At 37.6% G+C, this 62,058-nt stretch overlaps 2 protein-coding genes and 1 non-coding gene across 4 annotated transcripts; 2 read left to right on the plus strand and 1 right to left on the minus strand.

The window, feature by feature from the left end:
• Positions 1-5,368: 5,368 nt before the first annotated feature.
• LOC145778356 (disks large-associated protein 5-like) lies at positions 5,369-9,883 on the plus strand. The gene is made up of 6 exons (XM_082589831.1): positions 5,369-5,823; positions 6,716-6,818; positions 7,270-7,425; positions 8,343-8,475; positions 8,595-8,722; positions 9,047-9,883. Exons 1-6 carry the CDS (start codon positions 5,687-5,689, stop codon positions 9,266-9,268), a joined length of 879 nt encoding a protein of 292 aa, XP_082445957.1. The 5' UTR covers positions 5,369-5,686; the 3' UTR covers positions 9,269-9,883.
• A 4,455-nt stretch (positions 9,884-14,338) lies between these two features.
• Positions 14,339-46,186, plus strand: LOC145783095 (gap junction delta-2 protein-like). 2 transcript variants are annotated; one of them, XM_082594879.1, is made up of 9 exons: positions 14,339-14,463; positions 33,572-33,700; positions 35,633-35,775; positions 37,102-37,239; positions 39,216-39,360; positions 40,565-40,706; positions 41,448-41,540; positions 42,180-42,367; positions 43,376-46,186. In XM_082594879.1, exons 2-9 carry the CDS (start codon positions 33,579-33,581, stop codon positions 43,515-43,517), a joined length of 1,113 nt encoding a protein of 370 aa, XP_082451005.1. In that variant the 5' UTR covers positions 14,339-14,463; positions 33,572-33,578; the 3' UTR covers positions 43,518-46,186. The 2 variants fall into 2 exon arrangements, with proteins under 2 accessions (XP_082451005.1, XP_082450997.1); XM_082594871.1 differs by lacking the exon at positions 14,339-14,463 and adding an exon at positions 32,349-32,600.
• Positions 46,187-52,253: 6,067 nt separating this feature from the next.
• Trnay-gua (transfer RNA tyrosine (anticodon GUA)) lies at positions 52,254-52,342 on the minus strand. The gene is given in 2 exon segments: positions 52,254-52,289; positions 52,306-52,342. It is a non-coding gene; the product is annotated as a tRNA-Tyr (tRNA).
• Between the last annotated feature and the right edge of the window lie 9,716 nt (positions 52,343-62,058).

Below are 62,058 nucleotides of genomic sequence, written 5' to 3' on the forward strand. Positions count from 1 at the left end.
GTTGCCATAGTTACTATCAGGTGTTGTCAGAGTTAGGATTAAAGTTAGTAAGGGTTAAGGTAAGACTTAGGAATAAGGTTAGGGTTTTGATCTTTACCCAGAACTAAAAATTTTTCTAAAATGCAAGTTTTTGTTTTCAACAGCTTTAAACTTTTCTCAAATTACGACAGAATTCCTTATCCGGCAACGCTATTATTTGGTTATATTTACACTATATAGTGTAAGATAAGGCCTAAAACAACTACCGTAGCCTACTCAGTTTATTAACAGAACGTCCGAATTAAGAAAGCAAAGTACCAGTAGCTAAGCCAGGAATTTTGAAAGGGGGGGTTTTGACGCCCGCCGGTCTCTTCGCCAAAGGTGACACCCAGCGGCGGGGGTCTGGGAGCCTCTCCAGAAAATTTTGAAAAATTACTTTAAATCTGGTGCATTCTGAGAGCATTTTCAACAAAAATGTGGATATAAATATTCCTGTAAAATGGTACTGTCTGGTGGCATAGCAAAAGAATAAAATCATGTTTTCTTGGGCATTTTTCGGTAATAAAGCTAATCTCTATGTTTTCTTGTTGGTAATTCCTGGCTGAGATATTTGAATGTTTAGCATTCGAAAAACTCGCTCTTTTAATGCAGTTTTGTTTAAAATTAGGCAAACTTTGTTTTAGAGACATTGAGACTGAAAGCATCATTCTCAATATCGGACGTCACACGCGTGCCAAAGGGGGGGTTGTAACCTCCCCCCTGGCTACGCCACTGCAAAGTACTGTACTTGACACCGCAGCTAGAATCTGAAAGACATATTGACTATGAATATGATCACATGGTCACCCTACCTTCAAAGTCAAAAGTCAGGACGCATTCCAAAATCAAACCGAAAACAGTGGAACATGCTAGTCACATGCTATTATAAGTAGTTTTTTGCATATCTGTTCGATTTTGGAGGACAACAGTTTAAATGCTCTTATTTATTGATAGTATTTTATGTCAAATTTTCAAAATTTATAATTTCCACATTTTGGAACATTTCCACACAAAATTTCCATATTACCACATTTTTACCACAAATTTTTCATTACCACATTTTTACCACAAGCATGATGAAAATTCCACAATTGTGGTAATTACCACAAAAGTGGAAGCGCTGGTCCTTCTGCCACTCCCATCATCGTCAGCAAACATTAAAACAATTACCTAGTTCACATTGTAATCTTGTATTGTTTTTTCCACATGTGCTGTTGATGCAAATAAAAGAACTTCTCTTCTCAATATCGTGACGTCACATGTGTGCCAAAGGGGGGGGGTTGTAACCCCCAAACCCCTCCTCCCCCTTGACTACGCAACTGTTTTGAACGTTGCCATTCTGTTTGCTTTTATTTTCCGTGTACTTTTGCATTATCAACAAAAAAAAAACGTCCTGTTTGAAAGTGCCGCCCCCCAGACGTGCCGCCCGGGGCGGTCCCCCCCCCCCCCTAGCTACACCACTGCAAGAGCCTTTACAACTATGCGAAACTACCAGGAATAACCTATCACGGCTTTGTCAGTCCGAAGGTAAAGATTCAAAACCAACCACCCGAGTCGCCAGGATTTCTCATATTGTCGTGAATTCGACTTGAGCATTTAGACTGAACAAAATTTTAAGAAGGATAGAATAAATAAAACTTAATATTATGGTGAAAAATATCCTATAAAATGTTGTGAACAACAATAGTTCATCACAGGTCCATACAATAACAAGCATTGTTGTGAATTTGATACCTGTCTCAGGAGATGGTTTCTTTCTTTTTTAGATGATGTTTTTGAGGTCATCTTGAAGCGGAATAAAATACACCAACAGCAATCGATCGATATGGAAAAGCCCTGGTGAAACGAAACTGTGATTGCAAAATTTACAAAGCAAGTTTGATTGGAAAAGTTGTTTTAGGCTTTCTGACAGAGTGGGAATGGCAGCACTGAGTGCTGCCAGAATTGTAAACACATAGAAAATTACATCAAGTTCAGTTAGCCTACTATTTTCTATTTTCAGCGTTTATTGAATTACTATTTTCAGCATTTATTGCATTTCAGTCATTTATTATTAACATTTCACGAATAATTTTGTTTTGTTTAGATGAATTAAGATATTTTCCTGAAGAGGGCAGAAAGTTTTGCCGAAAACGTTTGAAATTATGTAGCCTATCTATTTCATGTCTGTATTAATTTTGAATTATACAATTCAATGTTATTAGGTTGTTATCGATTGTCTGTCTATTTTCTAATAAATTTTACAGAAGAAGTGTATAAGAAACGGAACCGGATTTCACTGTTTATTACCGAATCCAGATCGGATCTGAATCCTTTTTTTTTATATGGATCCTGATCTTAAGTTTGCGTAAGTTTTCTATTTTAATTTCAAACGCAAAAACATAAGGTCTTGGCCAGGGGCGCGGGAAGTAGGGGTGCTCAAGGGGCTGCAGTCCCCCTAGAGAAAATTCAGCCCCCCCTGGAATTTTTAATAATTGCTTCAGCCCCCCCTAGAAAATTCTGACAATTTAAGGTAGGCCTACATAACATAGGCCTACATAACATAATTTCAGAATTTTTTTCGAAAAATAATTGCTACGATGAATCGAGTTCCTGTTACATGTCGCGCTCATCATTTGCAATAAAGAGCCGTCAGTCACAGGGAGCTACACCTCTCAGTGGCGGTGCTAGCCACCTTCCCTACTAACACGGCGGTCCATCGTATATTGGACATCATTCTGCAATATTTACATTTCATGCGTACTTCTGAACATTACAATAATGCATGATATTGCTTTGTCATACCTGACCGACATGACAGAAGATAGTGCAATGAGAGGAGAAGCACGTGCAAACCAGATATCCCTGGTGCAAACATATTCGGCTTGGTAAAACAAGCACGCACGATGCGGCTTAATTTTGCGATTAGCCTACCTGCAGCGTTGAAGTTTTTCAGCCTGCAGAAGCCGTCGCAAGACAGCTCCAAAGATCTTTGCTTCTTCAGCTTTAGAATCAATCACCATTCTCCGCGAACGGATCAAAAATCTCAGAAAAGATGAATCCGTTTCCAAGCTTATGGCAGCAGCAAACGTCTTTGCGTCTGTCAATAACCTAAAGACGCCAAAGGATACCCGAGTGAGAAAAACTCCAGCAAGATTTCGAAACACAGAAGAATCGGATGCTTTGTCATCTGCGGGAGAAGGAGCGTAGAAACGACAATACATCGAAGCTCTTGATTTGGTTGAAGCTGAGCTTGATCGAAGATTCGACCAGGCGGATCTGCTTACAGCAGCCAACAGAGAGAAAGCCCTTTTGATCTGTGCAAAGAGTGAGAAAAGATCTGATACTGAGATCAGCTTACCCAATGCCACCAGAAAAGATCGCCTAAAAACGGAACTTACTTTGCTCAGCGATGTTGTAAGTGGAAAAACCGCAAACACCGTTCAAAAGGTTGCTGAGATAGGTTGCAACTAAACCCTCAAACACTAAATCTTTTCAAAGAAACGCGAAAATTCGTGGAGCTCTGCTTTTGCCTCTCGGTTTCGGTTGCATCATCACAACGTTCTTTTTCTGCTCTAAGACGCCTGAAAACGTGGTTGAAAAGCTCAATGACACAAAAACGACTTACGGTAGCCTACTCATCTTGCGTTGATGCTTGTCCACCAAAACATTTTAGACACTGTGGATGTCAAAAAACTCATGACACAGTTTATAGAGAAAACACCTGAGCAAAAATCAATCTTCGGAAGTGTGTGAGAGCTCATTTCCACAAACTGTCGTTTTCATATAACTTTCTAATTTGTTCGTTTTTATTTTAATTTTCTGAACAGCTGCTTTGCTGTTTGCCGTTCTTCATTTGTTACAATTTGCAATGTGTGTGTCTTAGCGTCATTTTTTTTACACAAGAAGAGACCGAATTCCCAGTACCAGTTTTAAATGTTCCCCCATGTAAAGGGGTCTGGGGGGCGAAGCCCCCCAGAAGCTGACAACACTACGACAGCTTCAGCCCCCCCTAGAGAAAAATAGTTCCCGCGCCACTGGTCTTGGCAGTGATGTACGCGCATACAAAAAATATTGACGCCGTCAGCGTAAACGCAAACGTTAGAAAAACCATAGGCTACGCCGTATGCGTCAACGTAACTTGTAAAAAAAGTTGACGGCGTCAGCGTCAGCGCATACACTAGCGTAAACTAATTTTGTTTGCTAGGTGCCAAACATTCACACGGTATAAACTACTCGAAACAAATAACTTTTATTTTGAATTTCCACAAAGATATACACAAGCATCTGAAAGTGTTCATCTGACATTTTGTTGTGTTTTGGTTCCAATATGTCTTTGCCCATTGAAAACATTCTTTCAACTGCAACGCTGGTAGGTATTGGCGTGTTGTAGCGAAAAAAAGACATTAAAAAGTATGCGTTGACGCTATGCGCTAAAAAAACGCGAAAACTATACGGCGTAGCCTCAAGCGCAAACTATCCAAAAAAATGTGGCCGCAAGCGTTAGCGCAAACAAAAAGTCTACGCCGCAAGTATGCGGCGTATACGTACATCTCTGGGTCTTGGCAACATTTCCAAGCAAGAAAACAGTTTTGAATCATTGCGTTTGTGGCAACTGGCAACACTGATATTGTGGTCAAGTGAAAGTTGATATTTTGAATTTGAGAATTGAGATTGAGAATTGAGATCCTAACCAGGCTTGCCAGATTGGCCTTTTTAGGGCCAAATTTGTGAAATTTGGCCCTTTTTAGAGGTAGTTGGCCCCCAAAAAAATGTTTGGCCCCTTGGCCCTTTGTTTTCAATATTTGGCTCTTTTTGGAAGCAGTTGGCACATACTATCAAACTAGCTATTTAAATGAATGTCTTTCGGAAATTGAGACTGAAAAGTGTTATTACGATTTTTTAGACAGTGTTTGGCTGACAATGTTTATGCCAATGCCAAAGATTGTAGAAGATGAAGGTTTAGAATTGTTCTTGTAGAATGTAGACTGTGTTGTTGTAACGTTATTGACGTTGTTAACGTTATTATGTTTTATTAGCAACGTTATTAACATTATTAAACAATTTGGCTCTTTTTTACCCAGTTTGGCCCTTTTTTCGACATTGTTTGGCTCTTTTTCTCAAAAGCTGTCTGACAACCCTGATCCTAACTTTTCAAATCCTAATCATTAGTTTTGCTTGACATTGCATGTTTACTCAGTACGGTATGTCACTATGTGTTGAAGTTTTTTGATGTTGGAGAGATAAGCATGCATGAGTTACAATGTAAGCTACTTGGCCTGCATTATTTTTATGAAATCAAGCTTAACACTCTTGTCCATTCTATAATCTATATACTCACATAGCCCCATTGTCAAAAATAAGGAAGTTTTTGGCCCCTTGTCCAAAAAGCTTACCCACCCCTGTTATACACTTCAGTACGAAGTAGTGGGCTACTGCATGTTATGAATCCAGTTTAAATAGAAAAAGTTTGAATCAGTCTTGTATACATAAAGCAGCTCCCTGAATTTAATATGGTACTGTATATACTGTTGATGTACCGGTATCGGTAACTATTTTTCCTAAATTTTAAAAAGTTGTCTGATGAAGCAAGTTTGTTGAAAAGATATACCTAAGGTAACACAATTATCTAAGACAGCAGAAGTATTACTGTCATTAGACCCAAACAAACTTTTTTAAATTTACTGTGATGGCATCCACAAGACTTCCTCTTCAAGTGCAGAATCCCAATACCCAACAAACAGAGATTGTTCAACAGAAGAATAATACTGTCAAGACTAAGCAGTTATTGACAACAGAAAATAATCATGATGTAGCATATTTTAGGTAAGGTGTAAAATAAATAGAAAATTTTACTAGGCTAGTTAATATATTATAAGTAATCTTTTTTCTTGTGCCCGAGTTACTTGAGTTTCATGAATATCTATCTGAAGCAGTTTTTCAGCTGTGTGGGGCTTCTGCATCCAACAGCTGTGTTGTTGCGTACAGACTCACCTACTGTGTACTATATCTGGCATTTAAAGATTTGGGTTAGCCAGACAGTTAATCTTTAGAGTATTTAATCTTAACAGTTAATCTTAAAAGTAGACAGTTAATCTACTTTTAAGCAATCTTGCCAATACATCATTACAGTTGATAAACAGTAGCCTAAATCAGTGTGTAACTTACTCAAGCATTATGCTGATGCTCTAACGTCTTTGTTATGTTTTCAATATAGCTGCTAGTAATTCATTGCATTGCCCACATAAAGTTAATCTAGATAAAATATGCTTTAAAATTTTTTTTAATTTTTATGGTTGATGTTCTGTTTATGTTACAATTACAACAAATATTTTGCCTCCTTTGTTCTGTAAACGCATTATGTCTTCGATAAACTAATAAATAAAGCACATCTGCAAAACACAAGTCATTAACATATATGTATACTGTTTAATGTTAGTCAGTTTCATGCAATCAAACTTTAAAAAGGTGGAAGGTCTTCCTTAACTAAACACAGTCACAAAAACTTTTGTGAAAGCTGAGAGGCACAAACTAAAGGATCTCTTGAAGCATTATGAACAAATATAGTATCAATGTAATTTTACAATAGCAGTTTTAATAAATTTAAGCTTGATGTCTGGTTTATCTAAGTTTGTAGAGGTTTGTATGCTGTTGTGCATAAGTTGATCATTTGAAGTAATATCATTTTCTATCAAATCTAATATTTTGTTTTTTGCAGAAATTTGTTACTTCAAGAACGAACTAAAATTCTCAATCTATGTAAAGTTTGGGAATACGTTCTCACGGAAATTGTAAAATCTGATGACATGGATGTTGTTTTGGTAGGGTAATTTCTTATTCAAAAATTTGTTGAATTTTTTTTTCGTGTCTTGTTAATGAAGGAAATCATACACAGAGCCATCAAACCAAATTACCAATAACTCATTTTTATATGTTATCAATTTCATAAAAAGCAATGAAAAAATGAATTAACAATATAAGCAATTAATTTTGAACCTGAATGTCACAACTTTTTTTGGTGATCACAACTTTTCACAGCCCTAAAATTATTCCTCTACTTGTTATCCAGATGTTTACCAAAATATATACATATGTTACGTCAATTTTTTCTGATGCAGAATTAATGTTTTTTGGCTGGTAAGATTTTTGGATAGTATGATAGCACTTAGATTAGGCTTACCGTTTTGTGGAAACAATTGCTTTAGTTAAGATACATTTTAATTGCAGGGATGTATTTTTCAGTTGCAGTAAAATTGAATTGCTTTCTTGCAGGGTGATATTCGAACAGTTGTCGGCCAAGGCCATCTTGTTGTTGATGAGCGATTTCTACAGTTTGAAGGCCTGATAAACAATTGTGAGTTCCACACAAGTGAAAAGGCAGTCACCTGTCAAGACTTGCAAGGTTTTTGGGACATGATTAATTTTCAGGTTTCTATTTATGTATATATTACTTGACTATGTTTTCTTTAAAAGTGTATTGCGCAAAAATAGAAATTGCTAGTCAAACTAATTCAAGTCATTCTAGTAATCTAGTCAAACTAATTCCAGTAAGTCTAGTCAAACGAATTACATTAATTTAGAAAGGACAAGAACGTGTTCAGAGAATTAGCTTATGATAGTGGAATTGGATGCGAACGGCTTGCCTTTTCTACACTTTAATTTTACTTAACCACGTTAATTGTTATAACATCATCATCATAATCCATCGTCGGTTTGTTCCCCACTAGTGGGGGTGGCCGATTGTTTCCACGCAGCAATTGTTTTAATCCCTTTTCTCCATTTCACCCTGTCCCTTGCATCTTCCTCCTTCAGTCCGACTTTTTTAAATTTATCCTTCACTTGTTGTTTCCACGTTCTTCTTGGACGACCGCGTTTCCTCTTCCCATCCACCTTTAGATCTACGGTAGTGCTTTTCTAAGAAAACTTCCTTCCTCCCTCCTTATCACATGTCCATACCATCTTACTCCATTTGCCCTTGCCAGTTGGTCTATGGTCTCTCTCATCTCTAGTATATCCAACAATTCTTCAGTCCTTTTTTCCCTTCTCGTTTTCACCCCACACATTGCTCTCACCATTGACCTTTCCGTTCTTCTCAGGATTGCCAGTTCACTCTCTCTCAATACCCATGTCTCGCTACCATATAAAAAAGTATTGTATTTTACCAAATGCAAATGTCATCAAGGCAGCGGCATACGAAACTTCACAGCGTTTGAGAGCCACTGTTGTATTGTTAGCCAATAAAATGATGGTTTCTTAACGAAATGCATTTTCTGTTAATTTTTCCGATTGGAATAAGTTACCGTAAAGTTAGAGAAGGATTTTGATTGGTTTGGTCTATGTTTTAGGTTGAAGACATATACAAAAAATTTGAAGAATTGGAATTCCGAAAGAAAAATCAATGGAAAAATACCACTGCTGAAAACACTGTTAAACCAAAGAAGAAAGTAAATGTTACTAAAAAGCCTAAGAATGCCAAAAGTAAGGCTTTGCTAGACTATTTCATTAGTTTAATCAGGATGACCATGTCTGTTTCAAACTATTAACTAACGCAAACTATTTTATTGCTGTCATAGTTAGTTTCATTATTATTTTACCAGAACCGCTTGCCGTCAATCCAGCCGTTCAAGCACGCAAAGACGAGGCTCGTAAGCGATTGGCTTTAGCGAAGGCCGCGTTAAAGAAAGAACGTCGTGCATCCATAACCTTCGATGCTGGATTTTTCCAAGTAAGTTAAATTTTATTAGAGTACTCTGGCAAATTCGATTTTATTGTCAAACTTTCGCCTCACAAATACGTTTTTGTTTAATAAATTTCTTCCTAAAATAGAATGATTAAGTTTGTACTGCACACCATGTTAACTTTATATTTGTGTTTGTTGGAGATAACCATGTACGCCGTAGTTTTAGAGTCGGTTTATTTCAACTTATTTGCATTTTGTTAAAAAATTTTGTTCGCCAATAGTGCTGTTTCTCTGGCCAACACCAATGCGTATAATCTTAACACTTATCAATAAAAACTTAATGCTAAAGCTTCAAATTATGCGCTATAGGTTGACAGTCCAATTCGCGCTTCAATGAAGCAGCCACGGACACCTCAAGACAAGGATGTGAAGCCTCCAGTGACTCCTACCTCGGCTAACTTCATGCACGGCCGATTTATACAGCAGGCCATGGGAGTTGATGCTCCCAGTTCTAAAAAATCTCTGGTGTTTCAATTTCCTGAAAGCGAGTCTGATGACACTTTGGTTGAGTCATTAAAATCTCTGAAATAAAAATAAGTATTAACGGCTGAAGTAACTGAGCTCTGATTTTACGTCCTGCAAAAATCTTTCAGTATTTTATACGATACAACAAGTACATTTAGCTAGCAAAGTATTCCTTTTTTACGTCACTGCCATACTACGCACAGTGAGTTCAAGTAAACATCGTTAAACTGCCTTAAAGTCTTTCGTTGCAACATTCGTCTCGCTTTAGTGCAGGTTGTTGTGTTTCATGGAACTTTATTTGTTGCACACAAGTCCTGTTGGTACAATAATTCGCTTGTCCACAAGACTGAAAGAATTATCTACTATGTTGTAATAACATTTGCTGGTGTTTGAACTATGAAACTGATTGATTGCTTCTTGGATCGAAAATAGCTGTCTCATTTTATACACCAAGCAGAAAGAAGCATTTCTGTTATGGCAGGGTTTCATTGAAAAGACCAAGATCAGGCATTACTGTATTACCATGGTATTGTTATCATTGCAATCGATTGGCTAATTTTGATACATTCTTACATGCAACCACTGTTTTCAAGACTTTCCTTTGATAGACCTATTGTGATTTTGTTCTGTTTTTTTTTTTTTTTTTGTTCCGCATTCCAATAAATTGTGAACAAGACTGCTTTCTAAAGCTGCACACCACGCTTATTGAAAAAAGGTTTGTTCCATATTAAGTATTCAAAGTTTACATGTGAGGCTTTAAGACATCTGAAGCACCACTGGTTAGAATGACGCCGAAACTTATTGTGCTTACAACCGCGTGAAGAACTTATCCGTGCGTACAACAGCACGAGGAACTTATCTTGTGCTTGCAACACATCAATGCATAAAGATATAAAGAACTGGTTGTAGAATGTAGAAAAGTTCCTGTTTTATTGAAAATACGAACGTAGTTCACTATGTATTTAATCCACCTGTACTGTACCACCTCACCTGTACCACCAGTACTTAATCCACCTATTTAATCTACCCTGGCCAGCCTGCCGCAGCTGGTGGGGATCCCTTCATGCGGTCAAAAAAACAAAAGAAAATTCTATAGTCTCAAAATCGCTTCATGGAATGTCAGAACACTGCTCGATAACCCAAACTCCAACAGACCTGCTCGCAGAACTGCTCTCGTGGCCAGAGAACTAGCCCGCTACAACATCGACATTGCTGCCCTAAGTGAAACTCGCTTTGCTGATTCAGGACATCTGTCTGAAATAGGAGGTGGCTACACCTTTTGGAGTGGCCGCAGCATAAACGAACGCCGAGAGTCTGGTGTTGGATTTGCGATCAAGTCTCTCCATGTGAAGAAACTAACTAAGATACCCAACGGGGTAAACGACCGTCTAATGTCAATGCAGCTTCCTCTGGGAAAAAACAATGCCACTTTGATTAGTGCTTATGCCCCCACCATGACCAACAATACCGATGCAAAGGAAAAAGTCTATGAAGAACTAGACTCTCTTATTGCTTCCATCCCCAAATCGGAGAAGTTATTCATTCTTGGCGATTTCAATGCCCGTGTTGGTTGTGAACACCAGGTCTGGAATGGCATTATTGGAAAACATGGTATAGGAAAGTGCAATAGCAATGGTCTTCTTCTGCTAAAAACCTGTGCCACCCATGGCCTAGCTATCACAAACACTATGTTCCGTCTTCCTACCCGCAACATAACATCATGGATGCACCCCCGCTCTAAACACTGGCATCTCATTGATTATGTCATAGCGAAAGACAAACATGACGTACGTGTGATCAAAGCCATGTGTGGTGCTGACTGCTGGACTGATCACCGCTTAATAGTCTCCAACCTATCGCTTCACATCAAGCCCAAGAGAAGACCTCAAGGCCAAACAGTCACAAAACGGCTCAATATCAACCGGCTGAAGTCCCCTGACACTGTGAAGGAGTTTCAATGTGCCCTGAGGAACAATCTCTCAACCACAACCAGTAGTGATAACAACATTGAAAGTCAATGGACCACTCTACGAGACACAGTACACTCCACCGCATCTGAGGTACTAGGCCCCGCAGTCAGAAACCATCAAGACTGGTTTGATGAAAACGATGCAGAGATCATGGAAATGCTGCTGGAAACTGACAAGATTCAGTTTTCCAAAAAGCGATCAAATGAATGTCAGATACAGTAGGGTTTATTAAAGTAAACTTAGCCCATAGCAAGTGAGACCAGGTCGATATATTACATTGTGAGAATTTGAGAAAGTTTTCATCGATGGAGCAACTAGGCTCGATCTAGAAAACTATCCATAGTTTTTTATAAAACCCAAAGGGATTCAAATACCAGAAGTCTTTTCAAAGGGGGAGCATTGCTTTCCATGGTCCATAACAAAACTTAGAACTAGGCGTGGCCTAACATATCAGAGTAGCCTTCAAGACCTTTTCTTCTCTTAAAGAAGACTATCATAGCCTGCTCTGAGAAGCAATTGCGAGGCCTTTCTTTGGTTATAAGTTCAATTTTCCTTTTGTTATTCTTGAACACCACGATGATGAAAAGGGTGAACAGAAAAATTCAAGAAATGAATGTAATCCTTCTAAAGATAACAGCGAGCAGTCAGACGAATCGTTTGATTTTAAGCGACAAACGCAAAAAACATTCTTTGGCACTTTTTCTGAAGTTGTTTTATGATTTGTTTTCATAAGAAAAGAGCGTTCACTGAGCTACTTGAATCGACTTGAGTGAGTGCGACGAGAGTATAGCGGTTATAAATTGTTGAGTAGTTTTATATCTAAGTTTGTTTTCATTTAAGTTTGGCTGAGAGGTCACTTATTCGTTGAACCATAAGCTAACGAAGTCGAGGAACGCCACATTTGTCTGAATAAACTTACCGTAGGCAACTAACAAAAAGCAAAATAGGATAGACATAAAAACGTATAGATTACGTCGTCTTTCATCTGCTTTACACATAATCTGTTGATGTAGCTACAACTGTTTGTTTTAGCTCAATGCAATTCATTTTTTAATGCTTCGATTTGACAAGGTTCCGAAATTCAGATATAGGCAGGTAGGTTAGCGCCATAAATGTTCGTATTTGTGCTTTCTTTTGCGCCAATTAAAATAGTCCTACTGTCGTGAAGTTGCTTGTACTACTTTTGTTGACTGTTTTAAGTTATGTAGAGCTAGACTTTATTTATTTACTGTAATACAGGTAGGCCTATTGATACATGTTCAAAATAGATGTAGCCTATTTAACATATTTTCGAAATAAATTAGATTCCTAACACCCAGGCCCGGATTTAGGGATTTAGCCTAATCCAACGCAAAGGACTGCTCTCCATTCAGCAGCACCTAATGCATGGAATTATTCTCCGGCAACAACACTTCAACCATAGCCGTACGAGCCAGGGGGGGCAGCCGCCCCTTCTGTTGTTTCAAAACGTCGCAAATTCGGGCAAAATTTTGCAATTATTAGGGCAAAAATTGCTATTTGAAAGCTACTAAATTGCATGAATTAAGAAAAAACTATAAATTAATATCTTTTACATATCAAACTAAGTACAGCCTCTTATTTGCACAAGAAATGTGCCGTTTTTGTCTACTTTTGTGAAACTGCTCAAATCAAAACGCAAAATTTGCTATATAGCTAATTTTATTATTTTTCTCAAATGCATTGTGTTGATTTGGGCAGCTGAAAACATGAAATTATCTCATGCAACTGATTAGTCTGTTTATGCAACTGCCTAAATTAGCATGAGGCAGTTTCCCCAAAATGAACAAAGTCATTAATTTTTCCCATTTACATAACTCTATCGTTTAGATTTGGGCAACAAAAAAATACAAAATTATCTGATCATAGTCTATTTATAAAACTGCCCAAATTGGCATGATGCAGTTGCCTCGGCATCAAAATTTACAAAGTCTTTAATTTTTTTCATAATATCCATAAATGCATCATCTTGATTTGGGCAACTACAAAATATGAATTTATATAAATCTGGTGAATACTTGTATAAAACAATTCGGGTGGAGAGGTTACAGTACTTTGTCAACCTTAAACGGACATAGCTAAGCAACACCACAACATTTAACAAAAAAAATGTTATACCTGTTAAATGTAATGTTAATGTTGTGGTGTTGCTTAGCTTTGTGTACTTGCTTTTATAAAACTACCCAAATTAAAAATGATGCAGTTGCGTCCCAAAAAAAACAATATTTAGTTTGTTTATGCAACTGTGTCATGTTAATTTCACCAACATTTAAAATGTTACTGCTGAAATATATAATCTCAAACCAACCATAATATATATTCATTTATTTCAAAGCTTTCCAAACTCAAAACCTGCCATGCAAGCTGGCAAAATATTTGCTTTGCAAGATCTTGTGTGAAACATGGCAGCTCCACTTTTTTTCTTTAATATTTTGACTTCTGTTCTGTGGAGACAGATCCAGTTGTTTGCATTAACTTGACCTGCTTTTTCTGGTTGCAAAAAAATATTGGCAAGCTGCATGCGTAAAAAGTGTTTCTTGTGATGATGTAAAAAACATATTTTTATAGTTTTTAGCTCAAGCATTCAACAGTTACTGCTGCACGATGGTATGCATTGGTTATGTGTAACCTACCGTACTATAGTTTACTGCAGATGTATTATAGCCCTTGGTTCTGATGTCAGCAGTTAGCAAGCGCCTACAATACTGCAGAAATTGGACTATGAGAGCAACATACCTAAAACATTATATCTGGATGTGTATGCCTATCTTAATTTTTATATTAGGCTAGTACCTCATTGGCATAGATAGCCTATTATACAATGGAGAATTAATTAAAGCACTTGAATGCATTGCATACTCAATGAGGTGTTTTAACACAGATAAGTTATTTTTAATTTTCAATTTCTCCTGTAATTCTCATTAAAGGATTCTTGTATGTATTCCTGCAGTAAATACAAACAACAATACAGTAGTACAAATATATGTCCTGTTGCTGATTTTCCTGATATGATTTGTGCAATCAGAGAATATAACTGCAGACAGGCTCCATTGTTCCAACTTCAAGGTCTATTAATCAGTGCACTTGATCTATATAGGTCTAATTTTAACCAGTAGTCTGCCTTATATACTTTTTATACAGAATATTTAAGTGGGGTTGTTTTTTTGTGGTGTGTAAAACAATATTTGTTACTCCTATCTACCATGCCATCGAGCAATGCACAAGCAAGGTATCTTCAAAGATGAATTCAGTTGTTGTATCTTGTTTACTCTGGTAAGAAATTCTAGCTAGCTGGTGATCTTGTTATGTTAGTTTTTCACTGTTATCATGCACCGCATACATTATATTTGGGCAATTTCTATAAAAGCGTGCAAATTTGGGAAAATTTACGTTCTGCCCCCCCAAAATGGTTTGGTCTCGTACGGCTATGACTTCAACAATTGGAAATTTCCCTCTGTCATGCTCCGTAACCGGCCCTGAGTCAAAAGCCTCTACAACTATGCGAAACTACCAGGAATAACTTATCAAGACTTTGTTAAACCGATAGAATAAAGATTCAAAACCAACCAAACCTTGATAGGTTATTTCTGGTAGTTTCGCATACCGTAGGCTACTTGTAGTGGCTATAATTCCATCCATTGGGTGCCGCTGAATAGAGGGCAGTCCTTAGAATGCGTTGCTCAAACGCACACCCCGAGAGTCGAACCAGCGCCGCTTGATCTTGAAGCTTCTTCATTCACGAAGTCACGCGCTAACCAGCTGAGCTAACGCCGTTCTCAAAGTCTGGCCGGCTGGCCAAATTTGGTCGGCAAAAGGTTTCAGTTTGGTCCAGAGTTTCTCCAAAAGGCTTACTTAATTTCATGTTAATTAATGGTTTCAAGAAACCTACTTTAGTAGCAGGAGCTATAAGACTGTACCACGATCACAGATTTGGTAAGCCATCGTTGGCTGTTTACTTTCAATACTGTCAACAGGTGGTTGATGGTAAGGAGGGCTCTTTTAAACTATTCGTTAGATCTGCATGTGGTCTGCAAAGATGTAATTTTCACAAATTTGTGGCTTAGCGGAGGAAGAAAGGACTGGGAGTGTGAGACTCAAGACACGTGGTTGGGTTTTATATGAATTCCAAAGAAAAACCGCATGAGTTTTATAATGCTCAGTGGCTCTCAAAACTTGTTTTCGTGGTGAATATAACAGACACATTTGACTAAATAAGCCAGTGCAAGGACAGGAAAACTTATGCACAACTTTTTCATTTACGTACAGAACTCTGGCACAGGCAGTTGAGATAAAATGTATTTGATTAATTAATTATTTTCTATGTTTGCAAAGTGCGCTTGGAAGTAATAAGAGTGACGGTGGTGTTAAATAGGAGCGAAGGTGCAACATCGATGATTGTTTCAAATGTTTATTCGCAAACTGACAAAACCTACAATAGGTTATTCTTGGTAATTTCGCATAGGCTACTTGGAGAGGGTTTTGACGCAGGGTCGATTACCGAGATTTGCAGTGTGAAGTTTCCGATTGTTGAAGTGTTCTTATCTGTGAATTAGATGTTATTTCATTCACTAGGTGCCACTAAATGTAGAACAGTCCTGAAATGCGTTGCTCAAGCGCAAACCTCGAGAACCGAACCGGCGCCGCTTAATGCTGAGGTATCTTCGTGTACAAAGTCGGGCCCTTCATCACTGAGCTAACAGGGAGGAAGAAATTATTCAACGTTGTCAGGAGTCTGTGGGTGGAAAAATTACATCAAAATGTTTTCAATACTCTTTGACATTGACGTTGAATCAATGTCAAAACATGTTGAAATATTATAAAAAAAAAGCAATGATAAAAATATGAAAATTTATTTTCCAACTTTTCCATTTCCTCTTTGATTCCATTTTAGTTTTCCTTAATAAAAGGAACAAGTTTGAGTTTGGATTTTCACTTACATCCGGCGGTGTGTTGTTTATTTTATGCTCTGAATCGCCTCCGTACTGGTGTTGGTCGCTTCAAGCACAATATGTTTACCTGGGGATTGTGTGACTCACCAGCCTGTGTTTGTGGTGACTGTCAAACAGCACAGCACATCATTAATCACTGTCCAGTGTTTCGACCTGCAGAACATGTGGATCTCATAGACCCTGATATGAAGACATTACTCTGGTTGCAACAATTAGGAGATGTTGCCTGAACTGCTGCCTCATAAGCAAGAAGAAGAAGAAGTAAGATCTTCGCTGAAATAACAGCAATGTCAAAATAGTTTGGTTATTCTTGGTCAGTCAACCTTTGCTTGAGGCTAGCAAATGCATGTAGGCTACTATGTAGCTGCTTGAACTTTGCGAGCTCGTAAGACAGATCGACTTTTCACAAGTGACAAGGCTATGTCTCAAAATTCCAGAGCGGTGCAGTGTTGATCATGTGAATTGTGGTGTTGTTAGGCTACATGTTAGAAGTGCAAACTTATCGCAAAAAAACTAGACAGCTAAGTTTGATAGAATTACGTTGAGTTGTCAGGTCAACGTGAGGATCCATGCCATTGTCTAACCGGAACATCTGAAAATTCATGTTATGTAACCGAAACTTGAAGTCATGCAACTGAAACTTTCTGTAATGCAACTGAAATTTTAAGTTATCCCAGCCAGCAATGACAATTGGGGCCCTTCTGGGTACCAAAAGGGCAATATATTGGGCTGCCCAATTAGGTCCCAGTTATATTTGTCAGTGGGCTCAAGTTCCTACACAATTGGGCAGCCCAGTTTGAAAATGTTTGAAAAAAACGCTTCCGAACGGTGCGACGAACTGATGTCTTTGATTTCTGGATCCCAGACGCATACGATGCGCCACTGAACTCACGCCAAAAATCTTCGAAATTAACTTTTCTTCGTAGTTCAAGGGAAAGTGAAAGAAGAAAATGTTTAAAAATATCTATGTTGCCATTATAATTTAAATTAATGATATTCTGAACTAATGAGGGAAATTCAACTCAGACTAAATTTTGTAAAATGTTGTTGTGCGAATGGGCTGCCCAAACTATAAGCCCTCATGAGATCTCACATTTATCTTTTTAATAATTATTGGCAGTATAAAAACAACACTGACAAAGTTGTTTTTATGCAGCTATAAATTTTTTTTTTTGTAACAATTTTTTTGTTAATATTGGGCAACCCACTTACCACCCATGCTTGGGTGATTTTACAACTGGGCTTCCCAAATTCAACCCACATTAGTGCTTATATTTTCTACTTTCTTTTTCAAACTAAAAGAAAATAATAACAAGTTGAAATTAAGAAATGGGGCTCGGTTTGGGACAATTAAGTAAGCAAACATAAAAAAACTGGACTTGTGTTAACCCATTTGTGACCCACAAATAACCCACATGATGTGCCTACAAGCCGAAGTGCCTACTTGAATTTTTATTGGGCCCCAGTCGGGCTTGCTGGCTGGAATGTAGCTGAAACTTCTGATAATGGAACTGGAACTTTTGGTGATGGAACTGGAACTTCTGGTGATAAAACTAGAACTTCTGGTGATGGAACTGGAACTTCTGGTGATGGAACTGGATCTTCTAGTGATGGAACTGAAAATTCAAGTTATCTAACTGGAACTTCTAGTGATGGAACTAAAACGTTTGGTGATCGAACTGAAACTTCTGTTGATGGAACTGAAAATTCTGGTGACAGAACCCGAACTTTAAGTTACGTAACTGGAACTTCTGGTGATGTAACTGAAACTTTAAATTATGTAACCGAAACTTCAAGTTATGCAACTGAAACTTTCTGTAATGCAACTGGAACGTCTGGTGATGGAACTGAAACTTCAAGTTATGTAACTAAAACTTTTAAGTTTGTGAATGTTGTTGGATCGGTGCGAGCCACCAATGTTGTAACTCATTTGAATTTCCATATATTTAAGTCAGTGCAGGCTTTAACTTAATATGGTTTTTGATTGGAAATATAACTCATTTGCAAATAAAACTTACCCCATTCGTGCCCTCTCCCCCTAGATCAGTAGCCTAAACAATATTTTTCATTTTATCTTTACGGAAAGAAACTGTTCCACAAAAACTGTTATTTTATGCGCTTTGCCACTGCAACATTTTTTTACAGAATTACAAGATTTGTATTTTGTGTTTTTTTTACCATTTGCATGAACGTCATGATCTTCCACGAGTAAAAGACTTTATTCAATGTATGTTTTGCACATCTAGCTCACCTTGGCATAAAAACCGCCGACGCCTAGTCGCCCACGCTAAAACGTAGGCTGTTGGGGAATATAGGCTACATTGTTGTCATCGTAATTAAGTGCACTGAGTAGTGAGTAGTCTAAGTAGGCTACTGACGCCTCAACCTCTGACCCCTCAAAGATTAGTTGCAACCTTGCAGAAAAGGATTAAAACAATTTTGTTTCAAATTTTTGCTGGAAGACAATAAAAAAACGAGTCAGAGAAATCAAGCGCCAACTTGGAGCGAGTGCACAGAAAATTCCTGATCACGTTCAAGAAGTTATTTTTGTTGTAAAAACATATTTTGTGGACGTTGAACACACTCAAATCTACGATGTTTTGTCTTTGAAATGTCAGAAGAGCACTTTTCGGTAGGAAATTTTGAGATATTTATGTGTTTTTCAAGCTACTGTGAATGAAATGAAAAGTGCAAAGTTTGTCTTTGCGTATCTGGTTTTGCACAGAAAGACAGTAATGACATGCAATGGCGCTTGTTGCACCTCACGGAGTCACACGCTTCAGCTGCGCCAAATGGGTGTGTAACTAGCTCCCGCGGTTTTCAAAACAATTTACCACAATGACAGTTGACGCAGAATTAAAAATGTTTCCTTCAAGTAATTGTAGAATGGATTGTCGATTTGTGTTGAATGTCACAGGCTATTATCGTAAGTTTTAAGCGAAAAAAATCTGTTGAAACTCAGCCTTGTTCCAATAATATTGCAATTGATCGATTGTAGACAGTAATGTTAATTGTAACAAAAGTTTATTTTGTAAATTGTAAGTTACCTTTTGTTTTATTGAAAGTTCTCAATTGTACTTTTTGATTTTAAATTTCGAAATGTTTTATGTATTCGTTTCAACCATAAAAATTTCAAATTCCCGAAATTATCCGAAAAATTCCCGAAAATTTCCGAAAAATCGATCGAAATTCCCGAAATTCCCGAAAAATCGAAATTCAATTGTCCAACCTTAGATGAGAACGAAACAATGCAACGCTGAAAATATGTTAAACATCGGGTTATGAGCCGCAAATGTCTTCGAAAATGTTTTTTTAAATAAGTCATGCCCACTACGCAGTCTCAGATATTTTAAATTTTTAAAACTCACTATGATTCTGCAGTTACATATTTTCAGTCTTATTTTGACATCGTTTAGACAAATTCACTCATTGTAGACTCCTTCTGTTCACTCATTGTAGACTCCTTGTAACAGTGATTCCCAAAAATTTTCTATTCGTGCACCATTCAGCAGCTTCATGCAATGTTCGCGTACCATCTAGGCTACTCTACATTCAGAAAATGTCAAACATACACAATAAAGGGCAAGACAGCTTAACGAATATCAGCACAGGGTTCTAAAACAAAAGCATTGTTAAAATTAGACTACATATTATAATTTAGTTGTTTAGCTGTCGTGTAAACGATAGTCTACAGTTTGAAGTCCCTTGTAGTCAGGGTTAGGGCCGTCTCAAGCCAGGGCTGCAATCTCTTCGAAATTATTTTAGCTCTCGAAATTCATTCTTATGAAATTAGAAAGCAATACAAGCGATTTTTCATTACTTGCTTGTTTTTGCTTATTTATTTTTTCTACAGCCTGTGTAAACAGATTTGCTTTACCTGATTTATCGAATTGGCTGCGGCCCAGGTGGCATCACTTGAAAAAAAGCGGTTTAAAAATTTTGAATAATAAGAACCATGTTGAAGTTGATATGTTTGCTGTGTCGTCAACAACCTGTGACGTAAAAGTGGTTGAAAGTTTGAAAAAGCGTTTTATTAGAAATGTATTGTCGGGATAGTTCAGTTATCTTGTTCTAAAACCATAAAGTCAATGTGTCACAATAGATTCCGAAGTTCTGTGGTGTGCAGTAGTCGAAAAAGTTTAAAAATTACTACAATGGAAAATGAGAAAATCCACTGCCGTAATGAGAAAATAAATCTTTTGTTACATGTCATCGAAAAGCAAAAATAACGCAAACTGCTTATTATGTCAGATTGTGCCTTTTGGTTTGACGTCATCTGAATGTAGCCATTTTCTTTTTGCAATAATATGAATCTCTTGTGTTTGCCGTCACAAACTGACGCAGTCACGCAGAAATCTTCAAGATCGCATTTTACAAAAGCAGCAGAAATGACTGAAAGAAAAAAAAAATACGGTCGTTTATATGAGAGACGCAAAGAAGCATAAAGCGTGAGATCTTTATCTCTGCTGTGCGGATGGGTGAAGAGAAAAATAACAAAGTTGAAACAGACAGTGCGAGCAATAGCAAACGATTGTATTGTTTGGACTTTAGACGACGACAAGCAAGGTTGTTTTAATACCCAGACGTTTGTTAAAACAAGCCTTATTTAGTGGAAAGTACTTATGGCATGTTATTTAGGTTTTGTTTCTGAAGTCATTGCAAATAGACTACGATTGCATGTGTAGAAAATGTGCACAGCTTGTGTCTGTGATTATTCAGGCTATATTGTCAGATTATGATTATGAAACACCCAAGCCACACAAATTAGCATTGTTTTAGCTGTTAGCCATTTAAGAAATTGTTCGGATAAAGTATCTTCATTTTAATTGTAATTTGATAATTGTATTGTAAATGTAATTTGATGATGAAGGGAACAGATGTTATTATTGAACAAGTTGAATAGTTTCCATATATTGAAATTGAGACAACTATCAATTGAGACGCCGATTAGAATAAAGAATTTAACACACTTGTTGCTCAAGCAAAATCCGCTTTTCAGGTTTTGAAATCAGTGTTGGGCATTGGGCAACAAGCGTATCCGATTTTGCAATATAGGCTACTTTGCAACTTCTTTTGACCTTAACTGGCGTTTAATTTTTCGGTTTGGCGGTGGCATTTTTGACATACTCATACTCCTTTTGAGTATGTCACTTGTTGAGTATCGATGCTGCATGTTCATCCATAAAAAGCTATCAAAATTATTCTAGTCTTACGCTCGTTGAATACCAGCACAGTGGCCTAGTGGATTTGTTTTGGGCTCTGGTGCTGGTAGATCTGAGATCGATTCCAGGTTGGGTCAAACCGAAGACCTTAAAAACGGTACCGATTATGTTCTATCTTGTATAACGCAGTTAGAATAAGTCGGTCAAATCTGTTGTGTTATAGTTTTTATTTATTGTCGCTTTTCCACAGCTAAGGCCTTGTTCCGGCGGGTCAATTGCCCTCTTGTTTAGAATTGAAATTGTGATGAAATCTTGTTTAGAATTGAAATTGTGATGAAAACTTGTTTAGAATTGAAATTGTGATGAAAATTTGTTGACATTGAATTTGCGTTGTTTCTGTGTTCTGCGTGACGTGGCTTGCCTGGTGGCAAAGAGATTTCACAACTGATTATCGCCTTTTGCTGCGTGCCGGGAGCCGTTGTTTCTGGACACAATTTTGCCTGCCTTTGTGTTGAGTTTCATTTCATTATCGAAAAAAGCAAGCTAGAGAAATGAATGTGTACCACGGATTTAAGTTGTCGTGTTAAAGCCAATGTAAGTTTATACAAAATCAAGTTTTTATCCCAACTCACTAACTCAATAAATAAATCAAGAAACAACTGCAATTATGATTGAGGCAGACCGAGGAGGGATTGTAGGTAGGCAGTGAGCACCTACTCTTGTAACCAGGCCTTTAAACGACAGGGCACATTTTTAATTTTATGTCAGGTTTAGAATGTCATTACATTATTACCCCACTTATTTCCACTGCGTTATGCATTGAAGAACAAAATCGGTATCGTTTTTTAATCTTCCGTTTGATCCTACCTGGAATCGATCTCAGATCTACCAAAGCCGATGGCAAAACCACTCGGCTACTGAGCTGGTTCTAAAAGACCTTAGTCAATAGTCATTATAGGGCAACAGTAAATAAAAACAATAACATTATTACTACGCTACTAAATGTAGCATTTTGGTGTACAGGATACCACAAACGTCTGATTTGATCACTCGCGTGACGTTCCAATCAAATCAGCGCTTTGTACATTGTACAATCAAACTCGGGTAATCAGTAATGTGATGAATATCGGAACATGATATAAAATTAAACCAGCTCAGTGGCCGAGTGGTTTCGCCTTCGGCTCTGGTGCTGGTAGATCTGAGATCGATTCCAGGTCGGGTCAAACCGAAGACTTTAAAAACGGTACCGATTGTGTTCTATCCTGCATAGCGCAGTGAGAATGAGTCGGGTAATAATGTGATACCAGGGCCTCCGAGAGAAGTCAGCACTGGTCGGGAAACAACACGAAAAATGGGCCCCATAATATTTTTTAGCAAATATTGCATTGCATGTTCGTGTTAAGCTGAAATTAGCCTACTTTCCTCAGCACGAAAAGAACTTCGTTCAATGTAAAAATCATCAATATATAATCACTGGATTACACTTGCAGCAAAAATGCCATTGAGGCAAACTATTTTGTCTAGGAAACTTTGTAAACACACAATAGGCCGACAGGCAACGAAAATAATTCAATCAGGCATTTAATTCAGGAGTGTCCAAACTTTTTTCCACGCGAGCCAGACTTGATAATAAGTGTTCGCGGGCCAACAGCCACAATAATTTTTCTGAAAACTGCAAGTTGAATTTATTTGATTTTTGTGTGTCTGCAGGCCAAAAATAACACATTGTACAACAGGCGCGGGCCATACAAAAACGTCTCGTGGGCCGGAGTTGGCCCGTAGGCCGGACTTTGGACATCCATGATTTAATTCAACTCTTTCTGGACTTTTTGCAATGCAAAGTTACGGATCACAGCATCAAATGATAAAATTTTGCGACGTCTGAATTGATGCACAACATGTAGGCTACGAGTATAGTTAGGCTCGTATAGTTAGGCTTTTCAATCGGTTTTGAGTCATAGGCCTACTGGAGCGCAAACAATTCTTTCCAAATTTCAGTAATTACTAAAACCACGTTCTCAAAGCACAACCGTTGGAGGTAGCTACCGTAACACAAAAAAATCATAACAAAACTATTTAGAAAAACCTTTCGAAAGTTGCAATCAACGATTCCTTGTGTAGAGATTATGAGGTGGTTCGTTCTGGTTTGCAGCTGAAGTTTGCTGTGTGGCTTTCCGTCAAAAGTAACAACTCATCCAAAATGTCTTGAAAAATGTCATTGTTGTAGCCTACAAATGGTTTAAATCTGTCCCACATGCCCGCAACTTCACGACATAGGCTACCATGAAATTTTCATGGAACTTCAAACTCATCGACGATATGTTTAAGTTTGTTGATACATTTGTCAATTTCAACAACTATCGAATTCTTTGCAATGTAGGGTAGAATACATTTCCTTCGAATGATTCAGCTAGTTAAGTGGACTTATAAAAGCGTTCTGTCCTCAGGAAAACAAAGTCATTTTCTTTTAATTTTATAATTGCCACTGCAACTTTAGCTTGCGAGTAGTAGACTACTCTTCTCAGCTTTCTCTTACTTAGATTACAACTTCCTTTAATTCCATTAAATGCATCAGTGAATCTTGATTAGGACCGTAATCCACATAATGCAAAGTAGTCACAAATTCATAACTGCTAGTTGTAGGCTACTTTAGCATTGACTCAGCTTACGATCAAGCTCTTGTTGGTTCCAACTTGATGCATTTAAGAAACGTCTTTGGAGCTCCAAGTGCAAAAGGGTAATGCAAAGCATTGGGTTTGACTGCACCACGCCTTGATTACATTCTCGAAGTCAATTTTCTTTGCAAGATGATAGGACAGCTTTCTTTAGATTTTTCAGAATTTTTCCTCTGACTGGGCTATAACTTTAAAGATGCCACAAGCTTACAGATAAATCAATTACTCCAAAAATGATAAGACATTTGAACAACGCTGTCTGTAGGCAACATTATGAATTCCAACTAGATTTAGCCTAAGCAACAACATCCATAAACAAAAAACTCTAATAAAGAAAAAACTCACTGCCATCCAAAATCACATCATGAGAAGCATGACCAACAAAAGGCTACTTGACCACACGAAAACAGAAAATCTTTTAACTATGGCAAAGTTACATCCAATTGCAGCAAGAAGTTAATAAAATCAAAAGTTTTAAAACTGTTCGGCCACACTAAAAGATCATAATTCGGAATCAGCAAAGTTTGCACAGAAGGAAAAGTGGAAGGAAAAAGAAAACGTGGCAGACAACCAAAACGACGGCAAGACAACATCCAATCATGGACCGGACTCAACTTGGCGACACTGGGCGAGCTGGCTCAAAATCGCCACTCTTGGAAGCAAATAACTCATGTAGATGCGCAATCTGCTGCAGGCGGAGATAATGACTGATGATGATCCATAAACAAAAAATACACAGGATTTACTTTCTTTAATCGTGCTTGGACTGATACCTTTAACTTTCCCAGATAACTTATGTTGGATACAACATCCTATGCCTGGCCAACGCAGATTTTGAAGTTAAGGTTCAGTTGTCAAGCAAAAATAGTTCCCGCTTAGCTAAAACATCGCCAGTTTTCAAGTTGAAACTATCAATACAATCGAAACCGTTCAGTGATACAGAAATGATTTCAGCTTCAGATTTTACGTCTTGAAGCCAGTGGCGCCGCCAGACCTTCAACATTGGGGGGGCAAAATATTGACAGTGCAAGACAGTAGCATAGTCAAAAATTTTGAAAGGGGGGGTGTTGACAGCCGGCGGGCGAAGCCCGATGGCGTGTTCGCCGAAGGCGACACCTAGCGGCGGGGGGTCTGGGGGGCCCCCCAGAAAATTTTGAAAAATTACTTTCAGTTTGGTGCATTCTGAGAGCATTTTCAACAAAATTGTGGGTATGAATATTTCTGTAAAATGGTGCTGTCTGGTGGCATAGCAAAAGGATAAGATCATGTTTTTTTCGGCATTTTTCGAAAATAAAGCTAAGTCTCTATGTTTTCTTGTTGCTAATTCCAGACTGAGATATTTGAATGTTTGGTATTGGCAAAACTCGCTCTTTTAATGCAGTTTCGTTTAAAATTAGGCAAACTTTGTTTTAGAGACATAGGTTGATTGCTTTTTTTTTGCGAGATTATTAGGCTACAGTTTTATTAAGTTATTTATCAATTTTCTCCTTGGTTGATTCAAAAAACGATCTTATTCCGGTAAGTCACTAACTTTTATGCTCTGAAGTCAACCCAAAGTTTAGAAAATGTAACGTCATAGAGGTCATACATCTTGATGAGTGTCAAACCGGGGTGTCAAACAAAAAGCTTTGAGACAATGAAGTTACTTTAGGCTATTTCTGATATATTCAAGTTTTGTATAACGAATAGCTGTTTAGATGTTAATCTAGATCGAACAAGCGATCTCAGCAGTTGCAGATGGCTTGCATCCATGCACAGTTTGACGAGAAACTACATCATAGGCTACAACTTTTCTTGTAAACAATGTATTAACATCCGTAAATTCAATTTGAAAGGTTGAAACCCCCGAACCCCCTTTCCTTGGCTACGCCACTGGTGCAAGACATGCAAGACAGTGGTATATTATTTAATTTCTCTTGTTTTCTACCAGGGCTGGAAAAAATGTTTAGCTTCCCGGGAATCTGTTTTTTAGAGAAAAAATTTCCCGCGGCTTACAATCACGATAATGAGAACCTTATATTTTACTGATCTCCGGAGCTGACGTAAACCTTAAAAGTCATGTCGACATATTCTTGATGCCCCCCTTATCGAAAATTGTTCTTTGTAATACCGCTTTGAAGGAGGATTACGACTATGAACAAAAGAATAAATTTTAAACTTCATTTTTAATTGAAAAGACATGACGTAATGTCTTCCAACCTTAGTTATATATTTTTTCATTACGTAACGTCTTGTAGCAATAAATTGAAAATCAGTATGATCACTCAAAATGAAAGCAATGGGACTACGAATCCTCACTAAACCAATCAATCAATGGTCTTGTTGCACTGAAGATGACAACCTTATATTTCATTGATCCCCGGAGCTGACGTAAACCAGGCATAGATCTGTTGACTCAATGCAAACCCTTTGAAGGTTGGGGGGGGGGCTGTCAATTCAACTTTTTGTATCAACAGTTAATCTCTAAAACCACTGAGGCTGCGACTACGAGATTTCTTGACTTTTCCTAACTTTTATTCACCTCTATTGAGCTGAAATTTTAAGCGAATAAAGGTTATAAATTGAAAGATATAAGGCATTTCTCAGCACATCCTCTGAAATATTTCATATTCTATTGTGAAACATTTTCCCATCAGCTGGATGAAAGTAATTAATTTGGCCCATGTCTTGTTAATCCTAACTGTTTCACAGCGTGAAGGGCATTGGCTGTATGTAAAATAATGTAAAAAAAATTAATCACAACATTACTATGCACGTTCTTCATTACTCTACCAAAAAATAATGTGTAAACTCACGCTACAAATTACACTCATAAGTGACTTCAACATTTCAACGTATATAAGCAGTTCTAAAATTCACATAGTTTTAATTTTCGGATATGCTCAGCGTGAATAATTTTACAAAGTGAATCCCAAATTTTGAAACCGTGCCAAAATAACAGAAATATCACTCCTAAAGCATAAGAAGAATTGACAGCCCCCCCCCCAAACTGAGCAAGACTCCAGGAGCCCAACCTTCTAAGGGTTAAAAGTCATGTCGACTTATTCTTGATGCCCCCCTTATCGAAAATTGTTCTTTGTAGTAGCTTACCGCTTTGAAGGTGGATTACGACTATGAACAAAAGAATAAATTTTAAACTTCATATTTGTATTGAAAATACATGACGTAATGTCTTCCAACCTTATCACATTTTTTTCATTACGTAATATTTACCACCACCAAACCACTTTTGACGATCGAATTTGTTAATTTATTATTCGGTAAAATGTTTAGATGATGTCACGTCATTACGCTGATTTGAGATATAATTTCATTCATGACGTCGTATGGATGAAAAACTTTTACAAGTTTTATACTCTGCTGAGATTAAAGAAGAAACATAAATGATAAATATTGGAGAAATTGAGTCTCCTTTACAACTTAAGAATCGAACAACTCAAAACTGCTGAAACAAAACGTTTTGTTTAAGTGAAAGAATCACTGCAAGCAACCAATGCCAAAATGCGCGCGGAAGAAGTCATGGGAGTGTGAGGTGTCAAAATTTTAACAGGTTGTTATTTTTCTACATTAATGTGACGTTAGTTAAAACTTTAAAAAGTCTATATCTTTGCTTCTGTAGAAAATCTTTTAATCTACTGTACAATTTAGTCATCAAGGTTTTCCATACTTTTTTTTAAAGAGAGAGCTTTTACCTCTTCCACCCCCCCCCCCCCTTGCAACTTCAGTTGACTTACTTACTTACTTACTTACTTAGGTTGGGATCCAAATATTAAAAAAAAATTAATATGTATTAATAAAAAAAAATAAAAAAAATGATGCCCAAAACATTGGGGGGGCAGCTGCCCCGCCTGCCCCCCCCCTGCCGGCGCCACTGCTTGAAGCTGTTCAACACCGCCTATCTTAACACGAAAATGATTTGTTCTTGATGAGAAGCATCGAGAGTGACATTTACAATGATTGAGAAATACTTGGAACTACGCACTTCATTTAAGAATTTGTTGATTATTTAGTTGGTGCATTTTTACTTTAGTACTAAAAATAGGCCCCCCTCAAAAGTGCAAAAACAAAAAACTACTCGTTTTTCCTTTACAATGTTTTGCTAGGGGGGAAACTGGCCCGACTTCCCCCCCCTCTCGGAGCCACTGTGTGATACCATCGTAAACCTGATACAAATTAAAAATGAGCCCTGTCGCTAAAAGACCTTAGCTGTTGTAGAGCGACAATAAATAAAACCATAACATTATTATTATTATTATTATATAAAATTAAAAATGAGCCCTGTCGCTGATAGACCTGAGCTGTTGTAGAGCGACAATAAATACAACCATAACAATATTATTACATCACTTTAGATGAGTCTACTAGTACAAACGGTTACAATATTTTTCTTTGACTGATTCTGTATTTTTATTGATACAAGTCTGTAAAAATACAGCAGACTCTTGGCGGCGCCGGCTGGATTCAGCCAACATGGAGTAACTGGTCGAAGCAGGGGCGTATCCTCAATGGAAGCAAGGGAAGCATTGCTTCCCCTGTCAAACTTGAAAAAAAGAGAAGCTGATATTTTTCAGTAAAACGATTTCGTAATTTCTTTACCTAAATGCGATTTAGAACGGTTTTTAACTCATGCCCCCCCGTATGATTTTGAACTCGGTTTTATTTTAAAAAAGTTGGAAGCCAACGGAAGCGAAGATTCGTATTGCATCCGTTGCTCTCGTTTTTGCAATAAGAAGAAACAAGTTTGAAAGAAAGGAAAAAAGCAGCGCAAAGTTTTCGCAATTTACGTTTCTTTTAACTAATCGCTGGAAGCGATTTAAAAATTGCTTCCAGTCGCGGGGTTGCCAGATTAGCCAAATTCCGCGAATTAGTTTTTTTTTAAATAACTTTTCAAAATGCATGATAATCAATATTTCTCTAATATTGTAACCTTACCAGATGAAACCATATTCAACATTGTTCAATACATGTTCTATACTTGTTTAATACTCGTAATGTGGCGGATCAAAACTCATCCGCTACTTTTATAGGCTAACTTGCTATTTTTTGGGCTACTTTCAGAATTATTTTTGCTACAATTTATTAAAATCCACTACAAGTTATAAAATATATATGTAAATTTTATTATTTTTGATAGAAACAGGTAAATATATCCATTTGGCCTTTTTTGTTTAATATTTCTCTTGTTTTGGCCTTTTCTTTGTATTATTTTGGCTTTAGGACTTTTTCATAGTCTGGCAACTCTGCTCTGTTGGATGTTGTGCCAGTGAGCTGTGTAATGAGAAAATCTAGGGCACTGTTATGGTTATAATATCGGCCTTGTAGGCAAAAGTTTGAGCCAAATGTTGGCTTTACACTGTTATCCTGGCTGGATAGACTTTGGAATAAGACAGGATATGTGAGGTCTAAGCTAGACTTGACTTTGTAGCTGAGTTTTTGGTGTTCTCTAATTATAGTCGCATTTTTGCCCGTTCGTGTGTAAGAGCTACCTTTAATAAGTTAATAGCTGTTTATCTGCTAATAAATTTCATACAAAAATTACCCTAAAAGTGTTTCCAGAAAGCAGTATAATTCATTATTTGAGTGTAATTTTGCAAAAATTTTCCGGGGGAGCATGCCCCCGGACCCCCCTAGAAAACACGTGCCTTCGGCACGCTCTATTCCCTCACGAGTTTTATTGCTTCCCTTGCTCAACCAACCAGGATACGCCACTGGGTCGAAGTCTTGCAGCAGCAAATTACCAACCAAGAACGCCATCATGCAGAGGAGCAAATTGCCAGACTAGAACAAAATTGTCTGCTGTGCGATTAAAACAGTGCTTTTGTGGTTAATCTGAGTGAAATATTGAGTGCTGAGGGTTAATACTAGCTAGGCCTAATAGGCGACAGTATAGGCTACGATGATCAGACTATCAGGGACAGGGCCGGATTTAGCTGATGGGGGGCCCGGGGCACTTTTAGATCGGGGGGCCCTCGTGCAAAAAAAATTTTCAAGCCTGCGGCGCGAAAAAGTAGAAAAACCATCTCTACGTCTACAGTAGCATCAGTCCAGTACTGCACAGCATTTTGAAGAAACTTTAAAGGCCAAAAGGAAAAAACTAACACAAAATCACATTTTTTCCACATAGGGGGGCCCTTCAAAAGTCGGGGGGGCCCGGGGCAACTGCCCCCTCTGCCCTCCCCCTAAATCCGGGCCTGATCAGGGATCAGCACTTAATCTCTTAGATTAGACAACAGTTGGATGAGTTCACTGATCAATGGTTTTATAAAACGGAGCTGCAAATAGCAAATGAAACTCAACTTTCGCAAGCTACCGTGATTCTTAAAAGGTTTACAAATGTTTCTGACAAGAGAGTGACATTTTATGAACCAAGTCTGTGTTTCTAAGCGTTTTGTTCATTTTAAACTTTATTGTCCGCCCCAATAGCTCAGTTGGTTAGCGCGTAACTTCGTGAACGAAGAAGCTTCAACATCAAGCGGCGCTGGTTCGACTCTCGAGGTGTGCGCTTGAGCAACGCATTCCTAGGACTGCTCTTCATTCAGCGGCACCTAGTGAATGGAATAATTTCCCGGCAACAACACTTCAACAATCGGAAACTTCACTCTGCCAATCTCGGTAACCGGCCCTGCGTCAAGAGCCTCTACAAGTATGCGAAACTACCAGGAATAACCTATCAAGGCTTTGTCAGTCCAAGAAAAAAGATTCAAAAGTTATGAATCAAAACCAACCATCCAACCAAGTGTGCGTAAAATACTGATATGCTTTGGCTCTTTTTGAGGCTGCTTGTGCTGGTTTTAAACCTATTTTTGGCTGAAAATTTGTTTAGGTTCTGGCAACTCTGTATAAAGGTTGAATTTGCCTTTACTTCAGTTTGTTTTTATTTCTGACCATCACAGCGAAAAACAGTCTGCCAGCATGGCAGAGGTCTAGAAAAAGACAGAAGCGACAGGTTGTTATTTTGACATCGTTTCGCGTTGACGAAGGCAATGTAAAAGAGCAGTTTAGATGCCAAGTTGATGTTTAGCTGTAGCCGATCATGAAAAAATTATTGACAGCAAGTTAATTGGACTGAACAACATTCAAACTATGGTATTCAACCCTAAATGTCGAAAATCAACAAAACAAATTGGAATGTTTGCAGCAGCACTGTTTCTCGTTAAAGAAAAAGAAATATTCAGCTTCACATGAAAAAAAAATTGTAACAATAATTATCAAAACATTATTAGAGGTGCTGCAATATGAAACTCAAGGAGACAGCAAAGCTAGAAGCTGGGTTGATCTTTCAAGTGAGAATGTTTTGCTGTTTGACAATGCGAATTTGCTATCTACTGCATAAATGTAAAAATGAGCGTACGCTATGTAGACTTTGCGTTTCACATCACTGAGTTTATGTTCAATTCAATTTTCACCATTCAGTTTGATATTACCTGAAACACCTCTGCAACAAATCGAAGTAGCCTACTTTTTAACCGCTGGAATGAAATCCAACCTCAGTTCACTTTTTCCGCTTGCAAGCGGGTCATTGATTAAAAAAATCTGGCTTGGTTTACAAAGTGTATTTTAAGATTTGGAAATCAGTAAACGCCGTGTTTCCTCTACGTTGCCTTGTAGCTTGGCTCTGATAAGCACAACTGCCATAAAAGTATTTTCGATTGGTTCTGAAACAAACAATGGCATTCCCTTTAATTAAACCTTTTAAAACCTCAGGTTTGTGAGGTGTAACGAAAGACTTCAGACTTGGATGCAAATCCTTTCACAGCGGTTCAAGTTCATTGGCAAAAGAAAGAAATATAAAAACTGATTGCTTGTCTTAGTTTATGCAGGGCATTAGTGAAGCTAGTAAAAGAAGAATCAGACAAAATATTTTTTTCATGTTTTTGAGGAAAGAGGTATTAGTGTCATTCATGCAAGCCCTCATTGTTAACTAGCGTGTAGCCGTGTACTTAACATTAAAGCATGTCATGAGTTCAACTGCGAGAGATAACTAATTCTCGCTGTGTGCACTAGATTTCATAGCTCAATAAGCAGTTCTGCTTCAACAAAAGCAGAACATCCATGCAATGCCGATGTACGCCAGGCTATTTCACTGTATTTGAGTAATTTGTAGTCTTCGCCGTTTCATCTCGTTTATTGCGTGTAATCATATTCGTATTAGCTCTGATGAGCTTATCTTCCACAGCATCGAATAGCTGTGTCATTCATCCACAGGAAAAGCGTATCGCGCTAGGCTATCGGGGCGTTAAAACATCCTCTTGTCACAAAGAAAACACGAAAATTTTGCTGATCTACCAACATCAAAGCTTGAAACTCAATTCTACTTCAGTCGAAGACAAAAAAACAATAACTTGCTTACGTTTTGTTTCAAGGTTCTTCCATATTGCTTTAAAGAAGTTTATTTGAAGTATATACTATAACTCGATAGGCTACTACAGTTTGGTGTCATAGCCTTTGAACAACAACTGCAACGAAGTAAGAAAAGTTTAGTTCTGGGAATCTTATCTTTCACTTAAGATTAACAAAATATAATTTCGAATGGCTTGGCATATATTTGAAAAGTTGTTGGAAAGTGTGGCGAACTATTCTCCGTTTATCGGAAAAATTTGGATCACGTTCTTATTCATGTTCAGGTTAGTGCTATAGTTTTATTTCACGATCAAATGCTCTTCTTAGCTTTGGTCAGAACGACCGAACGAGAATTTTTTTTATTTTTTTTTAGTGTAAGACCAATAAATGCCAGGATAATAGAAAACATCGTAAAATGTTGAAATAAAAATAACAAATTCTATCTCTGAAAGTCGATTTGATTCGTGAATAAATTTGTCTCATTTAGACTAACTGAACGGGAACAAATGTTATTCATTTTTTGTTTAGGAATCAAAAATATTTTTAGTAAAGCTTTCTTTCATAAATAAGTCAACCTCGACTCGTCTTTTGAAAAGTAGAAACAGAATTTATTAAGAAAAACTCGTTGGCTGCTATGAACCGATTTGCACTAAGCAGACAACTTAAAAAAAAGTAGGAACTTTTGAGCGGAGTCGAAGCAAAATCAGAAACTTTGAGCCTGTTTTACTAAACAACTTAGATCTTCTTCGTGGCAAACCATCGTGATAACCAGTGTCACTGCAGCCAGCCACACATCTAAACCGTTCCGTATAGAATGGCAGTTCCCAACAGTTCTATTTATCATATATATATAGCAGTTCTTGTTATTATAAATACTATGCAAAAATCCTTCCTTGGATTTTGAAACCTGCATAAAACTCTTTTTCATTTTGTTGTTTATTGTGTTAAGCAATTGTTTGAATAATAGAACTTACTGACGAAGTTACCTTTAAGGTGACAACGACTACACAAGTTGATTTTTTTCATTTATGTTTAACTTGACATTCCGTTGAAAATATTGAATCTAAAATTTTTTCATATAAAGTTAATCAAATTGGGAAGATCGACCAAATCTAAAGTAGGATAAATTACACTGCAACCCCAAAATGTTGGGATTCTAGAAACGTGTAAAGAACAATCGAAGGATCCGTAAACTTAAGTTGACACTATTGCTACAAGATGAAACAATTATCCTAATACTTGTTTTATGTTTTAGATTGATTATGGTAGCAAGCATTGGAGACACAGTATACAGCGATGAACAGTCTGCTTTTAAATGCAATACCCTCCAACCTGGTTGTGAAAACGTTTGCTTTAACCATTTCTCACCCATTTCACAAATACGGTAAGACAACGAGACATTGTATGTGGCATAGGTTGCCAAGCGTGCTTCACTTTATGAACGTAATACAAGACAAAGAAAGTTTTAAAGGCTACAGTATTTACTTATGTTTACTGAGCTAAATGTGATGCCAAGTAGTGCAGAATAACATTTTGAGATGAATAAAATGTTTGCTGAGGAGTTTTAAGGAATAAAGATGGTCTCATAATACTCTACAAATACGTTCAGCCTAGCTATTTTATAAACTGCTGTAGTCTGGTTAAAGCAGTTTGTCTTTAATTCAGTTTCTTAATTAAATTTCCACATACAACCTAACGACTTCATATTCATCTTTCGTGTGTCACCTTTAAATTGTACTTTCCTCCAGTGTCTGATAACTTTTATCGTTTATGATTGAAACTGTGGTTGAGTCCCATCTCTCACTCTTGCGTTATAGCCTATAACGATTGCAATTGAAAACAGAGACAGAGCCATGACAGCTCACCGACTGAGCCAACTAGATTTCGCGAGTTCACTGAGTATGAGCATTTCTCACACGCAAAAGACCGAAAAGCGGTGACTGCCGTTGGTGTAATGTGGCTTATTGAATTTGACCATTCTTACACCAAAATTATGTCGTTTTAAATGTCATTTTACCAACAAAATAAACTTCTAGCTTGAAAGCTTACCGCCATTACAAGACGAACAATCAAGATATCACGATGATATTAAAACTAGTTGCAAGCATGTAAGCTATTGCTAAAAATGGTCGGATACTTTTAATATCAGGCCGGTAGCTTCGGTGTCTTTGCGTTTAATATACTTTTGCTATCCGCGTCTAGAAATTCTTAACCTGGGAAAAACAAATTTCATGGGGTTTTTATTTTTGACCGCTCAGTGTTTATCATTTCCAACAATTCATAGGTGCGAAATAACTGCTTGTTCAAGCAAAAGTTATTGCGATTGACTGAGGGAATATATTCTTACGTCATCTGAGGTAAATCTGGTAATCTTGTTGGATAAAGGGCAAAATGTGTGAAAAATGTTAAATTCCGTTGATTTACGTCATGCCAAAAATACTGGTCGGACAACAAGTGAACCCACGCAAAGATTTAAAAAAAAAATCTGACTCATCAGTTGGCCCAGCCTACGTTTCACGCTATACGATCATCTCAGGCAGCCAGTCGTAAAGAATATATCTCTCTCCATTTACTCTGATTCCGCAACTAAACACGAAGGTTTCCGTTCTGAAAAGGCTAAAAAAGCAATGGATTTTATTGCACTTGCTTTGCTAAATGCATCAGTCGCTTTAAGACTGCAGGCTGCAGTATTCTTTTGTGATGCTCGCTGCACTTTGTTGTAGTACAGGGGTGGGGAACCTTTTTAGTATTGCGGGCCACATAAAATGAGAAATAACACAGGCGGGCCACTAAAAATTTCGAAATTTTATTTACAGATAAAAAATGCAACGAAGACAGTTAGTAGACAATGATTTATTTCACTTTCACAGCTAGTGGGATGGCTGAAGGTTTTTATTTTTGGTGAGTCATGTGATGTCTGCTGACACGGAAGATGTTGCAACTCTTAATTGTAACTCAACTCTTAATTGCAACTCTTAATCTTCTATGATGGATTAACTAGTCATAGAAGCCCATTCGCAATATACCGAGAATGCAGAGCCTACTCTTTTTTGAGCTGTTGTTTCAATATATTTTGGGTAAAGAAATTTTGACGCGGGCCACATGGAACAGTCACGCGGGCCGCATTTGGCCCGCGGGCCGCAGGTTCCCCACCCCTGTTGTAGTACTTGCGCCTTCCCTTGCAATTACCTTACCAAACTCATATCAAATGAATGAAATTCCATATGAAGCGTTCAATGGTTGGCTTAATTGGTGCTTGTTTATCAACTACACCAAACGAATTTATGCTATTTTTAAAACTTCTTTTGTTACAAAGGTTTTGGGCTGTTCAAATACTGTTTGTTGGTACTCCAAGCATTATGTTTATGGTTTATGCGATGCATCGAATTACGAAGATTCCACCTTCCTCCACTTACAAGAACCCACAAGAAAATTCTTTGCCTGAAGAAAAAGATACAGGTTAGCCTATAGCCAAATAGCCAAATAATCTTGCATTAAAACGATCAGCACGACCAAATATAGACAGCTTTTAAGGGCAATGTTCTGAAGCATGTTTTATCCCAGACAGCAAAATCCGCCATATTTGCATTGATTCAACGACTGCAGACGTTGAATCAATATCAAAATGGTGGATTTTGCTGTCTAGGATTTGCTCCCTAGAAATTACATTTTTATTTTGTGACCTTCCTTGGTTCATTTTTCTTTGCACACCCTTCTGGAAATGTCTGTCGAGACGAGGCACTGAACTGATGCTGGTGTTTTGACGTGCAACAAAATACTTTTTCCTGTCAAGGTTAATGTCCACTGTACAGTATCACAAGTCACAACCAAACCTTTTCTCTACATCTTTCAAGCTTGATGGAAATGTCTTAATCTTCTGGCACTGTGTGATGAAATGGAACTATTCAGCTAGTATATCACTACAGTTTTACATTGATTTAACATCTGCAGACATATTTGCAACGCATTTAAATGCCATCTTTAAGCAGTGTGTTGGTTACTAATGGGTCTCAGATGCCGTTATATGGACTCAATACAAAATGTAATCAAACTTTTTATGATGTTGGTAAAATTCACAAATTAACCACACCAAGCAGCGATGTATGCATTTACTATTGTTCATAAACATCCATTGATCAACACTCTGAAAGCTTCAACTATTAGAAACTTGTTGTGAATTTAACAAATTTTTTCAGATGTTCAATGTTTACCAAAGTATCTAAAGTTACAAACCAACACTCATAATATTTGCGTATTGACCTGACCTTCTCTACCACTAATCAGTTGTTTGTCGTAACCATACGCGCAAACAAAATGCGACGCCTTTTGAACTAGTCAAAAGTAGCCTACGAATCAAAAACAGGTCGAAATTTGAAGCATTGTTTGTGTTGTAGAAGTGTTTAAAACATAGCCTACGTAAAAATATAACTTCATTTGTATTGAGTTATTGCATTGGCACTGAAGTGATGACCTACGATGTGGTGTTTTTGTACATTTTTTGTGTTTGCATATAGAAAGTTATTAAAATATCACCTTGCTTTCATTCAAAATTAAATAATCATAATATGTTAGATATCATAATTTGATAGCTAAAAAACATTTCTGAATTAGGAACAGGAAGATTTTAATTCATTTCAATCACTTTTATTAGTGGGCGAAAAGGTGCACGCAAGCTACCTTCATTATATACAGTATGTGGTAACATAAGTTTAGTAGGCTTTTGCTTACGATCACTCCTATATTCAGTTGTGCGGAACTGTGAGCTTCAGGAAATACTATTTTCAGGAAATAAAGTACCAAGTGTCACAGCTGTCACCGTGTCAAAACGTGTTGGTGCGCGTGACGAATTCAACAATGAAACCTCCTCCCACGGAACGCTGCTACCGAGATATGATGACGTGATTCTTCACCCTGATGCCTTGAGTATGATTGGTTGAAATTTTAGACAGAGTTCAATTGTAATTTGATTTTAAAAAAATTTACAAACAAAACTGAAATAATTCTGAGCAAAATGCTTTCGATTTCGCTTCAAGAAGAATCACAATTATATCCATACAACAACTTATGTCTCATTTCCCAGACGGCAAAAATTTCGTTTTTTACAGTGATTTAACGTGTGTAAGACGTTGAATCAATGTAGAAAAGATTAGTTTTGCTCGCTGGGTTTATGTCGCTTAAAACAAAGCACGTTTTTGTTTTTAATTTTGACACGCATTGCAACACATTGCAAAACCCGAGCCTTTTTTAAAATTTATATTATTTAAAAAAATATAAAGTACCCCAGTAAGATTCAAAAAATGAAGGGGTGTTCCAGCAAACATCTATAGGATTGGCCCATGATACAAGAGAAGGATCCAAAGAGGATACAAACTGATATGCATAAATCAACAAGTGAATAAAGAAATAACAGTTAACCTCTCAAGTACATGTAGCTCCACACAAAGTGAAATTTACATGACTTTTGACTTTCTTTTATTTGTTTGAAAATAATGTCTAAAAAGACATTTTAACTCTTTTTTCTTTTATGTTTGTTTAAATAAAAGATAACTACGGACAGCGGCCAGTGTTTCGATCTTCCGATCTCTTGATTGTTATGTCCTAGCTTAGTGATAAATTTCTGTCTTTTTCTCAAGTTTTTATTTTTAACAAGTTCCAGTCATTGCTTAGCACAACTTTTCTTTAAAAAGTCACATCTTTTAATTGGCAGTAAAATTACGTTTCGCTGGAGTCTGAAATCAAAAATTAAGTCAATTCTGATTGGCTTATTACATCACTCTCAGAAACCACCTTCTCAAGACAACTTTTCACTTTCACTTTACTACGCTGAAGAGATCGGAAGATCGAAACACTGGCCGCTGTCCGTAGCTACCACAGTAAATTGGCAATTCAAGCTTATTAGAGCTTTCACCACACAAGTGCGGCTTTTTGGAAAATTCAAAAAAAAGATTTTAAATAAAACTTAAGAGATAGCGTTTTATTTTGGTTAGAAATTTATTGTTTGTATTTTTTTGGGAGAAAAGCATTTATGCTATCATCTTTTTTACTATTTTAAAATAGAGAGAACTAAAAATTTATTATAAACAAAACACAGTGTCAGATTTTGTAGATGGTTTTAGCTGTTACAGCTTTACTATTCTTCTTGTGCTTTAACATTTTGCACAAGCAAGTAGAGAATCCAAGCAAAATCTTTTTATTGCATTAAATTGATTGATAACTATTTTTGTGAGATCGTACTGCTTCCTTCAATGCAAGCTTTATATAATCTTTAAATGCTTTCTGATGCAAAGTGACTTTTCGTGTTAAAAACGAAAATAAAAATCCATCTAAACCATTTTAACTTGAACACATCTGCAATAAGTTATTTGAAAGCAATAAATCAAATTGAAGTATATATGAAAGAAACTTCTTTATTGTAAACTGGAGGAGTCAAAATGAATGTGTACTTCCGGCTTGGTTAATTCATATAAACTGACAGGCTCTTCTTGCAATAACAACATGATAGAGTATTCTGGTAATTTCGTTACTCTGCCAGCAAATTAACCTGATTTTGCACAGTTTGTTTTCAAAAGCATCGATCTGTTGGCATGGATATTACAATAAGAAATTGGACGACATTTGGTGGTTTGATCATAGTAATACTTAGTAGATATAGCGGCAGTTCCTCAGTTGCTACTTTCCGCTATTACATCCTTATGGTATCAGCTGCTCATTCACTATACCCAGTCATTATTACTCACAAAAATAACTTTCTTATCATTATCCAATTGTATGGGTATGCTCGGAGCCTGAGATTTTTCTTTTCGAAAAGAATCGTAAGCTTTTAAAATATTTCGCCCAGATTATTCTTTGATGCGTGGTCTTGTTCAACTTGCGCTTTAATTTTGTTTTGTGTTATGTAGACAACAGCAAAGCGTCAAAAAATAACAAAGAAGACGTCTTTTTTAAAATAAATCGGTCGAAAAGTTTGGGTGAGCGTTTGAACCAAGCCGATTACGCCATTAAAAAGGATGGGGAAAGAAAAGCTGACAAGGCATCAACGAAAAAGTAAGCAACAGTGTTTACGTAGTTGGCAAAGACTATACTTTATACAACTACTTAATGGTAGCTTACATTATAGCCCTCTTTTGCGTTGCGGTACGCTGATTTCGCAAGGGTTGCTGAAGGCTTATTTCCTTATTTAAATTACCCGTCGTGTGATAATATCTGAAATAATCGGCTTTGAAGATGCTGCAAAACAATTTTATTAACTTGAAGATGATGAAGAAACTGTTTAACAAAGAATTCAAACATTGCCTATCAGCAAGCTTTCAGAATCCCAGGTCTTACTGAAGTCTAATGGCATGCTTTTCATTACCATTAAGTGAATTAGAATAAGAGTTCTCCCAAAGTAACCAAAGAAATGTTTCTACCGAAAGAATATTTCAAACAATTTGTATTTGCAAGATGGCGTACTTTTGTCATACATGGTTCATTTTTAAATTTCTGTTTTTGGTAGTGTGATACCGATACAGTAATGCATTGGTAAAACTTTGTACAGTTTGCAATGATGCTACATAGTTTGTAGTAATTCCTTGTCAAAGCTACATGAATCATAGGCAGAACTTGAAAGGACATACACTTTTAAGAAACTGGTCCTTTTTACCCTGGAACTACCATACCGGTCAATTAACGGGGTAGGGCATTTTGTTTTTGCGATATTTTCTACTAGTGACTATATATTTAGCTGATATTCCGTCTAATCTTCGAGTTAGGTATGAACTATGAGGATAATCGCTTTACACTATTTTTTTTTTGTAAAAATATTAAAAATAGGCCTACCTAGAACTACCATACCGGTCAATTGATCGCTAAATGATGAAATAGCTTAATTTTTCTTGCAAATTTTATTAACAACGCAGAAAAATATAAAAGAAATAAGTACAGGATACACAAGGTCCAGTTAGCAGGAAAAGAGGAAAAAGGACCATTTACAAAATGACAACAGTCATTTTAGTTACACAATTTGTTTGTTAATATAAAAACATCGAAACAACAAGTGTTTTTTTTGCAAATCTATTGAAAGTTTCAATCCTTGTACGAAAATATGTGGTCGACACCAATATATAGCCTTGAAAGTTAAAGGATTCAGTCTTCGAATGGCCAACAAAAATAACATACCAATTTTGCATATGACCCGCACACATATGTTACACATTTGCAGCGTAATAACGTAATGATGTACAATTCTGATTTGGTTTTTTAAATGCAGAAAAAAGAAGAAAGAGATTACTATGAAAACCGTGTACAAGCATGATACATCTGAAGTTGTCAAAACCCCGGGGATAGTTCGCGCTTATTCAGCACAAATTCTGGCAAGGACTGCTATTGAAGGAGGATTTTTATATTTACAGGTAACCATCATGGTATTGTTTCCCCATGGAGTAAAATCAAAAGTTAATTCAGTTCGCCCCGTTAGCTCAGTGGTCACGTGTTCAACTCAAGATCAAGCGGCGCTGGTTCGTATCTCGGGGTGTGCGCTTGAGCAACGCATTTCAGGACTGCTCCCATTAAGCGGCACATAGTCGATGGAATGGTTCTCCGGCAACAACATTTCAACAGCTATCAGAAACTCTTACTCTATCTATCTCGGTGACCAGGCCTGCGTCAGTAATTTTAAAGCCTCTACACGTATGAGAAACAGTCATGATTAAGCTCTTAAAGAAGCTTTCCCAGTTCGGGGATAAAGATAAAATCAAACAATTTAGTAGTAATGTATGTTTAAGATCATAATTAATATCAAAATTAAAAGTTGTTTTATTTTGCTAGCAAAAATATTAAGATCATTTTTAACAAAACATTTTTGTGTTCAAAAAGTCGTCTTTATGTTTTGGAAGTGGTTGTTCTGAAAATAGATTTGATCAATTCAATTTGCAAAAAATCAAAGCTGAAATTTTATAATAAGAAATAGGTTACCGCTTAAAAGTAACTTTAAAATATTTTTCTTTTCTTATAATTTGTATTCTAACAATTTACATCCTTTAGTTATGGCTGCTTTGCTATTGGTGTAGTTGTCATTTTCTATTGTTTGTTATAAGCGTTTGTCACATCGTAGTTAACTTTAGCTACCTTATTTTGTCTATTTGCATGTGCAGTACCATTTATACAAATTTGAAGTCCATGAGATGTATTTATGCAGTGGTCACCCATGCCCAAGAAAAGTGGAATGTTTTGTTTCCAGGCCAATGGTAAGAAAATCTATTTAAATTTCACTTTGGTTAACATTGTATGAATAGGAAAATAAGAATAATTTTAGTTATAGGTTTCAAAATATATATCCATATGCTAAACCCGTTTTCAAGCGTAACTGAATTTAAGACACTTAATTAAGTTTCAGCAATTTTCTGTTATGTCAAAAGATCAGTAACACCTAATGTGGTTTGTTAATGTTGTAGCATGGTTGTAGTTAATGCGATTTTAAGTTTGATTTCAGTAAATTACTGCGTGTGCAATAATATGTTGATTGAACGTATGTGAACAACTGTTTTGCGAAACCTTTGACCAGAAGCAGAAGACCTTCTGCAGCGGTTGAGCTTATCAAAATATAAGCATTTTTAATTTGTAGCTTCAATTACATTATAGGTTAGTGTCTTTAATAATACTGCAGTTCAAATAAAAACCACAGAAAGAAAACATTAAATTTGTTCTTTTAGAATGATTTTATCGGATTTCAAAGGATCGGTTAAAACGTAATTTAATTTTGAAATATTACAGATTACCGCGGCAAGAAAATCTTGTCTCTTAGATTTCCTTATTTTCTAGCATTCAATCTGCTTTCATCGTTAGATGTCTTCATTGCATTACTATTGATATTTGTATTCTATTAGGAAAAAACATATTTTCTCCGCTTTATGTACGCCATGACCATATTGTCGCTGCTTTTGAATTTGGGGGAAATTGCTACGATTGTGTACAAGTGGATAGAACAGCGTTGTTGCAAAAATCGGTCATCAAAAGGCAATCAGTCTGTTGTCTCTGATGACAGACTTCCCATGGAAGAAATTATCATTGAAAGGTATGTTGTCTAGATTACGTTTCATAAAATAAAAAGGTTTTATAAATTCTTATTTGATTATGCTTCAAATGCCAGTAATGTTTGTAGGGTTGTAGACCAGAATCAGCAATTTCTTGTGTTCTTAAAGAAATTGCTCAGTCTGGAGTGCTTAAATATAGAAGGAAAACGGTTGTGACTAAGGATAAAATGTTAATCTTTTGAAAAAGTTATCCTCAGTGCTTTTTTACATTGCTAGAGGAATTTGTTTCCGAACATTCTGCGTGTCAACCTGGATCACTTGAGTAAGCTACGTACTAAAAACAGAGAGGGACTGTTCACCAGGCATTTGATAATAATTAAAGTGATTTGCGTTCTTCTGATGACTATTTACTAAGTTACCTCCTGATGTTAAAGATGATAACTAGCTTTTTGTATTTCCGACGTTTCGTCAGTCAGCACGACTAACTTTATCAAGGTAGCTAAAACAGGTTAACACAACCTGTTCAGCAACGATGGCATAACACAAAAACATACTGATAAAATGAATAAAGTAAAGCAGCAAGAATGAGAGTTAAAACACTGTTTGTCGTATCCAGGCTTACGCCCGGTGTTGAAGATTTAGATTAAGTGGACGGGAAGGCAAGGAAGCCAATCTTCGTGTCCACCTTTAGGCATGCTCTTAAGTGTCTTGCCAAAGACACAGCCGCATGCTCTTGAACGGTGTCGAACCGGCGCCTTTTCGATTGCCGTTCCAAGGCTTTCACCACTCGGCTATGCAGCCGACAGCTACGTAATGTATGTCGTATACACTCCTCCAAAAAAAAGTGAATATTTTGTGACAGATACATAACAGCAATTTTCTCAGAACCTTGCTTATACCTTCTGACTCTGCTTTAATCGTGTTTTCGGACTGAATAGTTTCCTCTTCAACTTATTTTTGTCTGGTCACATTTAGTTTACGCTTGTGATGAATTTTTTGACGAAAAATCAAACTTTATAAAAGTTTAAATCTTTTGTTTTGATTCTCAGGACACGCCATGGGAGGTCCCGGCCAATCCTCCCCAACACCTATCCAAACCTTGGGCCTTTTCCCAGAAAACATGACAATTCATTTGGAGATTCGTCCGGTGATGATACAATGGACAGTGACTATAGGTTTTACGACATCTAGCGGGCAGGTTTATTCGCTTAAACTGACGACATTGACAGAAATTGCGTCTGAGCAGCATGAGCCTGACGTTGCCTGAGTGAGGTGTCAGACAACTAAAGCAGCAATCAAATGGAATATTTATTGTTTTGTTGCCCACACTGCAGACAATTCACTTTCTTTGGAAGTCTACCCAGCCAACATCTGCAACATTGAATCAATGTAAAAAATGACTTAATCACTGTGTGGTATGAAAGTTGGCCAATTCTCCATACTTTTACAATTTGTCCTTGTCCTACTGATATTATTTTACGGTCTTTAAAAGATGATTTCTAGCCTTTATTGTACAGTATTGTATAACAAGTCAAACGATATTGTCAAACGAATTGTCAAACAAATTGTCAAACGATATTGCGGCAGCTGTAGTTGGGTCCAACTCTTCGTGAATGTTTCGTTTTGTTTCCTGGCTTTGTAGCCTACACAGTTTGGGAAACTCTTCCCTAGCACTTTGACTGCCATGGCATATAAATATGCAAGCCACTGCTGCTTTAATTCAAACCTTGTCTTACAAATTTATAAGCCATTGGTGTGTTTAAACATTTACTGAAATTTTGTGGTGACCTTGACAGATTCAAGGCTTTATTCCCAAACAAGGCTTGGCAGTCAAAGTGGTCGAAGGCTAACACAGAAATAATTTCGTTTGTTTGGTATGGGAATTGTAGGTGATTAGACAACACAAATCATTGTGCTTTATTAGTTCCATCCAAATAGGCCGACTTCTAAATGAACAGAGTTTTCACAAGATTTTAATGTCACCTGAAATGGCCTATACCTATTTACGAACCTAATGCTGCTATACGGTTTAAGCAACCCAGACAACAAAATCGGTCATTTTTACATCGATTCAACGTCTCCAGACGTTGAATCAATGTAAAAATGACGGATTTTGCTTTATGATAATTCCCCTACGGAAAATTGCAATTACGTGGATAGCCATCTGTATAACTTCTTATGTTTAAATCAAATTGTTTTTTTGCAGTAGCCGACCCTACAACATGTGTTCAATATACTATAGTGCAGTAATTATCCGTTGCGTTGGGATGGGTAGACACTGTTCGGTTTGTGAAGTTGTTTTTCAGGGCTGCTTTACTTGATCTTTATTCCGATGGCAGTAAATGAAATTTTTTGCATTTTTTTTTGTTTTTATGTAGGTTGTAAAAGTTGTTATTTATTAATTTGTGAAGGTGAAATCTTTGCAACTAGGCTACGTATTTTTTATACTGTTTAGGGAAGGTGAGGCAAAACGGTTCTTTTCAATATTTAAAAAGAAGTGTTTATCTCTCCAGCTCTTTAATTGTTCCAGTTGGGGTGAATTTTGACGCAATGCTGTTGATGTTATGAAGCTTAGTTTGTTTTTGCTCAGTTTGTTATAAGCAAACCAACAAATTATGCGACAGTTATTTGCGAAACAAAGTATTGATGTTGGATTTCTTGTTTTGGTAATCTGCTGGTTTGGTTTTGGTGATTAGCAAAGCATTGTTGCTATGCCGATTTTAAAACTTAGCTGAAATGACCCAGTTTACACTGGTTATCAAAGGTTTTTGAAAGTTGCCGGTGTAACGGTCCAGGAGTTACTGCGGTCCAAAGTTACTGTGCTGCTGTAGAGTGGCACTGTAGAAATGACGTCAGACCACAAATAACCAGAGCTGCCCGGCGCTTCTAAAAGCGATACAAAAGCAAAAATTTTACAACTAAGTTCATTTGAGTAGTTACTCTCAAACTAATGCATACCTTTTCATTTAAAATTAATTAATGCCTAAAATTGTCAATGTAACTTTTTGAGCAGTAGAAGTTTTAATTATTTTCATAAAAAAATAATTAATTATATTTGGCAACCCTGATAACTCTTGGACTGCTGTCACTCCTGGACCGTTACACCGGTTTGGAGTAAAACTGACTTACATGTTGGGGAAAAACGGCCCACTAGAAAAACGGAAGAACTCTGTGCACCAGTGTAGTTGCAATCATGGCCGATCCAAGCCAGGCAGTCTGACATCGACATGTCATATGAAAAGGCTGGTCCGACAACTAAATGCTGGTTCAGTTGATGAACACAAAAAGGCCATGTGATGCTAACCTGGCCAGTGAACATTTTGCCTTATTTAACCTATTTGTTTAGCCAATTTTTGCTACAGTCCAGCCTAAACGTTATTAGAATATTTGCTGAATTTGATATGCCCAGTCGCAAAATATCTTGCATGAAGCAATTGCCACGACGAGGAACTGCAAAAGAAAAACAAATCGCTCAACTTTGGTCAATCACAAATATGAAAACTGTAGTTGTTTAGGGCTATGTCATAAATTGTATCATGATCCCCCTACGGATGACTGGATCCAGTGCTATAAATGCATCAAATGGGAGGCATTAGAACTGCTTTAAGTAGAGACTACAGTTGAATTAGAGTTTTTTGTGACTTTGCATTTCAAAACATTTCAACCAATTCAAGACTTGTACTTTGTAAGCTGCTGTTCTTGTTTTTCAAAACGTTCGGGCTAATATTGTATTTTAACTTGTAAAACTGCTGTGCTGTTTCGTTGTTAAACCTTCATTTTATTTTCATTTATGTATTTTTATGTTGCTGTTTTTGAACCACATGCGCTAAACTTTTGTGTTATAAAACTTTTTGTTTCAACGGAATCTGGTCAAACAGGTTAAACTACTGGCAATCTGGTTTAAACTTTAGGTTCACTTTTAGGTTTCAGGCTACCAGGTCTAACTTCTTTTTCGTTTAAAAAACTTAGTTTATAGCGCAAATTTTTTAAATTGTTTTTTGTTTTTAAATGGACCGTTTTGCCCCACCTTTCCCCCAAAAGTGTGCTGTAATAAAACTTAAAAAGTTTGTATGTCCAAACTTACACCGAAACTACTACAAACTATATTATATCATCAAGAGTTAGATGCACCAACAGTGGGTTTTTTACTTGTTAGGCAGATCGGCCGATTAAGCAGTTTCATCTGCAAATTAATTTTTTTTTTATCAGCGGATACCAACCGCAGCTTACTTTGCAGATTAGATTCTCCGTATGAACGGAGATCCGATTAGGTTATCCTTAGGGTTTTTGACGCTGATTCCAAAAATGTCATCATAGCCGTACGAGACCAAACCATTTTGGCGGGGCAAAACGTAAATTTGCCTAAATGTGCACGCTTTTGTAGAAATTGCCCAAATATAATGCATGCGGTGCGTGATAACAGTGAAAAACTAACATAACAAGATCACCAGCAGTGGCGTAGCCAGTAATTTTGAAAGGGAGGGGGTTGACGGTGTGTTTCGCTTATGGAGACACCCAGCAGTGGGGGGCCTCCCCCAGAAAATTTTGAAAAATTACTTTGAATTTGCGCATTCTGAGAGTATTTTCAACAAAAATGTGGTTATGAATATTCCTGTAAAAGGGTGCTGTCCGGTGGCATAGCAAAAGGATAAGATCATGTTTTCTTCGGCATGTTTCGGAAATAAAGCTACAAGTCTCTATGTTTTCTTGTTGCTAATTCCTGGCTGAGATATTTGAATGTTTGGTAATGGCAAAACTCGCTCTTTGCAATACCCACCCCCCCTTGGCTACGCCACTGATCACCAGCTAGCTAGAATTTCTTACCAAGTAGGCTAATCAAGATAGAACAACTGAATTCATCTTTGAAGATTCCTTGCTTGTGCATTGCTCGATGCTTCTGCACTTTGGCATAGTAAGTAGGAGTAACAAATATTGTTTTACACACCACAAATAATAAACAACGCCACTTAAATATTCAGTTGTGATGTCATAAAAGACTCAGAAAAATAAACATTGCAGGAAACCGGCTCAGGGTGACCATGCGGATTCAGAAAAAACTACATAACAATAGATAAATTATTAAATGTAATAAAACACAGACATACTACTTCTGTTCAAATAAACTTTGTTCAATCAATTAAAGTAGTTTTGATGATACGAATTTTAGTACAAAAATAAAAAGGTCTGGCAGCACTACTTCTAAAAATATGGTTAGGCTAGGTAATTTGATGACAAAAATAACTAATATACAGTATTCTAAGTTTACATACAGACGATGACGTAGGATTCAAAGAACCCAATTAGCCTAACAGTACGTATTTACATTGAGTCAATGTCTGAATATTGAATAATATTCAATCATCGGATTTGCAAAAGGCGTCGTTGGATTTTCAAAAAATCGCCGAATAGGCAACTCGCCGAATAGTAGCAGAACCTTTTATAAAAGTAAATAAACAAAGCTAAGCAACACCTTAACATTACTTTTAACAGGTATAACATGTTTTTGTTAAATGTTGTGGTGTTGCTTAGCTATGTCCGTTTATGGTTGAAAAAGTACAGTGACCTCCCCACCCGAATCGTTTTATTAAAGTAGGCTATTCACCAGATTTATATAAATTTATATTTTGTAGTTGCCCAAATCAAGATGATGCATTTATTGATATTATGAAAAAAATTAAAGACTTTGTAAATTTTGATGCCGAGGCAACTGCATCATGCCAATTTGGGCAGTTTTATAAATAGACTAGGCTATGATCAGATATTTTTGTATTTTTTTGTTGCCCAAATCTAAACGATACAGTTATGTAAATGGGAAAAATTAATAAATTTGTTCATTTTGGGGAAACTGCCTCACGCTAATTTGGACAGTTGCATAAACAGACTAATCAGTTTCATCAAATAGCCTAATTTCATGATTTCAGCTGCCCAAATCAACACGATGCATTTGTGCAAATTAATAAAATTAGCTATATTGCAAATTTTGCCATTTGATTTGGGCAGTTTCACAAAACTATTAGAGACATATTTTGGTGGCCGCCCAAATTGGCATGATGCAGTTGGTTTAATGCATTTCGTACTACAATTTGATCACCATGGAATACAATACATCAATACGGGTGTGCCAAATGACAATTTTGCGGCACATTTCTTGTGCAAATAAGAGGCTGTAATTAGTTTGATAGGTAAAAGTTACTAATTTATAGTTTTTCTTAATTCATGCAATTTTGTAGCTTTTTATATAGCAATTTTTGCCCTAATAATTTCAAGATTTTGCCCGAATTCGCGACGTTCTGAAACAACAGGGGGTCGGCTGCCCCCCCTGCTCCCCTGGCTCGTACGGCTATGGTCCTCATTTCTAGCGCATTGGTTTTCGAGATATTTGCGCTTTAAATTTTCAATGTTATGCAAATTAGCTGTCTCACAGGCAGTGTTGTTTTCTTACAACAAAATAATGAAGCTACAATAAGCTTTACCAGTTCGGAAACTGTAATAAGAGTGACCAGGGTTTCACTTGTATTTAATCAGATGGTACGATCAAGCAATAATGCGGATGAATATCAATCGCTCATCCTGCAAACGAGCAGGGTTTCTAACTAGGGTTTGTAAACATCATGACACATAAAGATAAAAGTTCATGGAACCAGTGGCGTAGGAGCATATGCTGCCGCCCCTGGCTTTCGTTGAAAATGCCGCCCTAAGTAGACTGCATCAAATTTTGAAATAGTTTCATGTTCAAGCAATATAAGCTATAACTGGCACTGCATAATTGATTTCATTGTATCAGTATCTCTCTGGGGCTCAGCCTTATTGTCTGGATTTTCATTTGAATCGTTCTCTGGTAGGCTAATGTTAAAGAAACATTTGAACCAGAAGAGGTTACAAACTTTAGCATAGCTCCCTTGTGCTTTTTTAATTCTGCTTCTCTTGCGTTCTTCTTCTTTTTAAAAAAACTCCACTCTCTTTGACACGTTTCATTTTCGAGTCTAAATTAGCCGCCCCCTTGCAGCCTGCCGCCCCTGGCGCAGAGCCAGAACCCGCCAAGTGGCTGCTACGCCACTGCATGGAACAAAGTTGTAACACTTAGGCTACGTTGGTGGAGGTAAACATAAAATAAACGTGAAGATGCAAAACGATTTTACATATCATATGACACGCTGGGTTTGATTATCATTTTTGGCCGATTCGATCTCTGGGAATTCGTCATGCCACTGTCAACTTCCTCACCCAAATAGGCCCCAACCGAAGGCTGAGATTTACTGTCGAATCGTGGACGGAGCTGGTCAACGTTTCTGCGCTGTATATGCCCATTGCCCACTGTGTACTCGCACGTGAACAGTAGACTATCCAACCAACCCAACGAAGTTTGCCACTTTGTGCTTGACCACACGCAAGGCATAAACGTAAAAGCTTTGCGCATAGATTAGTTATTGCAGCTATTTATTCAGTCACTTATGACCAAAGGTGGGCAAAGTTACTTTCAAAAGTAACTGAGTTAATGTTACTTGGCAAAATAGTAACTGACTTACCGTTACAGTTACCGATTTTAAAAAGTAACTAGTTACCGTTACTAGTTACAGTTACTAGTTACTTTCAGTTACTCACAAATCTGAACATAAAATTCTGCACTTGGCCAGCTCTGCATGCAAGTCCAGTTTAACCGCAACGCTTGATATATAGTGTTACATCCATCCATGCTAACATAACAGCACAAGTAGGCTACAAAACCAACAATGTTTTATTTTAAAAAAATTACTCACTGCTTTATATGTTTATTTCCTTTGAGAAATACGAGCATTTCAAAGTGCTCGTCACTTAGGCCTGCCCTTTTGGGCTTTAAAATGTCCTTGCCCAATCGTCGTGTGAACCTCTGGAGCCGATGGTCTATCCTTTTCCCGCCCCAGATTCACGATGTTCCCGGACTACATTGGAAGGCTACTAAAGAGCAGCCAGTCTTTGGTTTCATCATCCATGACACGCAGATCTTCCATTCCGTTAGGTGGCTTGAAGATGGTACAGTCATTGATGATGTCCGCCCCGATAGTTCAATTGGTTAGCGCGTCACTTCTGGAACGAAGAAGCTTCAAGATCAGCGGCACTGGTTCGACTCTCAGGGCGTGCGCTTGAGCAACGCACGTTAAGGACTGCTCTCCATTTAGCGGCATCTAATGAATAGAATAATTCCCGGCAACAAGACTTCAACAATCGGAAACTTCACTCTGTCAATCTCTGTGACGGGCCTGCGTCAGTAATTCAAAGCCTCTACAAGTACGCAAAACTGACAGGATTAAGCTCGATCTGCAAGAAGCCTTCCCAGTCCGAGGATAAAGATGCAATCAATCAATGATGTTGTCTGCGGTCTATTCCTCGGCACCACATTCACAGGAAGAAGAAGAGGCCATTTCCCATTGGTGCATGGTTGAGCGGAAAAACCCGACGCCCGTACGGAGACGGTTGAGGCGCACCCATGCCTGTCTTGATAGTGTCAGGCCGATGGGGCGTGTGTCGGCGTCGGGGATGAACGAATAAAGTCTGGTGATGAACAAGTGCTGCAATGAAAACAATATTTCCACTGCAGCACTTAACGGAATGTGAGTGTTATGTTTTTAAAACAGTTTTTTCATCGGTCCAATTGTGAATCTGGATCCGCTTAACTTGGGCTCAGGGTCCGCTTCCAAATACTCCTTTAACAGATTCAACGCGCATTGCTTTCTTTTCTTGGTTTTTGCGTAAAGTGGTGCAAAAAAGTCTTCGGTCGCTCTACCACCATCCACTTCAGTGTCGCTGCTACTCTCCTCTTCAGCAGAGCAGTTTGCTTCTTCAATTGCTTGAAGCATGTTCTGTTTTATTTTGGTCTTTAATTCAGCAGTGTGGATTAATTGTCAGGCATTAAACACAGATAAGTTTAAATTGTGGGTGGAATGCAGTCGCAAGCTAAAAGTCACTGTCCTCGAACCAATGACCAAATCTGGTTTGTATTGCTTCCACAAGAACGTCCACCAACGGCAAGCAAACAGCAATGCTGTTGCTGGTTTTGATGTCAGACAATCTTTTTAGAGGCATTGCAAGCGTTACACTAAATGCAATAAATTTCAACTTCTTGAAGGCAACTAACTAACTGACTATAAGCATCAACAAATTGCTTTTAATCACTGCGTGTTTCGTGATGCTTATAGTCAGTTAGTTAGTTAGTTACCTTCAAGTAAGTTGAAATTTATTGCATTTTATAAATATTTGCAGTTAAACTATTTGTAAATATGTAAAATATATTGTTGTAATGCTCAACCCTGTTGTATTGTTGTGTCTTGCCTGTCTTTGATACATATTGATTAATCGCCAAAAACAATTAATTTAGCCAAATCAGTTATCAAAAATCGCCAAAAAGAGCCAAATCATAAATATGAAGCCAAACGTCTTAAAAAATCGTCAGATTTCTGGAATTTGGCAATAAATTCGTCAATATGGCAATGGCAACCTTGCTCCACAAGACCACAAAACAAAAGTAGAACTGTGCATGCGCACTCACTCATTGCGCATTGCTGCGCCGACACAGCTGCTAGAAAAATGCATTATTGCGCAAGCGCAGCAAATACGCACAAAGCAAGATACAAACACGCGCAGAGAAATAAACGGCAATTACAAACTGAAATATCAATGCAAAAGTAACTTGTAACTGTTGAAAAAGTGGTAAAATAGGAACTAGTTACCGCGTTTCGTTACTTTTGGAAAATAGTAACGAAGTTACCGTTACAGTTACTCAAAAAGTAACTAGTTACTTTTGTAACTAGTTACTGCCCACCTTTGCTTATGACTACCATCATTTATAGTTATTTGTTGTTGGTTTATTTCAATACTGTCATTAATTTATTAAAAGTAAGCAGGCCCCGATACCAGTGGAGGATCAAATTAAATCTGTGAAAAGTAAAAAAGTCCTTCGAACCGGATTCGAACCAGTGACCTATGGATTTCTGAGGTTATACCGCTACAGTCCACCGCTCTACCAACTGAGCTATCGAAGGGCTGCGCAAGACCTTCCAAAATTAGTTATTTATTCTAAAAGCGTGAACAGTACACTTTTTCCTTGGGCATTTGAGTATAGTTTAACGTGTGGAAGCGTTGAATTGATGTAAAGTGAATCACTTGTTTTGTTATTAAGTAGCACCTCGCCAATTCTGGTTTGATTATTTATTCGCTGGTTCCTAATCTGTTGTCGATTTTTCTCCAGCACATTAAGTTCTCAATCAATCGTTTTTTTGTCAGAAACTAATTTTCATTTTTTCAAATTAAGAGGTTTTCATTTGTTGCATTCAAAATGTAGCCTTTATTAACAGATTTCTACTGGAGGGGCCAATATAGTAGTAGGCTCTCAGTGATTGTCGTAACTGCTGGGGGGTTTTAATTGTTCCAAAAATATGGCTTTGCCCCAGGGGCGGATCTACCGGGTGGGCCTGATTGGTAGGTTACAGGCCCACCCAGATTGACAGTATAGGCCCACCCAAAATCAAATTCATGAAAAAGAGCATATTAATGTTTAACACTAAAACAATCAAGTGGCACTGAATTGTCTGTGGCATCACTATTTTACAGCATTTGTAAGCAGTGGCGCCGCCAGACCTTCAACAATGGGGGGGCAAAATATTGACAATGCAAGACAGTATAGCGTAGTCAAAAATTTTGAAAGGGGGGGTGTTGACAGCCGGCGGGCGCAGCCCGATGGCGTGTTCGCCGAAGGCGACACTTAGCGGCGGGGGTCTGGGGGGACTCCCCCAGAAAATTTTGAAAAATTACTTTCCGTTTGGTGCATTCTGAGAGCATTTTCAACAAAATTGTGGGTATGAATATTTTTGTAAAATGGTGCTGTCCGGTGGCATAGCAAAAGGATAAGATCATGTTTTCTTCGGCATTTTTCGGAAATAAAGCTAAGTCTCTATGTTTTCTTGTTGCTAATTCCAGACTGAGATATTTGAATGTTTGGTATTGGCAAAACTCGCTCTTTTAATGCAGTTTCGTTTAAAATTAGGCAAACTTTGTTTTAGAGACATAGGTTGATTGCTTTTTTTTTTGCGAGATTATTACAGTTTTATTATTTATCAATTTTCTCCTTGGTTGATTCAAAAAGCGATCTTATTCCGGTAAGTCACTAACTTTTATGCTCTGAAGTCAACCCAAAGTTTAGAAAATGTAACTTCATAGAGGTCATACATCTTGATGAGTGTCAAACAAAAAGCTTTGAGACAATGAAGTTACTTTAGGCTATTTCTGATATATTCAAGTTTTGTATAACGAATAGCTGTTTACAGTAGCGTAGCCAGGAATTTTGAAAGGGGGGGGTTTTGACCAGCCAGCGGCGGGGGGTCTGGGGGGCCTCCCCCAGAAAATTTTGAAAAATTACTTTGAATTTGGTGCATTCTGAGAGCATTTTCAACAAAAATGTGGGTACGAATATTCCTGTAAAATGGTGCTGTCCGGTAGCATAGCAAAAGGATAAAATCATGTTTTCTTCGGCATTTTTCGGAAATAAAGCTTAGTCTCTGTGTTTTCTTGTTGCTAATTCCTGGCTGAGATGTTTGGTATTGGCAAAACTCGCTCTTTTAATGCAATTTTGTTTAAAATTAGGCAATTTTTTTTAGACTGAAAGCATCATTCTCAATATCGTGACGTCATACGCGTGCCAAAGTGGGGGTTGTAACCCCCAAAACCCCCCCTTCGCTACGCCACTGGCTGTTTAGATGTTAATCTAGATCGAACAAGCGATGTCAGCAGTTGCAGATGGCTTGCATCCTTGCACAGTTTGACGAGAAATTACATCATAGGCTAAAGCTTTACTTGTAAACAATGTATTAACATCCGTAAATTCAATTTGATAGGTTGAAACCCCCGAACCCCCCTCCCTTGGCTACGCCACTGGTGCAAGACATGCAAGACAGTGGTATATTATTTAATTTCTCTTGTTTTCTACCAGGGCTGGAAAAAATGTGTAGCTTCCTGGAAATCTGTTTTTTAGAGAAAAAATTTCCCGCGGCTTACAATCACGATAATGAGAATTTTATATTTTACTGATCTCCGGGGCTGACGTAAACCTTAAAAGTCATGTCGACATATTCTTGATGCCCCCCTTATCGAAAATAGTTCTTTGTAGTACCGCTTTGAAGGTGGATTACGAGTTACGACAATGAACAAAAGAATAAATTTTAAACTTCAATTTGTATTGAAAATACATGACGTAATGTCTTCCAACCTTATCACATTTTTTTCATTACGTAATATTTACCACCACCAAACCACTTTTGACGATCGAATTTGTTAATTTATTATTCGGTAAAATGTTGAGATGATGTCACGTCATAACGCCGATTTGAGATATAATTTCATTTATGACGTCGTATGGATGAAAAACTTTTACAAGTTTTATACTCTGCTGAGATTAAAGAAGAAACATAAATGATAAATATTGGAGAAATTGAGTCTCCTTTACAACTTAAGAATTGAACAACTCAAAACTGCTGAAACAAAACGTTTTTTTAAGTGAAAGAATCACTGCAAGCAAGCAATGCCAAAATGCGCGCGGAAAAAGTCATGGGAGTGTGAGGTATCAAAAATTTAACAGGTTGTTATTTTTCTACATCAATGTGACGTTATTTAAAACTTTAAAAAGTCTTTATCTTTGCTTCTGTAGAAAATCTTTTTATCTACTGCACAATTTAGTCATCAAGGTTTTCCATCCTTTTTTTTAAAGAGAGAGCTTTTTAGGGGCCCTGCAAAAGTTGGTGCCCCGGCCCCCGACTTTTGCAGGGCCCCCTACGTGAACAAAATGTGATTTTGTGTTATTATTATTTTTTCTTCCAGCCTTTGAAGTTTCTGCAAAATGCTGTGCAGTGCTGGATTAATGGTACTGAAGACGTAGAGGCGGTTTTCGCGCCGTAGGCGCGAAAAATTTTTTGCACGGGGGGCCTCTCGATCTAAAAGTGCCCCGGGCCCCCCATCAGCTAAATTCGGCCCTGCATGGCAAAGTGTGTTATTTCATTGTTTCCAACTTTTTCTATGATAGGCTAGCATCAACGTTAATTGAAATTTGTAATAAAAATATTATTTGAGGTTTGCTTGCAGTTCTATGAAATAGGGGGAGATGTGGGACCAATGGATCACTTTTGACATTTTTACTTCTGCTAATTTTATTTCACTTGTAAAATTAAAATTTGAAGTCTTCGTATCAACTGTAATCTATCTTCGAACATACCCTAGCATTAAAATCACCAGATTACAACGAAATGGTTGTTTATCTTGCATACAAAAAATGTTACTTAAGTGAACCATTGTCCCTACCCATGAGGATCATTGGTTCAAGGTTTTGGGGCCAATGTTTTGGAGCCTTTTATGAACGAAGAAATCAAACAAGCGGTATGAACCCACGTAATTAAGAAACAGAAAAGTTTTATTTCCAGAATACATCTACAAATAAAAATGAAGGGAAATCTATGCAGCTGAAGGCCATAGCCTATAACATGAATAGCATAGGTGGGCAAAGTTACTTTCAAAAGTAACTGAATTACAGTTACTTGGCCAAAATAGTAACTGACTTACCCTTACAGTTACCGATCAGTTACTCACAAATCTGAACATAACATTCTGCACCTGGCCAGCTTTGCATGCAAGTCCAGTTTAACCGCAATGTTTGATATATAGTGTTAGAGCCATCCATGCTAACATAACAGTACAATTACAAAACCAACAAGGTTTTATTTAAAAAAAAATAATCAGTGGCTTGTATGTTTATTTCCTTTAAGAAATACGAGCATTTCAAAGTGCTCGTCACTCAGGCCTGCCCTTTTGGGCTTTAAAATGTCCTTGCCCAATCGTCGTCGTCGCGTGAGCCTCTGGGGCCAAGAGTCTATCCTTTTACCGCCCAAGATTCACGATGTTTCCGGACTACACTGGAAGGCTACTAGAGAGCAGCCAGTCTTTGGTTTCATTATTCATGACACGCAGACCTTCCACTCCGTTAGGTGGCTTGAAGATGTTACAGTCATTGATGATGTCCGCCCCGATAGTTCAATTGGTTAGCGCATCACTTCTGGAACGAAGTAGCTTCAAGATCAAGCGGCACTAGTTCGACTCTCAGGTCATGCGCTTGAGCAACTTACGTTAAGGGCTGCTCTCCATTTAGCGGCATCTAATAGATGGAATAATTTCCCGGCAACAAGACTTCAACAATCGGAAACTTCACTCGGTCAATCTCTGTGACGGGCCTGCGTCAGTGATTTAAAGCCTTTAGTGTACAAGTATGCGAAACTGCCAGGATTAAGTTCTGCAAGAAGCTTTCCCAGTCCGAGGATAAAGATTTAATCAATCAATGATGTTGTCTGCGGTCTATTCCTCGGCACCACATTCACAGGAGGAGAAAGAGGCCATTTCCCATTGGTGCATGCTTGAGCGGAAAAGCCCGACGCACGTACGGAGACGGTTGAGGCGCACTCATGCCTGTCTTGGTAGTGTCAGGTCGATGGAGTGTGTGTCGGCGTCGGGGATGAACGAATAAAGTCTGGTGATGAACAAGTGCTGCAATGAAAACAATATTTCTACTGCATCACTTGACGGAATGTGAGTGTTATGTTTTTAAAACATTTTTTTTATCGGTCCGCTTGTGAATCTGGATCCGCTTAACTTGTCCTCAGGGTCCGCTTCCAAATAGCCTACTCCTGTAACTGATTCAACGCGCATTGCTTTCTTTTCTTGGTTTTTGCGTAAAGTGGTGCAAAAAAGTCTTCCGTGGCTCTACCTACCACCAGTCCACCATCCACTTCAATGTCGCTGCTACTCCCCTCTTCAGCAGAACAGTTTGCTTCTTCAATTGCTTGAAGCATGTTCTGTTTTATTTTGATCTTCAATAGACCTTTTGCATAACAAACCAACAAAGCGTGACGTTGGAGTCGTGAACGACGAGCTGCTGTTTGCAATGCTGTACGATAGGGTTAGTGGCGTAGTTTGCAGGCGAATAGCCTAAATTGTTTAACGTTTGCTTGAGCTGTTGTTTTGTGGTCTTTACAGGCGTGTATCAGTGTTTCAGTATAATTTTCCGGAAAATAAAACTCTTTTAAGTTGTAAACTTAGGCTACAGAAGTGTTAACCTTCGACCAGTTCTTTACTGTATTGGAAGCGATCTTGCCCGGCAAAGATGGGAAGAATTTCCTGTATTATACAGCTTCAAAAGCTAAGCATGGAAATCAAAATGTTGATGCAGAACTTAATGACGATGCTACTTTCAAAATACCTCAAAATGATACAGGAGCACTGCATCTAGGCTACATAGACTAGCGGTGGAAGATGAATTTTTCTTGGTGTTGATGAAGCTTCGCCTGGGTTTGTTTTATACAGGCTTAGACACATGGTTTGGTATTAGTTCTGCATCTGTAGGGTACACCGTATTTTTCATTCATGAATGCATCTCATGTATTTAAGGTTGATTAGTTTGAACATATTCCCTCATCGTGATGTTATCATAGCAGCCATGAAGTCAGACTTCAAAAAGGACTACTCAAGCACCATGATCATCATCGACTACACTGAAGTACGTCTCGAAACACCATCCTCGCTTCACCGTCAGTTGCAAACGTACTCGAACTATAAAAGTACGAACACTGCAAAGGCATTGGATTAGTGGGAGTTGATCCAAGAAAGGGGGGTATTATGTTTGTATCTCAGTTGTACACTGGTAATGTGAGTGACAAAGAAATATGTCAGAGGAGTGGATTTTTCACCTTTTGAAGCAGAAAATAGCTGCTGATGAACTGCACTTCAATGATGCTGTTATGGCCGAAAAAGGGTTTCCTATAGAAAAAGATTTAGCCTACATGGTATTGGTCTAAATTTGAATATCTCACCGTTCCTAGGTAGGCCTCAAATGAGTGAAGATGAAGTGTTGAATACACGAAGTATTGCACCCCATCGCATTTATGTAGAGAGCGGGTCATAAAAAATTCGTCAATTTCACATCTTTGACAGGAAAATACCAGTGACTATGCTTGGCATCACCAATAAAGTGTGGTTGGTTTGTTGCATATGTTATGCAGAATGAAAATAAAATGTTGCAAGACAAGGTACCAATAACGTGATCCCTAATTCCCGGTCACAATGCACACGCTCCACAATGGCCGTCCTAAATTGCCTTTCCTAGTCTGTTAGCCAACACTACGATTAAAACGAACAAGAACTGAAATGTACCGATAACCTACATTAATTCATAAACACAAAAAATTTACTTTCACCTGCCAGCGACCTCACACTTGCTTGCAATAACAAGAAAAGCCTTCATAAACCGTAGAAAACAAGCGATTCTTCACCCTCGGACTCCACGTAACTCAAACGTCACGCTCTGGTGATTTTGAATGTGCAAAAGGTCTATTCAGCAGTGTCGCTTAAATATCAGGCATTAAACACAGATAAGTCTAAATTGTGGGTGGAATGCAGTCGCAAGCTGAAAGTCACTGTCTTCGAACCAATGACCAAATCTGGTTTGTATTGCTTCCACAAGAACGTCTACCAACGACAAGCAAACAGCAATGCTGTTGCTGGTTTTAATGTCAGACAATCTTTTTAGAGGCATTGCAAGCGTTACACTAAATGCAATAAATTTCAACTTCTTGAAGGCAACTGACTATAAGCATCAACAAATTGCTTTTAATCGCTGCGTGTTTCTTGATGCTTATAGTCAGTTAGTTAGTTACCTTCAAGAAGTTGAAATTTACTGCATTTTTATAAATATTTTCAGGTTCCTGATAAGGGCTTAAGTTAAACCGAAACCGTTTGACTGTTAAACTCATTTGTAAATATGTAAAATATATTATTGTAATGCTCCACCCTGTTGTATTGTTGTGTCTTGCCTGTCTTTGGTACATATTGATTAATCGCCAAAAACAATAAATTTAGCTAAATCAGTTATCAAAAATCGCCAAAAAAAAGCCAAATCATAAACATGAAGCTAAACGTCTTGAAAAATTGCCAGATTTCTGGACTTTGGCGATAAATTCGCCAATATGGCAACCCTTCTCCACCAGACAACGAAACAAAAGTAGAACCGCGCATGCGCAGTGCTGTGCCGATATATCTGCGAGAAAAATGCATTATTGCGCAAAACGCAGCAAACACGCAATAAGCAAGACACAAACACGTGCAGAGAAATGAACGGCAATTAAAGACTGAAATTTCAATTCAAAAGTAACTTGTAACTGTTGAAAAAGTGCTAAAATAGGAACTATAGTTACCGCGTTTCGTTACTTTTGGAAAATAGTTACGAAGTTACCGTTACAGTTACTCAAAAAGTAACTAGTTACTTTTGTAACTAGTTACTGCCCACCTTTGATGAAAAGTCAGTTTCAAACTTCAGAACACCAGAGAACTATTTTGTGGTTGCAACTGGCATTGGTGGTGTTGGAACAGCTATTCACTCTTGCTATAAGAAGCTAAATCTTCTTTCTCAGGAAATAAATATCCTTGTTTTATTTTATCAGAATTTTTGAGAAACTTTACGTCATAATCCTCTTTGTCATCTGGTCCTCAGTAATTTAGGTTATAAAATGGTTTGGATTTTGAATTTTTATCCTCGGACTGACAAACCCTTGGTAGGTTATTCATGGTAGTTTGGCATAGGCTACTGCAGAGGCTCTTGAAGCAGAGCCGGTTACCGAGATTGGCAGAGTGAAGTTTTCCGATTGTTGAAGTGTTTGCCTTGGAATTATTCCATTCACTAAGTGCAGCTGAATAGAGAGCAGTCCTGAAATGCGTTGTTCAAGCGCACACCACGAGAGCCGAACCAGCGCCGCGTGATCTTGAGCTGAGAGCGTAACCACTGAGCTAACGGGGGCGGGCGAAAATTTTTATGCCCCTTGACTGTTAATATAGGCATAACTTTCAGTAGGCAACAGAGGAATTGATTGATATAGGGTGCTGCTCTAATTTCCACAGATTCATCATTTTCACTAAGTTACTGCTAAATTCTTCCTCGCTACTCACTGTACCGTATCACTATAAATAGACGTTTTATTATTTTCACTTGGTGGTGCAGGTTGATGCTCTCTAGACCTGTTTAGTTTGCAAAAATATGCGCTATTTTTCTTTTCAGGAGAGGCTATCGTGATTATAGAACACTTGGTCTTTCTTTTGTGGAACGTTTGGCAGTGGATGATACCAGGAATTGAGAAACCACGTGGGCCTGGGCCCACCTACTTTATTTTCTGGGTGAGCCTGGCCCACCCACTTTTGAAAGACAAATATTTTTGAAAAGGTAGCGAAAGATTTGACCAATATAACCTGCAGTTTTTTGTGACATAGAGAAAGTAATTTTAGCTGCAGCATGGGTAGAGGATGCAGCAACTTTGTCTCTAAAAGAAGGCACTTAACACTTTGCTCCTCAAAGGGAGGCCAGATTTGGCCCCCCCCCTCATATTTCCTTTGATTACTTGAAGCACAGTAACGCCATGCACTTGGTTTTTCTTGACTTTTCCTAAAATTGCCAGGCGGATCTGATGATATTAAATTTGATGCTGAAAGTTGTGTAGTTTTCTTGTAAATTCAAGATTTTGGTGAATTTTTGCTGTTTCTAGCTAACTTCCAGCAAAGCGTGAAATGGATTACATTGCGATAACAAGCCATAAGCTCATAATTGCTTCATGCATCGATATGCGCGAGCAGAGAGAAACATCCTCTTGTTTTCCATTGTTTGGTTTGACCTCAATAACACAAAACGCGTTATTTCTTATGCTACAAAAGAAACGCCAGTGATCACAAAGTTGTTAATTAGAAACAATAATAGCAAACGTTTTTTGCGTTATCAGCTCTAACGAAGAATAGCAATCCACGATCAAAATAGTATGCTATGTAGACCACAAACTATTCAAAACAGTTGTTTCAACCAGCAAATATCCATTGATGAATAAAAAACGTTTCAATAAGAAATCTTCCCTTCGGTAATGATACGAAAAATCTAGTTTTGAAATAAATGTTCTATGGAAATGCTCTCATTGACAAAACTTGCAATTGAAGAACTGTATCACTGCAAATGCTTTTAGAAGAAGCTGAAGAAATGGCGTTTTTGCAAACAGTAATTGTGAGATTCTGTATATTCAAAATTATGAGATCACGTTGCAGCTTACTCGATGACTACATGTCCCTAAGCGGCTTTATGTCGCCTATACTTGTTGTTATGTGTTGCATTTTTGTTTCACGGTGCACTGTGTGTTGTTTCAAAAAGCGTAAAATAAAGATGATAATGCCTAGTCTTCACTACAAAATATTTTGTAATGTAGATGAGGCATAATGCTCGGCGTCACATAAGACAAACAACAAATCAGCTTTCTTCATCATTGATTCAACATCTGAATACGTTGAGCCAATGTATAAGAGGCCGGCTATTGTGAAGACCCGCCATTTATAAACGATCCGATTATACCAAAAGTGGGACAAACTAGTGGATCAAAGAATGAATAAACAATGCTGAGAAAACTAAATCTAAGTGACGAACAATACCGATGTCTTCATTTATCTTGGAAAAGTGCTGCCTAAACTTATCAACAAAAAATACCGTAAATAACCGCAGGGATCCCGAAAGCAGAATTTGCTCGACTTTGGCATGAATTTAGTCAGACATCTAATAAATCCACACATACAATAACGGCCACTCAACGGCTATAATATTCATAATCAACCTGGTTCTGGGCGGTTTGTGTAACAGTTCAGGGGAAGA

Source organism: Aplidium turbinatum, chromosome 1, assembly GCF_918807975.1.
Source record: "Aplidium turbinatum chromosome 1, kaAplTurb1.1, whole genome shotgun sequence".
Classification (NCBI taxonomy): Eukaryota; Metazoa; Chordata; class Ascidiacea; order Aplousobranchia; family Polyclinidae; genus Aplidium; species Aplidium turbinatum.

Bases quoted from the DNA above. Each gene is read 5' to 3' on its own strand.
- LOC145778356 (XM_082589831.1), top strand. From the start codon at position 5,687: ATGGCATCCACAAGACTTCCTCTTCAAGTGCAGAATCCCAATACCCAA. The intron at 5,824-6,715 runs GTAAGGTGTAAA...TGTTTTTTGCAG, and splicing joins CATGATGTAGCATATTTTAG to AAATTTGTTACTTCAAGAAC. The intron at 6,819-7,269 runs GTAGGGTAATTT...GCTTTCTTGCAG, and splicing joins ATGACATGGATGTTGTTTTG to GGTGATATTCGAACAGTTGT.
- LOC145783095 (XM_082594871.1), top strand. From the start codon at position 32,506: ATGGCTTGGCATATATTTGAAAAGTTGTTGGAAAGTGTGGCGAACTAT. The intron at 33,701-35,632 runs GTAAGACAACGA...TTTGTTACAAAG, and splicing joins TCACCCATTTCACAAATACG to GTTTTGGGCTGTTCAAATAC. The intron at 35,776-37,101 runs GTTAGCCTATAG...TACTATTTTCAG, and splicing joins GCCTGAAGAAAAAGATACAG to GAAATAAAGTACCAAGTGTC.